At 38.5% G+C, this 72,089-nt stretch overlaps 5 protein-coding genes and 1 pseudogene across 5 annotated transcripts; 5 read left to right on the top strand and 1 right to left on the bottom strand.

Moving 5' to 3' along the window:
- The first annotated feature begins 1,989 nt into the window (after nt 1-1,989).
- On the top strand, nt 1,990-3,429 carry LOC145500558 (adenosine receptor A2a-like; annotated as a pseudogene).
- A 10,662-nt stretch (nt 3,430-14,091) lies between these two features.
- Nucleotides 14,092-15,207, top strand: LOC145499338 (adenosine receptor A2a-like). Its single transcript, XM_081478845.1, has one exon. It carries the CDS (start codon nt 14,092-14,094, stop codon nt 14,995-14,997), a length of 906 nt encoding a protein of 301 aa, XP_081334971.1. The 3' UTR covers nt 14,998-15,207.
- Nucleotides 15,208-22,075: 6,868 nt separating this feature from the next.
- LOC145501044 (uncharacterized) lies at nt 22,076-36,587 on the top strand. The gene is made up of 4 exons (XM_081480606.1): nt 22,076-22,809; nt 24,929-25,021; nt 25,610-25,776; nt 36,386-36,587. The coding sequence occupies exons 1-4, from the start codon at nt 22,104-22,106 to the stop codon at nt 36,464-36,466; spliced, it is 1,047 nt and encodes a 348-aa protein (XP_081336732.1). The 5' UTR covers nt 22,076-22,103; the 3' UTR covers nt 36,467-36,587.
- A 3,249-nt stretch (nt 36,588-39,836) lies between these two features.
- On the bottom strand, nt 39,837-47,938 carry LOC145501611 (uncharacterized). The gene is made up of 7 exons (XM_081481047.1): nt 47,771-47,938; nt 44,362-44,523; nt 43,801-43,890; nt 43,620-43,648; nt 43,042-43,152; nt 42,843-42,938; nt 39,837-42,543 (listed from the first exon to the last, which is right to left on the bottom strand). Exons 6-7 carry the CDS (start codon nt 42,890-42,892, stop codon nt 39,837-39,839), a joined length of 2,757 nt encoding a protein of 918 aa, XP_081337173.1. The 5' UTR covers nt 42,893-42,938; nt 43,042-43,152; nt 43,620-43,648; nt 43,801-43,890; nt 44,362-44,523; nt 47,771-47,938.
- Nucleotides 47,939-54,787: 6,849 nt separating this feature from the next.
- Nucleotides 54,788-58,753, top strand: LOC145501610 (uncharacterized). Its single transcript, XM_081481046.1, has 3 exons — nt 54,788-55,243; nt 56,480-56,540; nt 58,651-58,753. Exons 1-3 carry the CDS (start codon nt 54,788-54,790, stop codon nt 58,722-58,724), a joined length of 591 nt encoding a protein of 196 aa, XP_081337172.1. The 3' UTR covers nt 58,725-58,753.
- A 7,406-nt stretch (nt 58,754-66,159) lies between these two features.
- LOC145499418 (melanocyte-stimulating hormone receptor-like) lies at nt 66,160-67,335 on the top strand. The gene has a single exon (XM_081478931.1). The coding sequence runs from the start codon at nt 66,425-66,427 to the stop codon at nt 67,322-67,324; it is 900 nt and encodes a 299-aa protein (XP_081335057.1). The 5' UTR covers nt 66,160-66,424; the 3' UTR covers nt 67,325-67,335.
- Nucleotides 67,336-72,089: the final 4,754 nt, after the last annotated feature.

The following is a 72,089-nucleotide window of genomic DNA, read 5'->3' as shown; positions in this document are numbered from 1 at the left end:
GGTAAGTAATGTTTTCTATCAAGAAAATGAAAACAGAAAGCTTAGAATTTTTTAACCAACAAAGTCCTGTTTGTAAGGAATAGTAACAAATTCAGCTCATCTGTCTCTTCTTTGTAAATCAGTTTTGACAGATTGCGGTGGATTCTAGAGAAAAAAGAATGGAATACCGAAAAAATAGCTCTTAAAATTCAGTCACATAACAGACGGTTGTCGTCTGTAGTAAAATTCATCTGACCCTTCCCAATAAAGGAAATATACAAATGTCTGTCAAAATGTGGCAGTTATAATTCAGCTTTTGTGTCGTTTATATTCATTTTCTGTTTCAAAAAGGAATATTTTAAAAAAGTCACTTAACTACTCATGAACAAACAAAACAGTTTTTTCATTAAGCGCTGGCCTTTATTGCAATTGCACCCTATTACAAAAGTGTTATTTACAATGCTGACAAACGCTCCTGTGTTATTTGACATGAAAAGTAAATTTTTGCAGGTGTATGGCTTCTCTTGCTCACGGCTCTCTCATAAGCAATCATTCATTCCGTTGGAAAATAAATTGTCTTTTTTAAAAAGTAACGTGCGTAACATTGCCTATTATTGAGCTTTTTATCCTTGGAAAATTATTTCTAATTGCTGTCAAAGGAATAAAATTTATACCAACTACCAAAAATAAAATTCGCAAAAAATAAAATCAGATGCAGGTTCTTGCAGGATTTCAAACACTTTGTAAGACGAATGGTCTTACCATCGTCAAAACAAAATCATTTACCCCTTCCATGTCAGATCTAACTGGCATCTTCCAGTTCAGCCATCAGTAGCTCTAGAAACCTACCTGGAGGAAGTGAAGCAACGAACTGTGCATGGATAAAAATAACCAGACTAAGAACGAATTTGTCATCCAAAGAACGTAAAGCGTTGAACGCTTTCAAACAAAACAGTGACCAAAATTTTTGAAAAGCCGATGAGGAAAGAAACAATATATCAAACTCGAGAGACAGTGCTTCATCGGGATGTCCAAACACCGAGAAGAGAGTTGAAAATACGACGCGCAGCGGAGTATTTTCGACGAAATTCGACGTGTTTGGATAGCCGACGAAACACTGTCTCGAGTTTTTGATATATCTTCTCAATCGAAACAAAAATTAAGGAGTAAACGGAGAAATAAAATCGTCAAAATCTATGCTAATTAAGACCGGGTATCCAAACCTCCTTCACGGTTGTGATTTTCTTTGTTTTAACTTGACGAATTATTAATGAGTTTGAGAAGCATGGAGTAGTCATGGATAAAAACGATAAAAGACAAGAGGGACAAACGCAAATCAATGACCCAGTGGAATTCGTGTAAGGATTCGTGAAAGGGGAAGCCCTGAGACCCCTCCAAACAAACTTTTCAAAAACAACATTTGAGGAGGACATCAAAACATAAAAATCATGTCTTGCTGCTAGAGGTTATCCAAAGAATCTGCATGATAGAAAGCCTTGCATATTAAAAGAAATCTTGCCTTTTGTAACACAATATCAACCATCGGTGTCCGACCTCAAATATGGTAAAAATGACACTTGACACAAAATCAACCTTTCTTACGACCAATTTTCAAAGAGCCACCTCTCGTTTCTTTTCTCCATTTCCTTTAATCCCTAAACGATATGCTCGTCAGAGCAAACCTGTTAAGAGCCTGCATTGTTAAATGTTTCCATTGTTTGAAGTCGTGTAAGCCTGTTACTTCTTGCTACTCCCTTGCTACTCCCTACTGCTTATTCTTTAACTTTTTATCTTTGCACAATGGATCTCTTAGATCTAGATAGATTAAGTAAGTTTGTAATCACAGCTTCGTGCAATGTATGATGTTAATAAAGACAATTGATCAGGAAAACGATTCAAAACAACGGAACTATTTTAAGCCTATTAAAATTGTGTTTGGGTCCTCTAAACTTCTGAATGTTGTTGTTGTTGAATGCACTTAGCTACAACAAGCTAGTTTTCAGTCATGCCACTTAGACTGAATGAAAGAAATATTGGAAATAAACATAATAGGCTTAAAAATACCAACTGGCGGGAGGAAAACCAGTTGGCTATTTACAAGCATGAACGCGGAGTTATTTAGCTATCTATATAATAAGCTATTTGTTTTAACAATTATTTAATCCTTAGCTAGAATGGCTCAATGAAAAGAGGAGGCCTATTAGTTTTGGTTCAAAGAAATGACGGTTGACGCTTCTCCTACAAAAGGGGACACTGACTGGTTTCCAGTCCTAATCACTGAGTTTCTTGTAATTTCCATAATCAAAGCCATCACTATCACCACCTTTACAAGAAATCAACATTTACGTAAGCGCAGTACGTACCTCATAATGAACCTGACTGTAGCCGATCTACTGGTGGGTGTCGTAACAGGACCAGTGATCGTGTACTACCATCAAAAAATGAAAAACATAACAACGATTGCACTTGGCCAGGATTGATTATTTGTTCCATGAAAACCACGTTCCCGATAGCTTCCCAGGTCAATGTTTCCGTGATAGCTCTAGAGAGGCTACATGCAACAATCTTTCCCTTCAGGCATTGCTTGATCACGAACTGTGTTTACTTTAAAATCATCATCGCTTGCTGGTTTACAACGTTCCCTCTGGCCTTTGTTATGAGTATTTTATCACAGGAAGCCTCTCACTACGCATGGGCATCATTTAGTGCTGTCACTTTACTTGTCCTGGCAGTCTGTTATATCATTATCATTGTGAATGTTCAAAGCAACCCCCATTCGCAACATCGTGGTTCAATTCACAAAGAAAGGAAACTATCCGTAACATTATTCATAGTCACTGGAGTTTCCGCTCTAACCATTCTTCCTTTGACTATTTTCGACTCCATGCCAGTAGACGTAAAGGAAAAATTGGACAATGCGTCAAGCGTGAATGTCCATGAGATGCTGTCTGTGATCTTTTTTGCCAATTCCATTGTGAATCCTCTTGTATATGCCTTACGAATGCACGAATTCAGAAAAGCGTTTCTTAAATTGGTATCAGGACAAAGCAAAGGCGATCAAAGACAACAGGCCGGAGCTGGGCAGAGAAGAAGTCATCGTTCACAACCTCAAACTGTGTTGTAAACTTTAAACTGCCAAAGACTTGAAAAGACGCCAGCTAGACCTACTTTCGAAGTCACCGCTCCTACATTGATATTAAAACTTTAAAAGCTTTCCAGGCGAACTGAGACCATGCAAGGTATAAGAACACCAGACCAAGCAAATAACACGACTCTCTTTGTGCCTGCGCGTCTTTGATAGAAACCTTCGACTATTATCTTGCTTTAAAACGAACATCCATGATCATACTGCGGAAATTACATTACCTTTTCATCTCGAGAGAGTGGCAAGTTTTGCAGTCTACAAACACAAATTAGGAAATTATTTTTAGTAAGGAAATTGTACCTATTCAAGGTGGCCTAGTCAGTTGCATAGACAGTCTCGAGCGGTACCCTACTAGAGATAATAAAAAAACAAGAGATAATACGATGACAGAAATGGCGAGGGCAGATCCAGGATTTTTAAAGTGGAGGTAGGTGGTAACTTTGGGTTGTAGAATTCATGGGGCATTACCCAAAACTGTTTCAATTGAGAATTGGAACCTAATTTGAAACTCTTACACCACAGATACCAGCAATGCCAACAAGGTGAAAATAACACTGACGTAAACTGCCCAGAGTGTTTCCCTTCATTTATGCTACAATATTCACAATCTATTTCTTTTGTTATTTTTTGCTCCTTCGAAAGGGAGGTGGCTAGCCACCAAAGCCATCCTCTAGTAAAATGTTAAACATACTTACAGGGTCCCGCTGGTTCCTGTCCAAAATTGCAAATTTCCAGAGATTCCTTTGTCTCGTACGAGTAGTTCCCATACGAAACTTAATACAATAAAAAAGAAAAATCCAAAGATAGAACTGAGTTTGGCAGAAAGGCTCGGTGCCAGGTTTGAATTATGAGAGATTGCCACTGACGTTGTTTAGCCAGCTAGTAGACGGACCAATCAGTCACTAAAAATTCCAATTCCACTTGTGATGTCAGTTTCAAAGGCTAAGAGTAGGCATACCTGTTAATCTCGGTCCTGTTTGCATAACAGAACGAACAGGGTACCAAATTTGATGCAAATCAACTCTGATATCCAGCATCCATAATAACAAACTGCCTCAAAACAACAGGGTGGAAACACATTTCTTTAGGATGTACTGACTTTCGCACTGGCGTTAAAATTCCCCTCTCAGTGTCTGATTTTCTAAGGGAAGTCACAGCGTGACATAAGAGGGCACACAAAACTGAATTATTGTAAAGGTATTGTCTGAGCAGTGCCAGTTCTACTATAGAACTGAGTTTATGAGCTGTTAGGCTGACATTCGTAGGCAGTTGTCTTTTAATTTTTTATTGTTCCGCCATCTCTCGATATCGTGAAATGCGTTTTTGCTGCTCCGGACAACCCAACCTTGCTTGTGTATTTGAAGAAGATAGGAAGACAGTTGAAAAAAGAAGTTTGCCAAATCACTCTCTCAAAAGCTATTTGCATGCCTCACATCTAACGTGGCTGCTTTTTGTTGACACTTGTGTGAGACAATCTAGCACCGCTTTCCATGAAGACTGTTCTTCGTACCAATTTGTTAATGGTCGCTGTTATTTGATTTTGACGATTAAGGTATCATATCGATACAGAACTTGGTCTTTCCATCGTTGAAATTGTTTTCCAGCAGTTGTACTGCTCACAGGCTGAGACCTATTGGTCTTCATAAATTCCACAACTCACTAGAATAGTTTGTAGGCCTTTATACAGAAGTAATATTTCTTCAGTCAGGCATTCCAAAGACATGTTTTTGTGTGTCTGAAGAAGAAAATGGGTGTGTATGGTTGCCCAAGAACAATATGTATCTTTCACATGGGAAGTCTATTAACAGTGTTTTGTTATCGGTGGATATCCCATAAATGAAAACAGTTTTTGACAATGTCAAACTAGACATTTTTGCCAATTCCACAAACATGCCATCGTCAGTTTCGGTTGCCTTTAGGATTTCATCAAGGACATCTTTTATTAGAACTGAAATGATAGGTCTTTAACTCCTATGTACCATTGACTCCTTTTTCCAAAGTTTAATTTTCTGTACGTATGTTGTTTCGTTAGTGCTCTTGTGTTGTCCTTATTTGAACCTTCACAGGGTACATTTCTTTCCACTGATTTCTTGACGAGTGTCTGTTGTAGTAACACTTTGTTGTGACTGGTCACACCTCATTTTAGTTTTAGCCATTTCCAGAAAAGGTTCTTTTTTATTTTGTACACAGGTAAGATAATGTCAGTTGTATCATTTGATTTGATCAATTTATCCTTTAGGATTGGTTGCCATATTATAATAATTGTTATACGGGTGAATATGTGATCAAAAATAACTGATTCATTATTACCTTTGCCTTTTGTTTATACAAAAGTGGCTCTTGCTTGTACAACTTTGCTGCATTAAACACAATCCGTACAATATGTCTTTCCTTTTTTCTAAGTTTGTTGAGTTGCCCTCATTTCCTGCCCAGGGCCGGCTTATTCACCCTAGCCTAGAATAAAGGCAATTGACGTTATCATTTACTGTCACACTTTGTAATATACTAGCTGTTGCAATTTTAATAAAAAGTTGGCGCACTTTGCAATAAGCTTTCAAATTTCTTTTTAATACGATAATATAATGACGCGACGGAAATTATTCTCTCTAAAATTTCATTCGGGGAGCCTATCTATGGGGGGCCGTCGTTCATAGAGGTCATCCCAACGGCGCGCAGATCGACAAACTCACGCAATTTAATACCGCTAAAGTGTTACATGCCTCCTCTTCAAAACATTCTGCTGCTTCGCAGAGAACTCCATCACAAATGTCATCAAGTAAAAAGTTTTTCGCCATCTCTAACAAAAATGTTGACTTAGAGGTTATGTGGCGAAAAACGATAAAAAACGTTTTTTCTACGTTTTATACTCTGATAAAACATGCGTTTTTGACCAATCAGAGCAGGCGCAGGGTCCTATCTATATTATAATACAAAGTGCGACAAGTGTTATTACAAAATGAGACAGGTATTAAAAAAGTGCGACGATTCACTGTTACAAAGTGCGTCAGAACATGCATGCATAAAGAATTCAAAATCCACAGCACAGCCAGATGCAAGGACAATGACATGACTAGTTAAGACAAATCAATAATTTTCTAAGGTGGAGAGGAGGGAGTTGGCTGTCAACAAATATTGTTATTTTTATTACATGTATCTTATTTTGACTAGAAATAACCGTTTCTATGTCTGGCAAGTCTGAATGTACAGTAGTTATGTTCTATTTCAATTTTTTGAGACACAAGAATGGGCAAGGGTTAGTCATTTCCCGGATCAGTGCTTAGACTTTTATAGAGGATCATTACCAGTGTACATAGCCACCTGCACAAAAATAGATCCGCAATGCGTACTTGCGGGCTTATGGCTAGTTTTATTCATTGAGTTGAAGCATTGTAGTCCTGCGAGTAGGTAATTACTAGACAGACAAAAATACAATAATAAATGAGGTTCGTGCTAGGAACGTACTTGAGCCTGATGTTTTAACAACCCAGCGCGTAGCGCTTCCGTACAAGCTGATTTATTCCATATTTTGTCCACAAAGAGTATGGTAGTTAGTGTGGAGCAGTGGAGAAGATATCTCCCTTGTGAGCAGAAGGCTATGAGTTTAACTTAAAGTGAGACTGGAAATTTTTCTTTTCTTTTTACTTATATTTTTTCTTTTTTTTCTCTTAAACATTTACTAAGTCTGATGCGCTGTTATGAATAATAGCTGTATTTCCTCACAAATAATCCATTATTACAGGGTGGAGCAGCGGTAAGGATTTAGTCAGGGAATCGGAAGTCTGGTGGAAGGGTCGGCAGTTCGAATCCTGGTGTGGGCGAGCTACTAAGGGATGGTTTGCGATTATAAACCAATGAAAGTAAAGTAATTATATACAAAAATTGGACAAAATGGAAATTTAAAATAATTCTTCGCGGAAGAAAAACTCTTCTTGAGTAAAACCCTCGACCATGATTTTTGTCAAAGTTTCGGTTAAAAGCCACTGTGAAAGCTATCGATGGATCGAATTATACAACCACCTTTTTGCATGCCAAGTAGTCTTTAATTTGATGACAACGCAATTTGACTAGATATAGCAACGACTACGCACTACAAATGTAGCAATGGTCGCCTTTACTCAAAAACAATCACGCGAAATACTAGTACCCAGTCTACCTCTCAGACTACTCATGCTCCAAAAGCTCTGTCACGCGACATTAGGTCCTCAGACTGACACACAAGATTTTGCTCGCTTACTGGGCTGATGCATGCATAATGCATAACCCCACAAAAATAGTATGGGTTATCGACCAAGTGTAAGGTCATAGATTGATGGCTGGATGTTAGCGAGTTCTTTTTCGTTTTCTTGTTTATGGGCCGAGACTGAGTCGCAGTCCAAAAACACTCAAAAGAGAAATGAAACCAACATTTACCCATCTTGATCGAACAAGCTTGGTAATAAAGGATCTATTATATGCATTTTTGGAAAACTTTTCTCGCGGCACACAGCGGGTAGTTCCGATGCTAACAACACACTTAATGCTTGAGAAAAGAGGAGTTTTAGCCACAACGAAAAACGATTTCATTTTAACAACTGAGTTTTCCGCTTCTGTCTCGTCCCCAGGACCTTTCCATTTCATCACCCAGCGCGAGGCTTGATGAATTTTTCAAGAGTAACAGGCCCACAATTCAACTGCGTCACTGACTCCAACATTAGAAAAAATTATTGAGTACGAGACATTTTCCGTCCAAAAATTATTGACAACTGGTTCATCCCTTTATCTGTCCCATGACGTGATATTTGATTGTTTAATAGCAGATTGCTATGGAAATTGTGCCGTCAGATAGCAAGCTACAAATTTTGCATAATTTATAACTTTAAGCCGAGTTCATTTCAAAGACTAAAATTTGGCGTCTTCGGTAATATCGGTTGATTCTCTGTTTAACAGACCGAATAAAACGCGAAATTTGATGCAAATCAACTGATTGTCGTCTGAGGCCTGGAACCGAAGCGGGAAACAGCACGAAATTTGGCAACATGAAGTTTTACCTTAAATGCTCGGCAAAATTATCAATCCGAGTCTCAGCCTAAGAGGTAAGTAATGTTTTCTATCAAGAAAATGAAAACAGAAAGGTTAGAATTTTTTAACCAACAAAGTCGTGTTTGTAAGGAACAGTAACAAATTCAGCTCATCTATCTCTTCTTTGTAAATCAGTTTTGACAGATTGTGGTGGATTCTAGAGAAAAAAACTGGAATACCGAAAAAAATAGCTCTTAAAATACCGCTTAAAATAGCTCTTAAAATTCAGTCACATAACAGGCGGTTGTCGTCTGTAGTAAAATTCATCTGACCCTTCCCAATAAAGGAAATATACAAATGTCTGTCAAAATGTGGCAGTTATAATTCAGCTTTTGTGTCGTTTATATTCATTTTCTGTTTCAAAAAGGAATATTTTAAAAAAAGTCACTTAACTGCTCATGAACAAGCAAAACAGTTTTTTCATTAAGCGCTAGCCTTTATTGCAATTGCACCCTATTACAAAAGTGTTATTTACAATGCTGAAAAACGCTCCTGTGTTATTCGACATGAAAAGTAAATTTTTGCAGGTGTATGGCTTCTCTTGCTCACGGCTCTCTCATAAGCCATCATTCATTCCGTTGGAAAATAAATTGTCTTTTTTAAAAAGTAACGTGCACAACATTGCCTATTATTGAGCTTTTTATCCTTGGAAAATTAGATCTAATTGCTGTCAAAGGAATAAAACTTATACGAACTACTAAAAAATAAAATTCGAAAAAAATAAAATCAGATGCAGGTTCTTGCAGAATTTCCAATACTTTGTAAGACGAATGGTCTTGAAATACATTTTCCATGGTCAAAGCAAAACCATTTACCCCTTCCATATCAGATCTAACTGGCATCTTCCAGTTCAGCCATCAGTAGCTCTAGAAACCTACCTGGAGGAAGTGAAGCAACGAACTGTGCATGGATACAAATAACCAGACTAAAAACGAATTTGTCATCCAAAGAACGTAAAGCGTTGAACGCTTTCAAACAAAGCAGTGACCAAACCTTTTAAAAAGCCGATGAGGGAAGTAATATATCAAACAAGAGAGACAGTGCTTCATCAGGATATCCAAACTAGTCCTGCTTTTAAGAGCCAAAAATAACCAGAATTGTTTATTTTGTGATAAAAGCATGAAACTTCCCAGGATTACTAACCTCTACAAGACAAACATTTTCTGATATGGAGACATCCCAAATTTACACCCAGAATCACGCTACGTGCATGTCAAAAATGACATATTAGGCCCCTACATGGGAACGAGGCTGAGTTAAAATGCTTATTTCTATTGCCTTCTCCGGAGTTCTTTGCCTAGATTTCTTGCTTTTTAATATAACAGCAACTTATAAAGTATCTGGGAGTCTTAACAGTTGTCACGTGATAAGTCACGTGACCATCATTTTCAATAAACAATGAAATAATACCGAATATTGCATTAATACGATTAATAATTTTTCTTTCTCTTCTTCTTTCTCGTTTTTCATCGCAAATAAAAAGGAATCATCTTGAACATTACATACAATTCCTATAAAATACCCTATTTTTGTTAAAACCTGTCAGTGTTAACTTAATATATTTAGAAAAATGACAAATTACAGAATATTGGAAAAACCGTCTAAACAACCTTGACTTTTTATGAATTCAAAATATCATGCAATATCATTTTCATGACATGGCAAAGTATGAAAAAATTTCACCGAAGGAAAGTATAAATATTAAGGAGTTTGGGCCAAAATGAGGAATATATCTGCCTGTCATTAGATGAGATGTTGCCATGGTAACGACCTTAATCCAAAACTTGACAACCAGAAAATAAGCCTTATTTTAACAGTACCCACATTAGTAAATCTCTACAGGGAAAACTTTAAGAGAAATTAACTAAGTTTCCTTTTCTGACTCTAAGTGAGGGTGTTGATAATAATAATAAATAATAATAATGAATATTTATACAGGATAGCCCTTCAGTAAATACTCTAGGGAGCCACCTTAAGGACGTTCGCACTAATTGTTTCTGCGCATACTTACTGGGCACGCAAATTCACACACCACGTCATGCATGAGAGTGCGCGCTAAGTAATAAAATAAGCAATGATGGGGCAGATGGCCATTGCTATAGCTTTGCCTGGATTTAACGATCTTGGACGTTCGGTGACCCCTACTTTTCTTTCCAGAAACAGATTTTACTTACCGTTATCTCCACATCGTCCAAAAATGAACAAAAAATCAACGTTATGAGAAGTTAAAAAAATTTCAAGACTTCTGTCCATGGGACATCCGTTCCTGCCATCTTGCGGCTGCAAGGCGCGTGAAACTATAATCGCTAAACGCGAACTTGTTCTTTAAGGAACCTCACCAGTTCACTAAATTCACTTAATAGGTCCGCTTAAACTATATTTGACAGAGAACATTTCACTTCAAAGATCTACTTGGAAATGTTTTGGGCTTGCAGACACTGTGGCCTCATTCGCTAACGAAGCCCGATTTTTTCAGATTTAGGGTGTTCTTTCGGGCATGTTCTACCCAAAAGGAAGTCGGTGAGCCCCCATTCTTTTTAAATTTCTAACATAACTGACTCATCATCTGACAGTGGTAGAAGTCTCAGAAAAAAATCAATGCTGGAAAATTTTCGCACGAACGTCCTGAAGTCTGGCTTAACGGGATATAACTAATTTCGGTGCGGAACTCATGGGAAAACTCTTGATTGGTTTAAATCGTATTTGACTAATCGCACACAACGGTGCTCCGTTAGTGGCTGTCTCTCTGACTTCACCGCTCTTAAATGTGATGTGCCACAGGGAACGATCTTTGGTCCTCTAATATTTCTAATTTATATTAACGATTTGCTTAACTGTCTATCGTTTAGCTTACCTAGAATGTATGCTGATGACACCCACATTGCTTGTGCTGGTTCTGATTTGCATCTGATTCAGTCTAGTCTATCTCACGACCTTGAAAAGCTAAGCAAATGGCTTGTGTCTTACCTTGAACGCTACAAAAATGGAATTTATGTTGATCGGCTCCAGGCAAAGATTAAGTACTCTATCAGATACACTCGAACTCCCCATTGATAATGTTCCGATTGAACAAGTTTCCTCAGTGAAATCACTTGGAGTATATATAAATGAAAATCTAACGTGGCATTCCAACATTGATAAACTGTGTAAAAAGATCGCTTAGAACAACAATTGGAACCATAAAGCGAGTTGAGCCATTTGTGCCTCAGTCTACCATACTCTACATATACAACTCACTAGTTCAACCTCACTTTGATTGCTGCAGCCTAGTCTGGGGTAATTTTGGCAAAAGGTACAAAAACTACAAAACTGTGCTGCCCGAGTAATACCTTCATCGGGCTATGATGCTGATGTCGATTCCGTGTTTCACAAACTCAGCTGGAAAGACTTGCAATTTCAACATCAAATTCAGAAAGCCCTAATTAATGTTTTTCAAGCCTTTGAACGGTCTGGTTCCCAAATATCTCACTTCTAAATTTGCAACGCGAAATGAATCAAATTATGCCCTGAGGGACTCGGTTAACAAACTTGTTGTTCCCTTTCCGAGAACTAACTACATGAAAAATAGTTTTAGTCACAGCGGCGCAATCCTTTGCAACATCTTACCCTGTAACATTAGAGAGTTTGGTTCATTAAATCAATTTAAACGCTTTCTCTATCGTAATTTTTAAACACACGGCATTCGCGGAAATCCGGTTTATAAGTAGAATATTGTTGTAAGTAGTTACGAAATTAACTTATGCGTGGCTAATCTTGACCGTACCGGTTTTTGCAATTATGGTGGAAATTGCAACTAAAAGAACCTTTATTCAGCTGGTGTTTTTAAAAGCAGGTATAGGAACGTTGTAGCCAATGAAAGCTGTTTTTCAAAACGTTTCCTTCAGACCAAAAAGTCCAGCAGGTGTTTATTGTAACATACCTGATCTATTCCGGAATATTTGAAAGTTTCAAACACGAAATAGAAGGTGTCTCAATCACAGTAAGCAAGTAACTCAAGAAAATCATGTCAATAAAACCTATATAAATTGACTCTGTATCTCGGCCTCGATTTGATGCATAGTTCTGATATTACGTTTTCGGCACATCCCAAACGTACATTTAAGGTTTGAATTTACTAGTCTAGATAATAGAATCTACATTGCAAATGATAAAATTGCCGTGTAAAAAATGTTAATGATTTCATCAGTGCCTATTGCTTTGCTGGTAATTGAAAATAATGGTCACGTGACTATCACGTGACATAATTTAAGACTCAAAGGCACTGGTTAATTTGTTGTTGTATTAAAAAAAGCAATACACTAGGCACAGTAGTCCCAGAAGGCCAAAAAAAAAAAAAAAATCGGTATTTTGCATCAGCCTCGTTTCCATGTAAGGACCTTGTATGCCACATTTTTGACATGCGCATTCCATGGTTCTGGAAGCAAATTTGGCATGGCTCCATATCAGGAAATATTTGTCTTATAGCGGTTAGTAACCCTGCCAAGTTTGATGCTTTTATCAAAAAACGAACAATTTTGTCCCTTAACAGCTGGACTAAACATCGAGAAGAGAGTTGAAAATACGACGCGCAGCGAAGTATTTTTGACGAAATTCGAGGTGTTTGGATAGCCGACGAAACACTGTCTCGAGTTTATGATATATCTCAAGGAGTAAACGGAGAAATAAAATCGTCAAAATCTGTGCTAATTAAGACCGGGTATCCAAACCTCCTTCACCGTTGTGATTTTCTTTGTTTGAGTTTGAGAAGCATACAAGTAGTCATGGATAAACACGATAAAAGACAGGAGGAACAAACGCAAATCAATGAGCCAGTGGAATTCGTGTAAGGATTCGTGAAAGGTGAAGCCCTGAGACCCCTCCCAACAAACGTTTCAAAAACAACATTTGAGGAGGCCGACATCAAAGCATAAAAATCATGTCTTGCTGCTAGAGGTTATCCAAAGAATCTGATTAAAAGCTTACCTTTTGTAACACAATATCAACCATCAGTGTCCGACTTCAAATAGTTTTTAAATGGTAAAAATGAAACTTGACACAAAACCAACCTTTCTTACGACAAGTTTTCAAAGAGCCACCTCTCGTTTCGTTTCTCCATTTTCCTTAATCCCTAAACAATATGCTCGTCAGAGCAAACCTGTTAAGAGCCTGCATTGTTAAATGTTTCCATTGTTTGAAGTCGTGTAGTGACTCTGAAGACGATTATGCAGGGCCATTACGGGGGGGCGGCACTTAAGAGGAGCTCTAAAGAACTTTGTGTGGGATAACTTGTAATATTTTGAATTACAATGTGTTGAATTAAGTAGCAAGTGTTGTGTTGTGGAAACCATTGTTTTTAGTTCGTATTTTGTTTCCTGTCTTTTCTTTGTTGTTTCTGTTTATGCTATTGGTGATTGCAACACCAGAGCTCCCTAACAGCTGTTATCCCAGTTTTCAGCGGTTTGACATACAGACGAGGCGATAGGGTCAATTCTGCTTTGTATTGACCCCTTCGCCTCGCTTCCACGCCCTTTTTAACAAAAGAATATTTGACCGCAGACTCAACTACAATAACAGCCATTGAAATTGGTTTTAGGGTGAGGTTTGGAACTTAGCGAAGTTCTGTGCCCTCCGGGCAATTTCGGGTATTAAATCCTCTTAGATCTGAATGTTGTTATTGCTGAATGTTTATAGTGGTCAATGCACTTAGCTGCAGCTAGCTAGTTTTCAGTCATGCCACTTAGACTGAATGAAAGAAATATTGGAAATAAACATAATAGGCTTAAAAATACCAACTGGTGGGAGGAAAACCAGTTGGCTATTTACAAGCATGACCGAGAATTTATTTAGCTATCTGTCTTTTAATAATTATTTAATCCTTACCTAGAATGGCTCAATGACAAGAATAGGCCTATCAATTTTGGTTCAAAGAAATGACTGTTGAAGATTCTCCTACAAAATGGGACAATGACTGGTTTCCAGTCTTCATCACTGAGTTTCTTGTGATATCCATAATCAATGCCATCGCTATCATCGCTTTTACAAGAAATCACCATTTACGCAAGCGCAGTACGTACCTCATAATGAACCTGACTGTGGCCGATCTACTGGTGGGTGTCGTGACAGGACCACTGACCGTCTACTACCATCAAAAACATGAAAAAGATAACAACGATTGCACCTGGCCAAGACCATTTATTTGCGCCTTGCAAGTCACCTTCCCAATAGCTTCCCAGGTCAATCTTTCCTTGATATCCTTAGAGAGGCTACATGCAACACTTTTTCCCTTCAGGCATTGCTTGATCACGAGATGCGTTTACTTTAAAATCATCATCGCTTGCTGGTTTACAACGTTCCCTCTAGCCTTTGTTATAAGTATTTTATCACAAGAAGCCTCTCACTACGCATGGGCATCATTTAGTGCTGTCACTTTACTTGTCCTGGCAGTCTGTTATATCATTATCATTGTGAATGTTCAAAGCAACCCTCACTCGCAACATCGTGGTTCAATTCACAAAGAAAGGAAACTATCCGTAACATTATTCATAGTCACTGGAGTTTCCGTTCTAACCATTCTTCCTTTGACTATTTTCGACTCCATGCCAGTAGACGTAAAGGAAAAATGGGACAATGCGTCAAGCGTGAATGTCCATGAGATGCTGTCTGCGATCTATTTTGCCAATTCCATTGTGAATCCTCTTGTATATTCCTTACGAATGCACGAATTCAGAAAAGCGTTTCTTAGATTGGTATCAGGACAAAGCCAAGGCGATCAAAGACAACAGGCGGGAGCTGGGCAGAGAAGAAGTCATCGTTCACAACCTCAAACTGTGTTGTAAACTTTAAACTGCCAAAGACTTGAAAAGATGCCAGCAAGACCTACTTTGGAAGTCACCGCTCCCACATTGATATTAAAACTTTAAAAGCTTTCCAGGCGCACTGAGACCATGCAAGGTATAAGAACACCAGACCAAGTAAATAGCACGACTCTCTTTCTGCCTGCGCGTCTTTGATAGAAACCTTCGACTATTATCTTGCTTTAAAACGAACATCCATAATCGTGATGCGGAAATTACATTACATTTTAATCTCGAGAGAGTGCATGGCAAGTTGTCAAGTCTACAAACACAAATTAGGAAATTATTTTTAGTAAGGAAATTTTACCTATTCAAGGTGGCCTAGTCAGTTGCATAGCCAGTCTCGAGCGATACCCTACTAGAGATAATAAAAAAAGCAAGGGATAATACGATGACAGAAATGGCGAAGGCTGATCCAGGTTTTTTTTAAGTGGGGGTAGGTGGTACCTTTGGGTTGTAGAATTAATGGGGCATTCCCCAAAACTGTTTCAATTGAGAATTGGAACCTAATTTGAAACTCTTACACCACAGATATCAGCAATGCCAACAAGGTAAAAATCACATTGACGTAAACTGCCCAGAGTGTTTCCCTTCATTTATTCTACAATATTCACAATCTATTTCTTTTGTTATTTTTTGCTTCTTCCGGCAAAGGGAGGTGGTTAGCCATCCAAGCCATCCCCTAGTAAAATGTTAAACATACTCACAGGGTCCCGCTGGTTCCTGTCCAAAATTGCAAATTTCCAGAGATTCCTGTCTCGTGCGAGTAGTTCCAATGCGAAACTTAATACAATAAAAGAGAAAAATCCAAAGATAGAACTGAGTTTGGCAGAAAGGCTCAGTGCCAGGTTTGAATTATGAGAGATTGCCTCTGACGTTGTTTAGTCAGCTAGTAGACGGACCAATCAGTCACTAAAAATTCCAATTCCACTTGTGACGTCAGTTTCAAAGGCTGAGAGTTGGCATACATGTTAATCTCGGTCCTGTTTGCATAACAGAACGAACAGGGTACCAAATTTGATGCAAATCAACTCTGATATCCAGCATCCATGATAACAAACTGCCTCAAAACAACAGGGTGGAAACACATTTCTTTAGGATGTACTGACTTTCGCACTGGCGTTAAATTTCCCCTCTGAGTTTCTGATTTTCTAAGGGAAGTCACAGCGTGACATAAGAGGGCATACAAAACTGAATTATTGTAAAGGTATTGTCTGAGCAGTGCTAGTTCCACTAAAGAACTGAGTCTATGAGCTGTTAGGCTGACATTCGTGGGCAGTTGTATTTTAATTTTTTATTATTCCGCCATCTCTCGACATCGTGAAATGCGTTTTTGCTGCTCCGGACAACCCAACCTTGCTTTTGTATTTAAAGAAGATAGGAAGTCAGTTGAAAAAAGAAGTTTGCAAAATCACTGTTTCAAAAGCTATTTGCATCTTACGTGGCTGTTTTTTGTTGACACTTGTGTGAGACAATCTAGCACTGTTTTCCATGGAAGACTGTTCTTCGTACCAATTTGTTAATGGTCGCTGTTATTTGATATTGACGATTAAGGTATCATATCGATACAGAACTTGGTCTTTCCATCTTTGAAATTGTTTTTCAGTAGTTGTACTGCTCATAGGCTGAGACCTATTGGTCTTCATAAATTCCACAACTCACTGGAACAATTTGTAGGCCTTTATACAAAGGTAATATTTCTTCAGTGAGGCATTCCAAAGACATGTTTTTGTATGTCTGAAGAAGAAAATGGGTGTGCATGGTTGCCCAAGAACAATATGTTTTGCAACGATGAGATCTTTCATACGGAAAGTCTATTAACAGTGTTTTGTTATCGGTGGATATCCCATAAATGAAAACAGTTTTTGACAATGTCAAACTAGACATTTTTGCCAATTCCACAAACATGCCATCGTCAGTTTCGGTTGCCTTTAGGATTTCATCAAGGACATCTTTTATTAGAACTGAAATGATAGGTCTTTAACTCCTATGTACCATTGACTCTTTTTTCCAAAGTTTAATTTTCTGTACGTATGTTGTTTCGTGAGTGCTCTTGTGTTGTCCTTATTTGGACCTTCACAGGGACACATTTCTTTCCACTGATTTCTTGACGAGTGTCTGTTGTAGTAACACTTTGTTGTGACTGGTCACACCTCATTTTAGTTTTAGCCATTTCCAGAAAAGGTTCTTTTTTATTTTGTACACAGGTAAGATAATGTCAGTTGTATCATTTGATTTGATCAATTTATCCTTTAGGATTGGTTGCCATATTATAATAATTGTTATACGGGTGAATATGTGATCAAAAATAATTGAATCATTTTTACCTTTGCCTTTTGTTTATACAAAAGTGGCTCTTGCTTGTACAACTTTGCTGCATTAAACACAATCCTTACAATATGTCTTTCCTTTTTTCTAAGTTTGTTGAGTTCACCCATTTTCTGCCCAGGGCCTGCTTATTCACCCTAGCCTAGAATAAAGGCAATTGACGTTATCATTTACTTGTGTGCCCTTACATTGTTCTGTTGTACTTTGTAATAATCTTCGCACTTTTTAATACCTGTCACACTTTGTAATATACTAGCTGTTGCAATTTTAATGAAAAGTTGGTCCACTTTGCAATAAGCTTTCAAATTTCTTTTTAATACGATAATATATTGACGCCACGGAAATTATTCTCTCTAAAATTTCATTTGGGGAGCCTATCTATGGGGGGCCGTCGTTCATAGAGGTCATCCCAACGGCAAACAGATCGACAAACTGACGCAATTTAATACCGCTAAAGTGCTACATGCCTCCTCTTCAAAACATTCTGCTGCTTCGAGAGAACTCCATCACAAATGTCATCAAGGAAAATGTTTTTCGCCATCTCTAACAAAAATGTTGACTAGACGTTATGTGGCGAAAAACGATAAAAAACGCCTCTTCTACGTTTTATACTCTGATAAAACATGCGTTTTTGACCAATCAGAGCGGGCGCAGGGTCCTATCTATATTATGATACAAAGTGCGACAAGTGTTATTACAAAATGAAAAGGTATGAAAAAAGTGCGACGATTCACTATTACAAAGTGCGTCAGAACATGCATGCATAAAGAATTCAAAACCCACAGCACAGCCAGATGCAAGGACAATGACATGACTAGTTAAGACAAATCAATAATTTTCTAAGGTGGAGAGGAGGGAGTTGGCTATCAACAAATATTGTTATTTTTATTACATGTATCTTATTTTGACTAGAAATAACCGTTTCTATGTCTGGCAAGTCTGGATGTACAGTAGTTATGTTCTATTTCAATTTTTTGAGACACAAGAATGGGCAAGGGTTAGTCATTTCCCGGATCAGTGCTTAGATTTTTATAGAGTATCATTACCAGTGTACAAAGCCACCTGCACAAAAATAGATCCGCAAAGCGTAGTTGTGGGCTTATGGCTAGTTTTATTCATTGAGTTGAAGCATTGTAGTCCTGCGAGTAGGTAATTACTAGACAGACAAAAATACAATAATAAATGAGGTTCGTGCTAGGAACGTACTTGAGCCTGATGTTTTAACAACCCAGCGCGTAGCGCTTCCGTACAAGCTGATTTATTCCATATTTTGTCCACAAAGAGTATGGTAGTTAGTGTGGAGCAGTGGAGAAGATATCTCCCTTGTGAGCAGAAGGCTATGAGTTTAACTTAAAGTGAGACTGGAAATTTTTCTTTTCTTTTTACTTATATTTTTTTCTTTTTTTTCTCTTAAACATTTACTAAGTCCGATGCGCTGTTATGAATTAATAGCTGTATTTCCTCACAAATAATCCATTATTACAGGGTGGAGCAGCGGTAAGGATTCAGTCAGGGAATCGGAAGTCTGGTGGAAGGGTCGGCGGTTCGAATCCTGGTGTGGGCGAGCTACTAAGGGATGGTTTGCGATTATAAACCAATGAAAGTAAATTAATTATATATAAAAATTGGACAAAATGGAAATTTGAAATAATTCTTCGCGGAAGAAAAACTCTTCTTGAGTAAAACCCTCGACCATGATTTTTGTCAAAGTTTCGGTTAAAAGCCACTGTGAAAGCTATCGATGGACCGAATAATACAACCACCTTTTTGCATACCAAGTGGTCTTTAATTTGATGACAACGCAATTGACTAAAGATAGCAACGACTACGCACTACAAATGTAGCAATGGTCGCCTTTACTCAAAAACAATCACGCGAAATACTAGTACCCAGTCTACCTCTCAGACTACTTATGCTCCAAAAGCTCTGTCACGCGACATTTTTTCAAACTGACACACAAGATTTTGCTTGCTTACTGGGCTGATGCATGCATAATGCGTAAGCTTACAAAAATAGTATGGGTTATTGACCAAGTGTAAGGTCATTGATTGATGGCTGGATATTACATTTTGCTCGCTTACTGGGCTGATGCATGCATAATGCATAAACCCACAAAAATAGTGTGGGTTATTGACCAAGTGTAAGGTCTTTGATTGATGGCTGGTTATCGGCGAGTTCTTTTTCTTTTTCTTGTTTATGGGCCGAGACGGAGTCGCAGTCCAAAAACACTCAAAAAAGAAACGAGGCCAACATTTAACCATGTTGACCGAACAAGCGTGATCAATCTATTATATGCATTTCGGGAAAACTCTTCTCGCGGGACCAATAGATCGTTTTCACTGTCACGCAATAAGAAATAAATTGAAAACCATCCAGTGAAAAAAGCTATGAAATTATGATGTTATAGAAGATAACTAAATAAGACACCTCTCCAAGTTTTAGGTCTGTGCCTTTCCCCAAACTTCAGATATTCGTCGAAATGTTTCGCAGATATTTACAGAGCCCAGTATGAAAATGCCATGTTGGTGTACCTCCGTGGTAGACCAATATGGCGGCCGGAAAATAGTGTAAACATCTGAAACTTACTTTGGCTATTTAGGCGACTGATTATCAGTACTGATCAAACAAGCATTTACATAAGCACTTTTCCTGACGCTCTAACTTCTAAAAGAGCTCAAAAATCATAGGATAAGCATATATTTTTCGACAAACTTGATCATAACCTTGTGTCACGCACCTCCATAACCCTGAAATTCAAAATGCTCTGGATTCCAAACGAAGCACGCTATTGAGCTGTAAAATTGTAAAAGGATATATATGCCTGATGAGGATAAAAACTTTGCTGACTCTTTAGTGTTGGATTTTAAAAAGTGATGACGTCACGTGAAAACGATCTATAGGTTGGCCGAGACGTGCAGCCTTGCTTGGTCTTTGATGTTAGACATCCATGTTATGATCAATTGACACCTGTCAAAACAAGGTACCCGCTGGTCAGTATCACGCGATCGCATCGCGGACTCAAGTTTTGAGCCAATCGAGGCCACGTTTTTTAAGTTGACGGCCGCCCAGGTACTGGTTTCCGATTGGATTGCAGTCTCAAGCCAGGTTAACTTACTGTAATCGATATATCAGGCGCTCTGCCCTACTCGCGGTAGCAATTTTCAAACAAAGGCTTCCGATTTCCGGGCGGTTCTATAATTCAACGTTAAATATTTTTTGAGCAGCAAGACAATGAAACGGACCGTCAAGCTAATGAATCGTTAGAGTGAGTTAGAGTTAAACCACAGGAAAAGCTGGTCTTAAGGTTACTCCAAACCTTCGCGGAGCTACGTTTTCCAAATTTTCTTTTTTCCAACCAAATTAAAGTTCATTATTCAAGGTAACATTTTCCAAAAAATGAAAATAAAATATTAAAACGCGCGCGAGTTATTGGGAAACAGAGGTTTCTTAATAAAAGTCAATAAACCGTCAAGGTGTCATAATCCCCAAAAGGCATGGACTCCTCAGCGACCTTTTCGCGGCAAACGGCTCAATCCAGAGGTCCTCTATCAAATACTTTCAATTTGAGATTTCATGTCCGTCAAGACTGCCTTTTTGTAATCACGCTTGGACAATTGCTCCTCAGTTTCTTTTTGTTTTGTTGCACATCGCTTTTCGCCGTTTTGCCCTTTATTGTTGACCACCGGCCTAAAACGTATGCGCCTAAAACGTGACTGTAACACTATCGCTTTACCGTGAAGTTCAACTTTCCTTTCTGTGAACGCTAGGGGCTCTGTTATTTTATTGGCTGGCGGCATTTTGAGTTGACAAAATGCGTGACAAAATGCGTGAGAAGGCGTGACATGTTTATAAATCTTTAGAAGGTGAAAACTTGCACTCGTTTTGCGAAGGAATCCCTCCTCTTTAAATGAATTAATAGGGTATGTAGAATCGACGGTATTCCTTGGGATTTGGCCAGACCATTCACTGATAGATACGGAACAAAAACGTGTCGGCGAATTCTTTTATTTCAAATACTTTTCGTGGCGGTCTCTAACGCTACCCGTTACGCGAATTTTTCGATAGCATAACTTGATAGATCTATAAAAAGATAACCAATAGAAATGAAAGAAAATGCTGACACCCTTTGAGAGATTGATGCTTTCTAATAAACATTGCACAGTTATTTTGCATCAACGATCGCATTTGATACCCGATTAATTCGCCGGAATTTCAGTCGGTCGTTTTGGCGTTAACGGCTTCTGCCGCCTTAGGAAAGCGGTCGGCAAAAAAGAGTATAATTTTATCGAATTCTACATTTTATAACCTTTCCATTGATATATAGTTTGTGGGGGTTTCCTTCAAATCAGCGCGCGTACGAATTTTTTTCTGGAGGACACCCGCGAAGATTTGAAGTCGAACATTTCACTTATTGCCCTGTAGCACTATTATGATTTTAACTCGGTGACAAAGTTGTCAATAAATAAATGAAAACCAGTGGGCGTTTTTCAAAATCGAGGGGTTTAATTTGGGGGCAAGCGTTTCCTCCCTCTCGCCTCACCACCCCCTGCTTCGTCGAGTTTTTGCTCTCGCTCCAATTTACGCGCGGCTAGAATGCGGAAAACTTTACGGGAACGCTTGCTACGCACGCTAGTCAAAAGGTGTTAGACATGTCTGCCACGCAGGAGGAAAGTAGAACGCCACAATCTACTATCTTTAAGGCCTTACTCTCGTCCTCAGAGGCCGCGGAAGACGTGAGAAAACAAGAAAATAGAGGGCAGATGGGTGTTATTTTCTTCAGAAAGAAGGGGGAATCTCGTGGCCTTGGTTCTGGTTGCCTCGTGAACCTGAAGGGCTCAAAGCTTTTTCTCAACTGTAAAGAGATTAAATGGTGCCTGTTGACAAGCGACAGCTACTTGCCCGTTAACATCGGCGTCGAGGATTACTTTTTTGAGTACTGGAGTTCAGATTTGAAAACTGTAAAGAAACTTTCTCTGAGAGAGGTTGCCCAATCAAACGTCTTCTATCATCCGACAGCTGGTTTGGCCTTGATTCCCGTCCGTCCGTCATGGGTTTCTAAACTGCGTACGGATGTAGGCCTCAAGTCTTCTGTTCTTGACAAGAGACGTACATTTCCCACTAAATATTACCACGGAGGCGGGGAATCTGAAAGCGGTGAAAGTATACAGTGCTTTATCGTTGGAAGTTACCACTCCAAGAAAGAGTCATTGACAGTGGAAAAATTCACCCTGATCACAGAAAGAGACGATCAAAGACGACTACAGTATAGACTTCGAGAAGAAGTTGATAAAACTATTTTCCGATGTTATGATGACATTATTACCAAAAGGTCGCATCTTTGTCCCCGTGGTGCTGTGATTTTAGAAGTTGACGGAACGAAAGCTACATGTACTTGTATTGGAATCCTAAACTTTACAGAGGAAGGGCTGATATCTCCAGTTTTTTTTACACCAGAAACATTAACAGGTGAGTGTCCGTAGTTCTTAATTGTACTATGCTTAGTTTTTGGTTCCAAACGCGTGTATTTCGGGCCGTCGATAAAACCAGGAAATGGAACATCCCGGAACATTCCAGAACATCCCGGAACATCAAAAAATCATAATATTTGTGACAAAATATATTAAATTAAATAAACAAATAACCTACCGTAGAAAGACAAGTAAGTAAAAAAATAAATGAAAATTAACTGGTCCAGCTCCGAATTTGTAAAAAAAAACAGAAAGGAAAAAGTGTGAATGACTGCAATGAGTGAAGTCTTGCAACTTTCACCTTTTAAGTAGCAATGTTGGGAGGGAAAACACAAGCTAAATATCCCCACTAATCCATTCCTGCCAGTTGTTTGCAATCAGTTATATCACGTGACGATCCCTTATTTTACATAAGAGGTTGATTACCACCATGTTTTGTTGTTTTTGTTTTGTTCATGGTGAGCAAAAACTGGGGAGACTAGCTGTCCTCGGGGTAGGGGCTTCTTTTCTCTTCCCATATTTCTTTCTTTCATAGGTAACCAAGATAGTGGCGTTCAAACTCTTCAAGTAGACCGAAAAATATGAGACTGTAAACAGTCTACATAAGTTTCTGATTTCTTTATTCAATTTATTGTGTCAAAGACAAGCATATACACAATTTCCCATGGTTTTACATGGCATATAGTTCCTTGTCTAAACTAATTCAAACTACTAGAGTACTGATGATTGACTTGCCTGATGGAACTTGCTTGTTTTACTCTCAGTGGACAGTGCACCTGCCCGCTGTTCGGAAGGCCTTGGGTTCGATTCCTGTTGGGTACTCAGATTTTTTCTTTTCTTCCCACACTCGTGTCATGTTGATCAGTTCACTTGTTACATTTTATTACCGAGCTTAAAATTCATCATCATTATTCACTTATCACAGCTCTACACCATAAATTTACTTGCATTGCAAACCTTCAGATCCTGTGCAAGGGGCAATTTAAAGGAAAGGAAAGGTTTATTTTTCTGACACTCAAACCATCATTTAAACACGCTGAAAGACAAGTTATCACATTTTATTGCCTGCACTGAACATAAACATGAAGGGACATTTATACTGGGCTGGGAACACCAGTTTATTTATTTTTTTCATCATTATTTTTTGCTTTAGTTATCTTTTTTGGTTATTTCTTCATTTAATTTTACATATTTTTCTCCTAATCATTATAATTTTTTGATGTTCCAGAATGTTCCATGTTCCGGATTTTATCGACAGCCTGTATTTTGTATGTTTATACGTAAGCTTACTTCTAGGGAAACGATGCAACACTCACCGTATCCCTGTTCAGCTTAAACTATGAGTGTTTTGTTCTACAGGATAATTACATGTATTAAAAGAGGATTTACAACATGTAAATTCTTGACGATTGATTAAGACCGAATAAGTCGGAAGTGACTATTCTGCCCGATGTTACAAATGGAACCAAATAACTTGATTTATCAAATTCAATTGAACGTAATCGAACACCAATCACTTGATTGGGTTCCATTAAGTTAAGTCAGGCTGTTCATTGAGCACCGAGAAACAACAGGGTCTCAGGGAGTTTGTATATCATCGATCTTTCTCTTGTGAGGGCAGGGAATGCAACAGTGGTGGCAAATTATCTGATACTGTAACTTTATGTGTCTATAAAAAGATAACCAGTAGGAGTTCAGGAAAACCCTGACAAACTCTTAGAGAATGATGGTTGCTAGGTACCACTGTGTAGGACTTAATTGTTAGTGGTTAGGTCTATGATACCCAGTTAATTTGCCAATTGTTTTCTGCTTACCAGTGTCTTTCTCTAAGAAAGGCACATCCAAAATGGTGGAGATTTTTTTTCAAATTCTACAGTTCACAACTTTTTTATTGAATATAGTTTGTGGTATCGCTAGGCAACCTAGTTAAAGGTACAGTAGTAGGGTTATTTTCTGGTAAAGGACTGGAAAATATGACAAAATCTGAGGAAAATGACTTCTTGTTTGAGGTAGAAGGGTTTCAACGTAAGCCACTCTGAGAAAAGAGGGTACTGTATAGATGTGCTATTTATAATGCTTTTCTTTTACTATTCACTTTTAAAATTGAATTTTCATAGATAAAGTGCAACTGTATTACCCAACATTGACTGATGTTGAAGAGGAAGCATTGTCTGATGTTGAAGAGCAAGCATCATCTGTAGGTCAGACATGTATTGAACCCATAATCCCAGATAACTATCCTATTTGTGAGGAGGAGAGGAATTTTGCTTTACATTTTTTTTTTCTGGATTTGGTGGAGAGAGGTTCCTGTTTCCTGTTTTTTATCACATTCATCACAAAAGCGCAATTAACTTATTCCCTGATATGCTGCTTCCACTACTTTTACAGTAGCCCTTTTCACGGTTAGTTTTTTCCTCTCGAGCATGGTGCATGTAGGTTGCATCGTAATGCAAACGAGAAAAGTAAACCCCTAAAAGGGATTTTACGATACACTGCAGTTGTAGCTACTTAATATGTATTTCCAGTACACTGTGAAAACCTTACAGTATATTAATTACTTACAGTACACAACTTCTTACTCACAACACTTTTTTAATTTTATTTTCAACATACATGTACACAGTCATTTCTTTCAACCCTTGATGCTCACTCATTGGCAAAACCAGATAAATTTAACTGGCCACATCAGAGGGTCATAAGATCAAGTGCTGCTGAGACAACTTCATATTTTTTCTTGACTTTGCATGTGTCACTGGCATATGAAAATCAATCTCATATAATTCTATTTTGTTTTTCAGATTCTGCTGTACATAGCCAAGATGATTCACGTCTTATTGTGAGAGGTTATGGAAATAAGCCACAAATGTTTTCTTCTGCTGGAGCTGAGAACAAGGATGGAGCATCTCTGACAAATGATGATCGGACTGTGTACCCTGATGACTATACCTTACAAAACTGGCAGAAGGTAAACCTTTTAAGAAGCAACCTTTTATTTTTATGGATTTACGGATACCATTATATCAGAACTACAATGCAGTAAAAAATGCAAATGAACAACACCAAAAGTTTGAACATGTGAAAGATGTGAAAGGCATTAGGGTAGCAGAGAACTATTTTTTTCTCATTATGTAATGTATGTTAAGACATATCATAACTTGCCAAACAAAGGACATCAAAGAAATCAATAGTTTGAACCTTTTTTAAAAAAGATAGTTTTTAAAAATTTTTTTAATTTGTAACTATTAAATATATTTTTTATGTTGTAAATATTTTTCATCCTTTGTTAATTTGTAAATATTATCTTTACCTTGTAATGTACATACCGGGTAGTTTAGTTTTCTCTATTTTTTATTTCCATACTAATATTTTAGTGCAATTTCATATTTCTTTCTGTAAATAGCTTTCTTTTTTAACTATGGTATGGCAGAAGAGCCCCCAAGTAGGGGCTGTACAATAAAACAGGTGGGCGGGCAGGTGGGCGGGCAGGTGGGCGGGCAGGTGGGCAGGCAGCTGGCCAGCCGGGCAGGCAAGCTAGCAGTCAGGCTGGCAGGCAGATACTGTATTCATGTATAGGTTGTGTGAACCTTGCTGAGTGGTGTGTACAGTATTCACAATGAGACATAAAATTATAATCTTTTTAGTTCCTTGCACCTTATGTGATACATGTATAGTGATCTTTCTCAGCAAAATAGCAATTGCACAGTCATTCAGTTCTCTGTTTTGCAGTCGATGTATCAACAAAACAACATCTAGTATTGCTTCATTGGTTGCCCAATGTAGTTGAAAAAGACTGGTACCGTGCACTAACATCTCAAGGCTTCTGCCTACCCCTGTGAAATAAATTCCCAGTAGTCTGGGAATTCCTAGGAATTCCAAGTTATTCCAAGACATGCAAATTATGCTTTATCCAAGACCTTGGAATTTCTGGGAATATTTGGGAATAGTGGAAGTATGACTGGGAATTATTGGGAATTCCTAGGAATTCCAAGTTATTCCAAGCCATGCAAATTATGCTTAATCCAAGACCTTGGAATTTCTGGGAATATTTGGGAATAGTGAAAAGTATGACTGGGAATTATTGGGAATTCCTAGGAACTCCTATTATTTTCCAGACTGTTTTAAAAAATGTGTTTGGAATATCTAGGAAATTTTGGGAATAGCTAAAACACATGAAATATTGTTGGAAATTTCTATAAATTTCTCAAAATGTCAAAATTAAAGATGAACTCAGTGCATGAATCAGTTTCTGTGAATTAGTAAAAATCAACACGATCATTTCTCTGGAGTTCCATACCTTTTTATTGTTCTCAAGCTCCAAGATAATTATTTCCAAACAAATGTACATTAATTCCAGTTTAAGTCTGACAACTCAACATAAAACTATAGCACTGATAACATTGCTTTTTAGATCCAACGTGATTTGTTAGTGTATATGTGCCCGTATGGATCCTTAAATCAAACACCCAGAGTTTAACTGATAGAAAAATGGATGCTCTTAGATTTGATAAATAGATTAAGCAAAAAATTCTGTCAGCATAAATGAATATACATTATTTACAATTTCAATAAAACCAAAAGTATATATATGCATGTATATATTTAATATAATTGTAGATTCACACACATACCCATCACAGCCCACTGTTGAACAATTTTTGACTTGATTCTTTATGACTTTAGGAAAAAGAAGAAGACATCTCTCACAGATGTCATAAATGAAAAGCTCACAGTTTCCACACACTTGCTGTACATTTGTAAAACTGTACTGTGACATTCTCTGGACAAATTACCGGTAGTTTCATTAAAACAAGGATATCTTTAGCAGCCTCTCATTGTCATACAATGTCTTGAAATTAAGGCCAGAATAGCCATACAGGCATATTCTTTGGCAGAAAAATTAATGTTTTTTCTTGGGAGCCATTAGTTTCACTTTCATCAGGGGAGTCCAGTGAATGGCCATCAGTGTCAGAGCTCTCAATTTCTTCAGAGGAGTCGCAACTGAAACTTCAACATCATTACCTGAATCACTGTCTGTGGACAAATCTGAGTTGTTGTGTATTACATCAATTGGTATTTCTGTAGTCTTTTCAGGTATAGGCAACTCGGTTTCATCGAATGCTTCTCTGAAGCTTCAATTCTTGCATAAAGGTTCACTCCATAATCCATGAAAGTCATCCACAACATTTTTGCCAACAGCCATCTCACTCAGGTGAGCCGAAAACTCTGAGGTCTTCTGTTCATGGTGCTGGAAATGATCTCCAAGAAAAAGGGATGCAAGAGAGGGAGATGACGTCAACTGGCCTGTGAAGACTGCTTTAAGCAATTTATGTGGTCGAATCTTGTAGATTTTGGTATGGGTATAGTGGGATCATCAATATGTTTCTTGCATTTCCTTGTCCTCGCGGTCACTTTAATTCATGGCACAACAAAATCAAAAGAATCAAAAAGATTATGAGTCAGTGGGAAACAAATAAATAACTGACATAAATAAATGACAATGCAAATAAAAAAAAACCTACATCTTGATGTATTGAAAAGACTATAGATCTCATATCATGTTAATCCTTATAAATAATTCACAGCAAAAATGACACGCATTGCAAATTTATACTTGCTGCATTGTGCTGACTGGGTGTTGAAACACGTGGGCTCTCAAAATAGATTTGGTGGACTAATACAACAAGCTTAAGCTTATTTCGCAGAATGTAACTCGGTTCCTCAGGTCAATCTGAAACCTTTTAGGTGAATTTCGGCCTTTGGGGTTTTTAAAGAGCACACACCCTTGTGAGATGACTTTAAGAATTCCTAGGAATTCCTAGGAATTTCCTAAGAATTCCTAGGAAAAAATTCCTAGGAATTCCTAGGAATCTAAGGTGTGAATTTTCACGGTAATTCGGACTCGGAATTCCAAGTTTACATAGAGCTGACTTGGAATTCCTAGGAATTCCTAGGAATTCCTAGGAATTCCAACTGAAATATACTCACCTTGGAAATTCCTTAAAATTCCCAAAAATTCCTAGGAATTTCTGAGAATAACTTGGAATTTGTAGGATTTTTTGAGAATAGGTTGGAATTTTTGGGAAAATCTGAGAAAAACTGGGAATTTTGTATCATTTGTAGGCCAGACAAAATTTTGATGATAAATGCCTAGCATTAAAATAACAAATAAAGTCACTGATATCACATCAAACAGGTTTTAAATGAATGGTTTATTACATTGGCTCTCATGAATTTAAACATAAGAATAATCATCCTGTTTCTTTTTCATTACATCAAGAATCAAAAGTAAAACTGAAAACAGATATGAAGGTCAAACTTTTACATGTTTGATAAAAAGAGAACTTTTTCAGATAATTTACTTTTTTAGTTTACAAATCCAACAATTTTCCATACACAAGGTTTACCTTAAATTATTGTTATTGTGTGGAACATATCTGGATTTTCATGATTGTAAGGAATCAATGATAAGAACAAAACTGAGACATTCCTTAAAATTAAAAAAAGGCTGAGTTTGGGCAAACTTAGCTGCTGTTCAGTTATTTCTGTTGATTCTGCAGCTAGCCTCCTCATCTTCATCTTTGTTGTATGACACCTAAAACAAAATTAAAAAAAAATACATTACACTGCGATATATATGAGGTACTGTAAGACTAAGATCCAAATATTTATGTGCTCACAGTTTAATACATGCAGCTAATTAAGGCCTGACTGTAAGCTGGTTGAAATGTTAAAAGAGAAGACTTGATAATTGTGAAGGTGCTTGTATACTATTGATAAATATGTTACATAAATCTTGAGCTTACAGTAGACTAAATCAAGGTTTTCCTTCTTCTATAAGTGTATCAACAACTCTCGAATTGGAGGATATATATCACGGTTTTTAGCCAAATTTAGACATTAGAAATATTAAAAAAGACACTTAAAACATTAAAGGAACATTGAAATAATAGAGTAAACGCAAAAGAATATACGGATGGACAAAATTGAAGATCAACACGGATTGCCATACAGTCAGGCTGAAACACACAGGAGACATATCAAACTCATGCAGACTGTGGCTGCCTCGTTGGAGTTTTTGTCAAGAACTTTGACTGGGATCAGCGAGAACTGCTATATTTGTTTCGTTTGAACAAGTGTGGCGAGAGAAACGACTTGTTATTCGCAAATCAAATTGTTTAGGCATGCCCTCTGGGCAACCTAAATTGTTTCAACCTTGCTTTAGCCAGAATTCATTTCATGCCATGACTGAGTGACCCACTCGTGTATGATTCGTGATGACAAAGTTCATTCAAAAGCTTTTGTCTAAATAAAAGAAGTTACTTTGTATAATATAGGGTTACTTGAATTCGATTACTCACCAAATAATTTTCTATACAGCTAATCTGCCCTTTGAATTTTTCCCCGTTGAAACATCCACAGTAAGACTTTCTTTTAGCTCCAAATCTTCGCCAAGAATAACATGTTTCTCATTAATGACACTCACGCTGTTTTCTTCTAGTCACAGGACCGCAGAAAAAACCATTTTGATGTAATTTTGGAAGTGAAATCTACTAATACGCACGAGCGATCAACCGTTAACGCTAAATTCAAAGATGGGCGCCAAAAGAGAATGACTAACGTGTCTTTGTCATGCTCAGTCACGAGGATAGTCACGTGAAAATTCGCGTGCTGTGATTGGTTCAGTTGATCAGTTGAGGAGAGAATGGAAACTGGAGAAGGAGAGAGAGACTGGCAACAAGGTTGCCAGACCAGTCGCTTTCGATAGTAACTCTGCTTCCCTTTCCACGCTGTTTTGGTGGTCTTTTGAAAGATGGGTCTTGCTTCAAAAGGAAAAAACTACACAAACTTTTTACGAAGAAATCGAGGAAACTGGAACGTACTTTAACTAGTTGATCTGTTCCCGACGGTTGTCAAGATAACAAAGGATGTGAGGCACTTAAATCAAGTTCACTGCAAAGGTAAGGAATCCAATTTTATAGGGATTTTCTGTTATGATAAGCTATAATTCTAAATAAATCAAACTAAGCAATGCATTGTGTGCTCTTTAAAAACCCCAAAAGCCGAAATTCACCTAAAAGGTTTCAGATCGACCTGAGAAAACGAGATAAATTCTGCGAAATAAGCTTAAACTTGTTGTAAGTCCACCAAACCTATTTTGAGAGCCCACGTGTTTCAACACCCAGTCAGCACGATGCAGCAAGTAGAAATTTGCAATGCTTATCATTTTTTCCTTTGAATTATTTATAAGGATTAACATTATATGAGATCTATAGTCTTTTCAATACATCAAGATGTAGGTTTTTTTTATTTGTCATTTATTTATGTCAGTTAGTTATTTGTTTCCCACTGACTCATGATCTTTTTTATTCTTTTGATTTTGTTGTGTCATGAATTAAAGTGACCGCGAGGACAAGGAAATACAAGAAACACATTGATGATCCCACTATACCCATACCAAAATCTACAAGATTTGACCACATAAATTGCTTAAAGCAGTCTTCCCAGGCCAGTTGATGTCATCTCCCTCTCTTGCATCACTTTTTCCTGGAGATCATTTCCAGCACCATGAACAGAACACCTCAGAGTTTTTGGCTCGCCTGAGTGAGATGGCTGTTGGCAGAAATGTTGTGGATGACTTTGATGGACTATGGAGTCAACCTTTATGCAAGAATTGAAGCTTCACAGAAGCATTTGATGAAATTGAGCTGCCTATACACTGTACCTGAAAAGACCACAGAAATACCAATTGATGTAATACACACAACAGCTCAGATTTGTCCACAGACAGTGATTCAGATAATGATGTTGAAGTTTCTAGTTCTGACTCCTCTGAAGAAATTGAGAACTCTGACACTGACAGCCATTCACTGGACTCCCCTGATGAAAGTGAAACTAATTGTTCACAGGAAAAGAACATTTTCTGCCAAAGAATATGCCTGTATGGCTATTCTGGCCTTAATTTCAAGACATTGTATGACAATGAGAGGCTGCTAAAGATATCCTTGTTTTAATGAAACTACGGGTAATTTGTCCAGAGAATGTCACAGTACAGTTTTGCAAATTTACAGCAAGTGTCTGGAAACTGTGAGCTTTTCATTTCTGACATCTGTGAGAGATGTCTTCCTCTTTTTCCTAAAGTCATAAAGGATCAAGTCAAAAATTGTTCAACAGTGGGCTGTGATGGGTATGTGTGTGAATCTACAATTACATTAAATATATACATGCATATATATACTTTTGGTTTTATTGAAATTGTAAATAATATATATACATTTATGCTGACAGGAATTTTTTGCCTAATCTATTTATCAGATCTGAGAGCATCCATTTTTCTATCAGTTAAACTCTGGGTGTTTGATTTAAGGGTCCACACGGGCACATATACACTAACAAATCAGGTTGGATCTAAAAAGCAATGTTATCAGTGCTATAGTTTTATGTTGAGTTGTCAGACTTAAACTGGAATTAATGTAGTAACATTTGTTTGGAAATAATTACCTTGGAGCTTGACAACAATAAAAAGATATGGAACTCCAGGGAAATGATCGTGTTGATTTTTACTAATTCACAGAAACTGATTCATGCACTGAGTTCATCTTTAATTTTGACATTTTGGGAAATTTATAGAAATTTCAAACACAATATTTCATGTGTTTTAGCTGTTCCCAAAAATTCCCAGTCATACTTTTCACTATTCCCAAATATTCCCAGAAATTCCAAGGTCTTGGATTAAGCATAATTTGCATGGCTTGGAATAACTTGGAATTCCTAGGAATTCCCAATAATTCCCAGTCATACTTCCACTATTCCCAAATATTCCCAGAAATTCCAAGGTCTTGGATAAAGCATAATTTGCATGTCTTGGAATAACTTGGAATTCCTAAGAATTCCTAGGAATTCCTAGGAATTCCCAGACTACTGGGAATTTATTTCGCAGGGGACAAATGCATTGCTTAGTTTGATTTATTTACAATTATAGCTCATCACAACAGAAAATCCCTATAAAATTGGATTCCTTACCTTTGCAGTGAACTTGATTTAAGTGCCTCACGATCCTTTGTTATCTTGACAACCATCGAGAACAGATCAACCAGTTAAAGTACGATCCATTCTCCTCCTTGATTTCTTCGTAAAAAGTTTGTGTAGTTATTTCCTTTTGAAGCAAGACCCATCTTTCAGAAGACCACCAAAATAGCGTGGAAAGGGAAACAGACTTGCCATCGAAAGCGACTGGTCCGGCAACCTCGTTGCCAGTCTCTCTCTCCTTCTTCTCTAGTTTTCATTCTCTCCTCAACTGATCAACTGAACCAATCACAGCACGCGAATTTTCACGTGACTATCCTGGTGACTGAACGTGACAAAGATCGCGTTATTCATTCTCTTTTGGCGCCCATCTTTGAATTCAGCGTTAACGGTTGATCGCTCGTGCGTTTTAGTAGATTTCACTTCCAAAATTATATCAAAATGGTGTTGGCTGCGGTCCTGTGATCAGAAGAAAATGGCGTGAGTGTCATTAACGAGAAACAAGTTATTCTTGGCGAAGATTTGGAGTTAAAAGAAAGTCTTCCTGTGGATGTTTCAACGGGAAAAAATTCAAAGGGCAGATTAGCCGTATACAGAATTATTTGGTGAGTAATCGAATTCAAGTAACCTTATATTATACAACGTAAATTCTTGTATTTAGATAAAAGCTTTTGAATGAACTTTATCATCACGAATCATACACGAGTGGGTCACTCAGTCATGGCATGAAATGAATTCTGGCCAAAGCAGAGTTGAAACAATTTAGGTTGCCCAGAGTGCGTGCCTGAACAATTTGATTTGCGAGGAACAAGTCGCTTCTCTCGCCTCACTTGTTCAAACGAAATAAATATAGCAGTTCTCTCTGATCCCAGTCATAGTTCTTGACAAAAACTCCAACGAGGCAGCCACAGTGTGCATGAGTTTGATGTCTCCTGTGTGTTTCAGCCTGACTGTATGGCAATCCGTGTTGATCTTCAATTTTTGTCCATCTGTATATTCTTTTGTGTTTACTCTATTATTTACAGTGTAAATGTTCCTTTAATGTTTTAAGTGTCTTTTTTAATATTTCTAATGTCTAAATTTGGCTAAAAACCGTGATATATATACAGTGTATCCTCCAATTCGAGAGTTGTTGATACACTTATAGAAGAAGGAAAAGCTTGATTTAATCTACTGTAGGCACAAGATTTATGTAACATATTTATCAATAGTGTACAAGCACCTTCACAATTATCAAGTCTTCTCTTTTAACATTTCAACCAGCTTACAGTCAGATCTTAATTAGCTGCATGTATTAAACTGTGAGCACATAAATATTTGGATCTCAGTCTTACAGTACCTCATATATATCGCAATGTAATGTATTTTTTTTAATTTTGTTTTAGGTGTCATACAACAAAGATGAACATGAAGAGGCTAGCTGTTGACACCCTAATTAGAGGGCAACAAAAGAAGCTGTGGAATCAACAGAAGTAACTGAACAGCAGCTAAGTTTGCCCAAACTCAGCCTTTTTTTAATTTTAAGGATTGTTTCAGTTTTGTTCTTATCATTGATTCCTTACATTCATGAAAATCCAGATTTGTTCCACATAATAACAATAATTTAAGCTAAAATCTTGTGTATGGAAAATTGTTGGATTTGTAAACCAAAAAAGTAAGTAAATTATCTGAAAAAGTTCTCTTTTTATCAAACATGTAAAAGTTTGACCTTCATATCTGTTTTCAGTTTTACTTTTTACTCTTGATGTAATGAAAAAGAAACAGGATAATTATTCTTATGTTTAAATTCATGAAAATCAATGTAATAAACCATTGATTTAAAACCTGTTTGATGTGATATCAGTGACTTTATTTGCTATTTTAATGCTGGACATTAATCATCAAAATTTTGTCTGGCCTACAAATGATACAAAATTCCCAGTTTTTCTCAGATTTTCCAAAAAATTCCAACCTATTCTCAAAAAATCCGACAAATTCCAAGTTATTCTCAGAAATTCCTACGAATTTTTGAGAATTTTAAGGAATTTCCAAGGTGAGTATATTTCAGTTGGAATTCCGAGTCCGAATTACCGTGAAAATTCACACCTTCGATTCCTAGGAATTCCTAGGAATTTTTTCCTAGGAATTCCTAGGAATTCTTAAAGTTATCTCACAAGGGTATCAAGTGCCCAGTCGCCTGAGGCAACTAAGTTACGAGTGCAGGTGACTAAGTTTTTGTTCAAGGAGCCCACATTGGCATGTAACATACATTTAGCATAACATAAAACTTTTATTTTAACATGATAAGAATTAAAGCTACAAAGTTTGTGGGGTCTTGTACACTACTGAATTAAAATACATCAATTAAAATATATTGAAAAAATATATTGCAAAAAATATATTGCAAAAAATATTTTGACGAAATCATTTCAGATATCAGTGTTAGATCCAGACATGCTCCAAAGAGTAGTTCTGGAGTTGAAAATGAGCCATAGGGAACCCACACACTCAGTTGTGAACTGTATAATTATGCTCATATTATGTAATCTAAAGACAAATAAATTGCTAGAAAAAACATATAAACTTGCCTGTTATCTTCTTGATAGCTTTCATTCTGCACCACGGTTGTGTGATGTTATGTATTTTCCGTTGATTTCTGTTTTAAGTTATGGTTGTCATGACGTCGCCTCAATCATTACTACAATATACCTGCTTCTATGTGGCTATCACGTTTCACCATTTTCTAGGTGCTGTCATGCAGTTCTCTTGTTTTGCATCTCAGCTACCATTACATTCAAACTGTTAATAAATTAAAAACCAATGGTGAAGTGGAAGACACTAAACACGAGAACAGTGTGACAGCACCTAGACAATGGTGAAACAGGATAGCCCCATAGAGGAAGGCATACATGTATTGTAGTGAAGGTCGAAGCAACGCCATGACAACCATATTTGAAAACAGAGACCAATGGAAAATACACTATATCACACAATGGCGCAGAATGGAAGCCATCAAGAAAACAACATGCAAGAAATGTGTGGGGATGGAGAAGAGGCAGTGGACCCCTAACCTAGACTTACATATCAATCAGTTTTTGCCCAATCCCCCCCCCCCCCCTTCCTTAAAGGATCTAGCCCGGCAACCTTTAGGCTGGGCTCCTAATATTATAATTTAGGCTCCTAACTTTTGATATAAGGAGTGCAAAGGGCTCCTTCAAAAAATTCCTTTGGCAGCATCCTTGTATTTATATGCATAATTACCACAAGATCTTTTCGGTCATATATATGTGTCTCAGACTATACATACATGTACCTAGTCATGAGCCAATCATCAAGTCTAATAGAAAGTTATATTATTGGCGAAAAACAAAGAAAAATTGGTGACAACTGAAGACTTTAAACCATGTAAGGAAAGTATGTGGAATACTTACAGCAGACTTATACCCATGTACCTTCCAATTTAATTGTTTCTTATAGAGAATTTTATTCGTCCTCAGAGGAGATAATTATAACTTCTTTTTTTTTTGCTTTCATTTCTGTTTTAATAAAAACGATTTTTTTTCCTCCTTTAGCTGTATGAAGAAGTTAAAGATGAAAATACTCAACTAAAGCAGCAATCTGAGGTATGTACATTAATATGTGTTGACCTGTGAAGCAAGATGTAAATGCAGGAAACTGGAAGGATTGTTACATAACTAGAAATTTACATGTAGAGGTGGAAGAAAATATAATGTAACAATAAGGAGGGGAGACTGGTGGGGAACTGATTGTTTTTGGCAGTAGACAGATGGACTTCTTTTATTTTCTCAAAAGGATCATATCAAGACAACATTGGCATCATCTGGACGTAAATAACAACATAAGCTGTTTATCAACATAAAAAGCTGATCCTAAAGTTTAAATCATGATACCATTAGAAATTGATGTGGTCACCAACTGAAACAATGTACAAATATAACACTACACGACGAAAACTATGCATCCTTTGCTGTCTCATTACTTGTCTACAAAATAGGGGGAGGGAAGGGGGGCATTTATTAGAGGGGGGGGCACTTATTTTAAATTTTTGGCCCATAGGAGGGGCGCTTATTTGAAGGGGGCACTTATTCGAGGGGGGAGGCGCTAATTCGAGGATTTATGGTATGTAAAACTAATTGACAGTGTAAATTAAAGATAAGCATATGGTAAAATAAAATAATGAAATAACATAATAAAAGGAAACAGTTAATGTGTTTCTTCGCTGATGTTCAGACCATCGGTATCAATTGTTCTGCCTTTTTGAATCAAAAGAGCTTTCCTGGCCTTACAGATAGAGCCTTGGTAGGCGAGTAGGCGGGCATGCAAGCTGGCGGGCAGGCTGGCAGGCACGCAGGCAGGGATTGTATTCATGTATAGGTTGTGTGTGAACCTTGTCGACTGATGCATACACTATTCTCAAGGAGATGTAAAATTATAGTCTTTTAAAGTTCTTCGCACCTTATGTGGGGTGTGGACAAAACCTGGGCCTAGGCCCATGGGCTAGCCCATGGGCCAGCCTATGGGCTACCCTGTGGGCTACCCTATGGGCTACCCCCGTAAATTTTTATTTTTTTTTAATTTTTATTTTTTTTAAATTTTTTTTCAGACTGTTGTTATTATTATTAATTATTAATTAATAAATTATAATAAATAATTTATGAAATGAAATACTAGGAAATCTTGCGCACGAAAAAAGCATATCTTCAGACGTGAAACGTCTCACAATGCTGAATAAGCCCAAGGTTATCGATATTAAGTTGAAACATCTTCGGATTTTCCTCGGCAATCTTCGGCAATCTTCGGAAGTCTTCAGAAAACAGTCGGAGATATACGGAAAATCGTCAAAAACCTTGTTATTAGTTGCTTGGAGATATGAAATGTATCTTGCACACTCGAAGATAATTTCATATTTCCGCACAACCATGTAATATCCTCTATATATTATCATTAATTATTATTAATATCAATAATTAATTGTTATATTGTGAAAAAATACTCGATTTTGATTGTCTAAGAGCAGTGCAATTCAGCTGTAACAAAAAGTGTAACACCAGTGCAAATTACACATCATTCTTCTGGAATACGTTTGCCTGAAAAAACATAGAGGATATTACATGGTTGCGCGGAGATATGAAATTTATCTTCGAGTGTTCAAATCGATATCTCACGAGTGAGCGCAGCGAACAAGTGGGATATCGATTTGAACACGAGAAGATAAATTTCATATCTCCAAGCAACCATGTAATATTCTGTTTATTATATAAACCCACTAATTATGTTTTTGACGATTTTCCGAAGATTTCCGAAGATTCTCAAAATGTTGCCCGAAGGTCGTACGAATATTTCCGAACATTTTCCGAACTTCTCCGAAGATATCCGAAGATTGCCGAAGATTGCCAAAGATTGCCGAGGAAGATCCGAAGATGTTTCGACTTAATATCGACTTTCTTTGGCTCATTCAGCATTGAAACAGGGCAAACTTGTCAGAAAATGTTTCGAAATCGATATCTTCACTTGTGAAAATAACATGTTATTTTCACGTGTGAAAGATGACTTTTTCGCGCAAAAGATTTCCTGGTATTTCACTGATGTTTATATAATAAAACGGGAAATTTCCTAACGTCAACATTGTCAATTGACAGCTGTCAAAACAAGGTATCCGCTGACCAGTATCACATGACCATATCGCGGTCTTAGCTGTGCACCTCATCCAGTTCATGTGTCTTTTTAAGCTGACTGCTGACCAAGTTACTTTTGCCATTGAATCGCGGGCTCAACGTTTTTCATGTTTATATTACTAATAAGTAATCATACATACGGTTTTTTTCGTTCAATTTGAATTAATTTGCACTTGTGAGTTTTTCAAAAAGCTGCAATTGGGTGTTTACCTATACTAACGTATGTAAATACTTATTACGAATACTAATTTATTTACTCCTACCTCCTCTCTAGCTCGTCACGCAATCTTTCGTTCCCAGGGATAAGCCTATCAGTCAAAGAACTACTTAAAAGATCGCGGTATGAGCCGAAAGAACGCCTGTTCAGAAACCAAAAATTAATTAATGGCACAACGCCAAACAGTATAATTTTCTGATGGGTGATACAAAATAGCTCTGGCTGCCGAGGACAATTTGCCAGTTTTGTACGCTTTTGTTGTTATTGGATATCCTTTTGCATGTGAGAAGTGGTCTGAATCTAAAAAAAAGGCGACGTGGAGGCAGCAGCAAGTGACGGTTTTCATGTGACGTCTTTAAATCCTAAACTGCAAATTCGAAAGGTCCCTGAGCTTTCAGTTTTTTTTTGGTATTAGATGACCTAAATAGTCGTATTTGTGAAATTTGTTTCTAACATACAGCAGTCGCGGAGGGTCGTGGGTTCAAATGTCATCTTGGACTCGAATTTTTTCTAAGTTTCCTTCGATGCCATTTTATAGCTTGTTGCAGTTTGAATGTCTGATTTTTGTGCATTGACGTCACGTTTTTCTCGCGTGCTGCAGAAACCATTGCAGGTTCAAAGATTAGTCTACCACGTGCACGTAGCGGTTACTTTTGTAGTCACGCTAAGCTCCTCTCGCCCACCCGCACACACCATCGAGTGTTAGGAGACGACAACCGCCTCCCTTCCCAACCCAACCCACCCCTCCCCTTTTATCCCATCCCGTCAAGCCCCTGTTTTGATTTGGTGTCAAGTTCGCTCGTGACTCTTATCTCGCTTTATATGCATAATATCTGCTATGCTGCAAAATTTGGCGCTTTTGCAAATCTATAACGATTTGTAACACACAAGAAACTGATGCTGCTACCACCAAAGCAACACTCACCAAGAGCCAGACGCATGTAAACTCAAAAGCATATATAATGTAAAAGTCATTACATATTAATCTGATCAACTTTTCTTGTGACATTTTTAAGTAAGGGAAAGTCTACGAAACTAAAATAACTGACAAACAATTTAAAAAATAAAATGCTGACAACTGCCGACATCTGAAGAGTACCATAAACACAGCTAATAAAGTCTTTGCTGTAAAAGTTTGATTTCGTCACTTTCTAAACTGCATTGAATCCTCACTTTGCTAGGGTCGAAGTGAGGATTCCTTGCTTTTATACAATTGGCATAAACGTGGTAATGCTTATTTTCGAAAGTCTTCTTGTACTTTCCTTGGCTTTCGATCCAGACGAAATCATGCTCCTTGTGTCGGATGCAATACTGCTCATCAATTTCTCCCCGGGTGAAGTGGTCTGGCCCATCCCTGATGTTACCATTGCATCCCGCGGCACACTTTTTGATCCGAGAACTGAGTTCGATCAGTTCAAACGGAGTAGTGATCGTTGGCCGTACAGCGGGCTTTGCCGGTTTGCTGTTCTTTCGAATGGTTATGCGAAGGGGGTTGGAAGACGCTTCAGCTGTATACTGCTGGGATGTTACTACTTCTCCCAGGGTCTTTGCATTTGTGTTCTGTTTTGCCTTACTGGAAGTCATGACGTCGGGTGACTTGTTGCGACGCTTTCGCGTGGGCTTTTTAGCGCCCGCATTCTTGTTCACCGCAAATGTTGTCAATGCAGTCAAGTTGTCTTTCTTTTCTTGATTTCTGTACCATTTGAAATACCCTGAAACGTTTTTGTTACGCACTGCTACTGCCATTGTGTGGGCACAAAGTTTTCTGGCCTTGAAGCCCAAGCAGTTGCTATCACATAGGTATCCAGAGTTAGCAACTGCTTTCACTGTGTGGGGCGTTTGCGAGGACTGACTTCTCACCAGAAAACAATTTTGCTCAAAACCCTCACGAACACCCTTTTCCTGGCAAAGCCTCTGTACTTTTTCGGTGAGCAATTTTAAATCTTTCTCCGCGAAAAAATCGGAGAGAGCGTGTAAGTCGATGGTATAATTTTTGTTGAGCTGAGTTTGGGGCGGGGCAGGGCGGTGGCTGTAGACTTTCTTGAAATTTACTGGATCGACCACAACCTTTAAATTGCTGGAGGCGAGATCGCGAGTACCAGGTTGTTCGTCAAAGAAATTAGAATTGTCTTTGACGGAGTTTTGATATTCGGGCCTTAAGATATACGGACTAGAAAGCCCCAGCAAAGTCCGCTGAACATCACGGCGCTGTTTCTCAATAAGCCCTTTCAAATCGTCAACGAAAGTGGCCATGTCAGTGGCTACGAAGTCCTGCCAACGTTTAACAAACGCGTTTGCAGATTCCGGGATGTTGTTTGTCTGCACTTCGTCTCCAAACCCAGCATCGCTTGATGCTTTGGCGCTGACATGATTCCATATTTCGTCTGCCTTATATCGCCTGAAATACTTTGAAAAACAAGGCTCATCAGGTGATTCTGAAAATTCCTGTTCGTCCCATTTCTTAGTTAAAACATCCAACGTTGAGTTGTATTCTTCATAAGAACTGGCAAAAACCAAGCCACCACTGCCAAAAATATCATTTATGATATCATTCGTGAATGATTGTGACAATCGCAGTTTGCGACATTTGTCCTCGATGTTTCTTTGAGCGTGAACTTTACACAACAATGACACCGAACTTGGGAAAACTTGGGCTAGAGCTTGTCGCAGCGCTTCTTCTGAATCAGTGCAATAACCCTTTAGGCTGACTTGCAAGCCAGGTACTTGAGCGGAGAGCTTTTGAAACAAGGTCAGGTACGTAGATTTATCTTTTAACATACACAACATTACAGGGCCAAGCATCACTGGGCAGGTTGGTGGATTACTGCGTTTCGTAAATAGAGTTGTGTTTCGATATGTTGTGACCAAAACAAAAAAAGGTCCGAGTTTAAAAGTGACATCTACGTACAACATAGACGTGTGTCCGTCAACCTCGTTACAGCAGAAGTTTACAATGTCTTCAACCTGTTCATCGCTAAACAAAATAACTTTGGGCGATTCATTGTCAAGGCTGTAACACCTAACAAATTTTTTTTCTTCCGTTTTCATTTTCTCAGTGATCGCCAAAATGGGATCAGCAATACGTCCTCTAGCGTCCTTTGATTTCAGATATTTTGCCTGTCTTTCATTTCTTGGTAAAGCTCCGATGGAATTACAGTTTTCAAGGTCTCCAACTTCGGTTTCGACCTCGTGGACAGCTCTCTTTAGGCCTTTGCCTTTTTCCTTCGCAGATTTTTCTAGACGGTTGCGTGTACTCTTATAAGTTCTTAAATAGGGGATACTGCACGATTTCTCGTTGCCGTGTTGCTTGACCTTTACCTCATGCTCAGGTGCACCAACGAATTCGTATTTGACGAAAACAATGTTGTGATGTTTCCCATCTGGATGGGTCACATCAACGATTGTTTTGTGCAGACTTCTGTCACTAGCATTGACAAATGGCCGGCGGCACACTAATAAGGCATCGGAGTTGTCTCCAACTTTAACCACTTTCTCCACTTTTCCTGTCTTATCGCATCTTGTGTCGTACCACTTTTTTTTGGTCTTGGTTTGAACCCAAGAGCCAAGATCGTCCGACAGCAAGTCTTCACCGTGTTCGAGCGCATCAAGATTAATCAAAAATCGGACGTTGTGCTTAATTCCAACGGGATTTGAGGTTGCAATATATTCCTTGTAATATTGCTCAGCGTTAAGCAAAAGCGGAACAACTGAATCATTAGACCCAGTCTTGTCGAGGAGACTGTTTGGTAAACTCGGTAGCGATTTTCTGCCCAAGTAAAATCTGACATTCTCTGATTTAGAGACTTCACTTTTAATGCTGTGGAGTGAAACAAAAAAGAAAAAATGAATGGTGTATATTGAGTATACTTTTTCAGTATTAATCTACTAATAATATACATCCAGAAATTTCTCGAATCTGATTGGCTTAGAGAAATGCAGTCTTTAGTAAATTCAATGCAGAAATGAGGAAATTCAGTGCAAAAAACAAACGCGGCATCCTGATTGGTTAATAAACAAAGGCAGCCACAGGGGGCCAATCAAACTCTATAGTCTGACACTGATAGAAAACAGTTATCAAAGCTACTGAGCTCGTCGTCTAGTAAAAAAAATGTTTACCTGTTTTCTTCAACGTCAACATTTTCTTCCGATTGGCCACTTTCCGACATCTGCAGCTGACCTTTGGGTAGATTTTTATCTGTAACAGTTTCTGTACTAAAAAGGAAAAAGGCAATAAATAAATATAACAGCTACAATCGAGGTAGGCAATGACCTATGAATGACTTTTTCTGATGGTTTTATCAGTCAATGAACTCACAGCTTTTCCGCGTCAGATCCCTCTTCAGTATCATCTTCATCTGCATCTACGATCACATTGCCCTTGGGTGTGGCCTCTCCCTGTCTCTCCTTGTATTTACGCTGTTTGGAACTGCAGATAAATTGAAATTTTTATAACACTCTCTTCAGTTAATTTCCATTACACATTTTGAAATCCCACACCTTTCAACTCGTAATTCAATTTCGTGGATGATAAAAGCAAATTCATATTAACCCACGGGACGTACAAGCGGGGATGCTATCTGGCCATGGGGATGCTACCCCCCCTGAAGTTTTTCGAAGTTTTGAAATAGGATTAAAGACTGGCCGATCCAAGATGGCAGCTCTAATGACGTCAAAACCAACAAAAAATTACGTCCCAATAGACGTGCTACTGTGCCCTAAAAGAGGTAAAACCTTATGAAAACCCTATGAGCGGGGGGGGGGGGGGGGGGCCTCCACTCTCCTCCTGTACGACGTGGGAGTATGGATTTGCTTGTACGTCCGAGGGTTAATGTCTGAAGCCACTGACATGAAAGTAATTTAAATAGATGAGACCTTAGTTTCTATAAAACTTACATCGATGCAGCGTCAGAAGAGCCTTGTCCCTAAGAGGTAAAAGATAAAATAAATATAAATGGGATAATTCTTACGAAGAGCACAATCGTTCAGTAATTTTATAACATCCATGTTATGGTCACTAGATAGCAGTCGAAACAAGGTATCATCAAACTCGCGTCACTCAAACTCCAAAGGCTACCTTAATTTTGCTAGGACCTCCTCTTGAACTCTCCTTGCGTCTCACTCTGCTTTCTGTGTAAGCTGAGATCCGGCTCAGATTTATCGCATGCTGAAAATGGATACAATTATAGCATGGTTATACTGACAATTCGGCTAATCAACATACAAACGGAATACCATGTTGGAGTTCTAGCAGTTGCACTCTTATAAGGCGTTTCCATACTGTGCTCTCTAAGTTTCTGTGAATCATTTTGACGGATAACTCGAGTACGGAATAACGTACAGACCTGACGCTTGGACAAGTTGTTTATATATTCGTTTTCTACAACCTGTAATAGTTGACTTAATAGTTTTAGATTTATTTTTTTCTCGGCGTGACGTTGGCGTGACAGTGAAACCCACCTATTAGCATGATGCATCTTAACCTTAGCCTTAGGAATCGATAGAGAACAGGAACTGTGATTTGCCAGTCCAAGAGTACACTTAATTCATCAAATGAACCATTCCAAAACAAACGGACACGCACACAAAAGCCCCTGGATGTGCATGGGCTGTAAAAGGGTTACGTCATAAAACCAACCTGTTCATCACTGTCAGATTCCCCACTTGATATTAAAATGCAATTCTCTTCATGCGCAGGAGCAACTTTGGAGTTTTTATTTTTACTCTTGCTCTTCACTTCCTTTCCTTTTCTTTTTTTAGCTGGTGAGGCATCGATGCAGATTGTGACAGGAGAAAGAGGCTGAAATAAATAAGTCATAAGTTTTAGTGCTTGTGGTATTTATTGTCACCCGTGCCTTTGTCGTTTTACCCTATGAAAACCGTAACATCAAAGAATTGAAGCCAGACGAGAGCATTAAATCTCTTTGACACTTCCTTGAATTTTGAGAACACTTTACTTTCTTTTTTTGATATTGAGTAGAAGGCTTCCATACTTCAGAAATAGATTGCTTATGAAGGTTAACGGCAGCTTACATCTTTGATATTCGACATCCATGTCATTACTAGAGGATAATACATAGTTGCGCGGAGATATCGGATTTGAACACGAGAAGATAAATTCCATGTCTCAAAGCAACCATGTAATGCTCTGTTTATTATATAAACCTACTACGACGTTTCTGACAATTTTCCAAAGATTTTCAACCATTTTCCGAAGATTTCCGAAAATTTTCAAAATGTTGTCCGAAGGTTTTACGAGTCATTCCAAACATTTTCCGAAAATTTCCGAAGGTTTCCGAAGATTACCGAAGATTGCCGAGGAAGATCCGAAGATGTTTCGACTTAATATCGACTTATTTAGCTTCATTGAGCATTGAAACATGGCAAACTCTGCGAGCTGATTGGTCAAAAATGATATCAGACGTGTGGATATCATTTTTACCCACACGTGTGACCCTATTTTTCTCGATTTGCTACTACTTGAAGTTTATCGCTGACTAAGTAATGGTTTGCATTGGATCGTGGGCTCCATTCGTATATTTTTCTGTTAACCGTCAGTAAATATTCGGATTTACAAAAAGGGCAAACTAAATAACAGGTGAGCTCCACTTTTAGATTATTTAATACCCCTACCCCTTTTCCCACACCCACCCCCACTTTCAGGGTCTGGACAAGGGTATTCTTGGCTTGCACTGTCACGCAATAAAACAGAATAAAAAAATAATTCGAAAACCATTCGATAGATAAAGTCGAGAAATTGTGTTATTATGGGAGATTAATAAAGAAGTCACTTCTCCAAGTTTGAAGTCTGTGTGTTTTTCGTAACTTCAGATATTGGTCGAAATATTTTGGACAAATTTATAGAGCACAGTATGGAGCAGCCATATTGGTGTACCATTGTGGTACACCAACATGGCGGCCGCAAAATAGTGTAATCATCTTTAACCTACTTTGGCTATCTAGACGACTGTTTATCTGTACTGAAGAAACAGGCATTTGCACAAGCACTATTCCTAATACTTTAACTTCTAAAATGGCTAGATATCACGAGATAAGAATATGTTTTTTTGACGAACGCGTTCGCAGCTTTATGTCACGCACCGCCACAACTCTGAAATTAAAACTGCGCTGGTTTCCAGATGAAGCAGGCTACTCAGCTGAAAAGGTGTACACAAATATCAATTTACCCCCTCTCATGGCTAATGGGGATAAAAACATTATTGGCTCATTAATTTTGGGTTTAAGATAACGATGACGTCACGTGCAAGCCAAGAATTTTCGGGATCCGGGATTTTACCAACATACATTGCGTGATTAAAGAGAACGCAAAATATCTTGACGGGATTTGGGATTTGACTGCGCTCCGAGGAGTGGAATAAACTAAAATTTCGGGACTGTTAGCCTTCCGTCAAGAATTCAGGAAGTCGTCACAACGTAAATAATAAATAATAATAATAAATAATTAACTTATATTGCGCAATTATCAATTAAAAAATTTTCAATTGCGCATTACAATATAAAGCTAAAAATTTACAATTTACAATTCACAATTAAAAAGCTTTAGAAAATAAAAAGGTCTTGATGGCTTTCTTGAAGCTTTGTACTGATGCCATGTTTCTTATTTCACTTGGAAGATCGTTCAATAATTTAGGGGCGGCCACATGAAAAGAGCGATCCCCAAGCGTAGCGAGCGATTTACATGGGCTATAATTAAGGCGTAAACCATTGTTGGAACGCAGGTAATGTCTTCCAGCAGATTCTCTAACGGAAATAAGTTCACTTATGTAGGCTGGAGCAAGACCATGTACAGCTTTAAAAGTAATCAACAAAATGGACGTTCAAGCAGCGAACGCAAATCAACCGGGCGAGCACGTGGAGTCTATTTCAGAAGATACAATGTAAGACGCGGTAAAAACTGTTCCTGCAAATTTCAATTGTACTCTTGCATCTTACCGAGGTATGAAATTTACTACTTTTTCTGCATACGTAAGTTCAAAATTCTAAGAAACGAGATTTGGAAAAAGCCATTTAAAAACGCGGGATGCAGGAATTTCGTAAAAAAGGAGCGGGCCCCAGTAGCTCACCGACAAAACAGGGAATATGCGAAAAAAAAATCAACAACGTGCAGAGAAAGAGAAAGAGCAGCGCTTACAAATAAGCGAAGCAAGATAAAACAAAACAAAACACTTATAACCATAAAGGCAGTTTACAAGTTAAGCTTCACTATCTAAATTACCCCGACCTGCTCCCGTACTGGCCTCGTAGCTCAGTCGGGGTCAAGTTTTTTTTTTCGTTCCGTGGGAACCCTCCCAAAACTCCTTTTAAAGGGTAGTAACCCCAGGGGCTTTGGCGTATCGGCAGTATTGCCGACTACCGGCACCATAAAACTCACCAACACCATTTAATTGCTATAAGTTAACCTTCTCTATCGCCGAATCATACAGCAATGTCGTAAACGTAACATGTCAACTGGGTTTAATCCTGATTTGTTTGTCTGTTTGTTTTGATTATTTTTTTTGAGAGAGATTTTTTCGTGAAATTTGCCGCTCCCATTTTTGCGGAATTAGGTTTCTGCGAAGAAAAGGCGCGTGTAAATTCAGAAATGATTTGTTCGACTAAAGTTTTTTCCAGGAAACACTGGAATGGTTTTGATGACACAATTAAATCACGTTTCTTGCATTTTTGACATATTTAGATGTAAAGAAGCAATTGAAGTTCTAATTGAGTATTTGATCTCTTTACTAACGGACGGAAAAATTCTACTTAATCGCAGCGCGCTAATGTATCCGAAACCATTATTAAATAAAGAAATAAACTAAAAATTGATATAATCGATTATAACTGATGCATATCGGGGATATCGAAACAGATTGGACACGCTGGGCCGGCCGGCATGAGCGGACACGATGGTTTTCTAAAACAAATGATTTCACGAACCCATAAAGGAAAGAATCATTCGGAAGTTTGATTTTGCTATTCAAAAATAAAGGGATAAGTTGCGCGATAACAAACAAAACATTTTCTGAGAAATGGCTAATAGAACTGACCTTTCCACGTGGACAGTTTCCAAATCCTGGTGTAGGCTTCGTCAACTTCAAGCTCTCGCCAGAGTCACTCTGATCACTCGTTCCACCAGACTGAAAGTAGAAAAAAGTGTTGACGAAGTGGGTCACTAGATAATTTTTCGTGGAAGACTTTTGTAGTAAGAAATAAAATCAAATGGTAACAAACTTATGTACCTGGCAAGACTGGAGTAAAGCAATTGCTGTGGCCTCTGCATCCCCTTCTTTTTGGTACTTGGACCATTTCTCACTTGGAGAAGGGCATCCCCTGACAATACTAGCGTACGAAAGAGGCAATTTGTCTTCAGATGAAGAATCCATTTTCCAAAATTATAAAAGACTTTGCAAGTAAAGTCTATCTGAAGCGAAGCTTTGTGTTAGTCACGTTGTGTGCTATTATGTTACATAAGCAATCGGAATAACATGGTGTCAACTGAAACTGTCTTGTTTCCTTAGGAAATTTTGAAAAAAAGCAGAACACTGCCTGTCAGTTGCTCATTCATTGAGCATTTTATCGAGGTATTGGAGTTAACTTACATAGGTAAATATTTTGTGCGTGTGAACGCCAACTAATTCCACGGAAAACGCCGCCCGAGAAAATAGAAAGTTAACAAATTATTTAGTACTATTTAACCCTCAGGCATGGTTAAGGTCAGTAACCAAGGTTGAGATGACAGATATACCCGCTTGCGGTCGCATAGTATTTCACATCCCGTGGTGACCAGATTGCGTCAGTCTCATTTGATCACGTTTTCATTGTTTCCACGTTTTTTACCTAACTATCAATCTGGTCTCCTTCTTTGCCAAATCCGGACCAACCACTAGGACAATGTAATCAACGAAATTTCTTGGTTAAAGGGATTTAAACCAGAATTGGTTTCTTGGTTTAACTTGCCATGTTTTTGCATGTCCAGTGCGCATTGTATTTTAAAGAGAAATTGGGCTCGACTTCTTGAGGTGTTGCAAAAGCAAGAGCCGCTGAAATCTTGAGACCTGAGTTTGCAGCTCAAAAAGAATAAAATAAAACGTGAGGACTACAACAGCTTTTCGTTTTCTTTGGCCGCAATTCAATTTGATGGTTATCGTGATCGATGACAGATCGGCTATTTAAGCCAGTATAAACACAGTACTAATGTACTATCTTTAACATCTTACAGCTGTACTTCCACTACAAAGGACTTAAATCAACTTCTCTACAATAAATACGAGGTTCGTTGAGGCTACCAAGGCAAACACTCGATAGTTCATTGATAAGTTGGGACCCCGGAAAAAAAACCCTGCTGTTGGTTCAAGCTTTCCTTATGCAGTAATTAATGATAATATATAGAGGACTATAGAGGATATTACATGGTTGTGCAGAAATATGAAATTATCTTCGAGTGTGCAAGATACATTTCATATCTCCAAGCCAATAACAAAGTTTTTGACGATTTTCCGTACATCTCCGACTGTTTTCCGAAGATTTCCGAAGATTTTCAAAATGTTGTCCAATCATTTTCCGAACTTTTCCAAACTTTTCCGAAGACTTCCGAAGTTTGCCGAAGATTGCCGAGGAAAATCCGAAGATGTTTCGACTTAATATCGATAACCTTGAATTATTTATTATAATTTATTAATTAATAATTAATAATAATAACAACAGTCTGAAAAAAAAATAAAAATTTACGGGGGTAGCCCATAGGGTAGCCCACAGGGTAGCCCATAGGCTGGCCCATGGGCTAGCCCATGGGCCTAGGCCCAGGTTTTGTCCACACCCCCTTATGTGATGCATGTATAATGATCTTTCTCAGCATAATAGCAATTGCACAGTCATTCAGTTCTCTGTTTTACAGTCCATGTATCAACAAAACAACATCTAGCATTGCTTCATTGGGCAAAGTAGTTGGAAAAAACTGCTACTATGCACTAACTTCTCATGGCTTCTACCTAGCGAGTGCCCAGTCACCTGAGGCAACTAAGTTATGAGTGCGGGTGACTAAGTTTTCGTTCAAGGAGCCCACATTGGCACATAACATAACATAAAACTTTTATTTTAAAATGATAAGAATTAAAGCTACAAAGCTTGTGGGGTCTTGTATACTACTAAATTAAAATACGTTAATTAAAATATATATTTGCAAAAAATATTGTGACAAAATCATTTCAGATATCAGTGGAAGATCCAGACGTGCTCCAAAGAGCAGTTTGAAGTTAAAAATGAGCCATAGGGAACCCAAACACTCATCTGTGTACTGTATAATAAATTATTATGCTCATATTATGTAATCTAAAAACAAAAAAGTTGGTAGAAAAAGCATATAAACTTGCCTGTTATCTTCTTGATAGCTGTCATTCTGCACCACAATTGTGTGATGCTACGTACATGTATTTTCCATTGATCTCTGTTTTAAGTTATGATTGTCGTGACGTCGCTTCAATCGTTACTACAATATGCCTGCTTCTATGTGGCTATCCCGTTTCACCATTTTCTAGGTGCTGTCATGCAGTTGTCTTGTTTTGCATCTCTCTGCTACCATTACATTCAAACTGTTAATAAATTGAAAACCAATGGTGAAATGCAAGACGCGAAACTCGAGAACAGTGTGACAGCACCTAGACAATGGTGAAACAGGATAGCCCGATAGAGGCAGGCATACATGTATTGTAGTGAAGGTCGAAGCAACGCCATGACAACCATATTTGAAAACAGAGACCAATGGAAAATACACTGTATCACACAATGGCACAGAATGGAAGCCATCAAGAAAACAACATGCAAGAAATGTGTGGGGATGGAGAAGAGGCAGTGGACCCCTAACCTAGACTTACATATCAATCAGTTTTTGCCCAATTCCCCCCCCCCCCACCCCCCTTCCTTAAAGGATCTAGCCCACCAACCTTTAGGCTGGGCTCCTAATATTATCATTTAGGCTCCTAACGTTTGATATAAGGAGTGCAAAGGGCTCCTTCAAAAAATTCCTTTGGCAGCATCCTTTTATTTATATGCATAATTACTACAAGAAATGTTTGGTCATATACATGTATATGTGTCTCAGACTATACATACATGTATCTAGTCATGAGCCAATCATCAAGTCTAATAGAAAGTTATATTATTGGCGAAAAACAAAAAAAAAATGGTGGCAACTAAAAACTTTAAACCATGTAAGGAAAGTATGTGGAATACTTACAGCAGACTTATACCTATGTACCTTCCAATTTAATTGTTTCTTATAGAGAATTTGATTCCTCCTCAGAGGAGATAATTATAACTTCTTTTTTTTGTTTTGCTTTCATTTTTGTTTTAATAAAAATGATTTTTTTTCCTCCTTTAGTGGTATGAAGATGAAAATGCTCAACTAAAGCAGCAATCTGAGGTATGTACATTAATATGTGTTGACCTGTGAAGCAAGATTTAAATGCAGGAAGCTGGAAGGATTGTTACATAACTAGAAATTTACATGTAGAGGTGGAAGAAAATATAATGTAACAATAAGGAGGGGAGACTGGTGGGGAACTGATTGTTTTTGGCAGTAGACAGATGGACTTCTTTTATTTTCTCAAAAGGATCATATCAAGACAACGTTGGCAGAATTAATGGCATTACTTTCTCATTTAAGTGGTCAGTTTAAGTTTTAGATTTACCATTTTCCTGTTGAGGGGAGCACTAATCATGAACAAGGAATAATGTGCCGGGGAATCTCAGCAATGCCCATTTGTCCTTCCCTAGGTTTGCCTACCCTTGGGTACTTCTCATTATTCTTGAAGTAGCATATCTTCCCTTAGATCTCTTCTCTCATTATGACCTCCAGAGAGCTAAATGTACATGTGCGTGGCGGCAAATTTCTGGTCTTGGCTGATGGACATAATTATTGAAAACACCCTGCATTCTTAGAGGTCAAAAACAGAATGATGTCAAATGCATGATATAATAATAATAATATAAACATGAGCCGCAGGTACAGAAGTGGGGAAGATGAGCATTGCCGGAATTGACTGATGCATAACCTGCAAGTTGTCCCTGCAAACAGTGTCTTTGTTTCTTCAACAGCTTGATCGGGGGGAGATCTCTAAGCTGAAGAACGATTATGCAGAGGTACTGTGATGGATGCTGATTACAATTAGTTTATGTCCCAGTGTGGTATTTATCAGCAAAAGAGCAGAAAGGACGGTTTCTCATAAGTCGTTATCAGGTTTCTGGTCTTTGAACTAAGAGAACTGTTAATAACTAAAAGTTCTCACAGACGACATAAGTGCTTTCTCCCTCAGAAACCTTGAGCCAAGCCTTGTACTAGTAGCTGTGGAGCAGCTCATGAAGGAATCGTTGAATTTTTACAACACCACAAGAACAGTGTGTTGAGTTTCCTTCTTTTGACGTACTAGCTCCACAGGGGTAGACAGTGAGAAACTCAGACACTCCCCCCCCCCTCCACCCCGTCAGACCTATGCATGCCTCCTTGAATAAACAAAAAAATTCGTCGAATGCTGTGTCACCAAAAAGCAATAATCGCTCAAATTTAAATGTCTATGCCAACCTCTGGAAAATGTCCCAGGTAGAGAACGCGTTGAAAAGAATATATATTAGCTTTGCTCATCCATATTCGAAGAAAACTCCGCTCACACGAGAGCAGAAAAGGCCAAATATTTTTAACTTCTCGCGTACAGATGTTTTTCTCTTTTTGTGTTTCAAATGGAGAAAATCAGTAAAGGAAGTAATGTATGAAAAGAAAATAGGGGATCACCAACCATTTAAGGACGTCCGCGCGAAAATTTTCCAGTCGATAGATCTTTTTAAAATTTTTACTGCAGTCAGATAAGGAGTTCTTGTGTCAGAAATGCAAAAAAATTGGGAGTCACCAACTTCGTTTTAGAGATAAAGCGTGTGGAAAACTACCCTGATTTTTAAAACTTGGCGCACGTAATTCAGCATGCTCTGCAGGGGTCTATAGTTAAAAATATCGAAGGTAAGTCAACGGAGGTAAACGATCTTGGTCCTATTTTGTAGAAGTAGGTCTGCTGCGTAAATAATTCCATGTGTTACCAACGTTTTCAAAAAACTTAACCCTTCAAGAGGCATTTGAAACCGTCGCTCAGATAAACGAAGAGCTAAAAAGAACGGAATTCGATGGTGCATTTTGCAAAAAATTCAAACTTCTAGTCGATAGATTTTTTTCCCTAAACGTAGAAAATCGGTAGAGAAAATGTTCCATCAAAAGAAAAATAGGGATCACCAAACGTCCAAGATAGTTAAATCCAGGAAAAGCTATAGCAATGGCCATCTGCCCTATCACTGTTCATTTTACAACGTAGCGACCCTGGAAAAGTTTGGAAATCTGTGTGGCTTGAGATGCATTCTACTGCAATTTTTAGTGATTTTGTTACCGACACATACTGGCGGGTTCCATCTATTGAAAAATTGAATGTAATACCAATATATTAATGAGGCTGGAACATCTGAATTTTGGAAGAATCGCACTTAGGTCAATGTCATGTTCAGGTTATGTTTAGGTCTGCAAATTAGCCGATGCGTTGGTCAGATCAGGTTAGTTATATTTACAAGTTTTCTTCTTTTCTGTCATTTTAGCTGCGGAATGATATAAAGAGGACTGAACAGGTATGGTAACCACAATAGTGCAAACAGCAATTGTATTAACGAAGGAAGAGTATCGGCATATTATGTAAAGCTTCGTAGAATACTGACTGCCACGGGTTTTGTGCAGTTCACATTCTTGTCCCCAGAGGCCACAGTGATAGTCCTTTTGGTCAGCCCCAAGAATCGTGATCTCTGGCCGGCGTGAGATGAATTTTTTCAACTTACGCAGAGTACCCATTTTTGATGGTAGGCCAATCAGGTTTTTGACGACATAGGTTTATCACCTGCTTTCAAACTGGATCAGGCAGAGGTTGCAACTCTAAGTGCAAGCCAAACAAATTATTGCCTCTGGGGGCAAGAGTTATGTAAATGGGTGGTGGAAAGTTCCACTGCAGTGCAGAGAGGCATGGGTTTGACTCCGTATAATAGAACTTTAGGATTATTTCTGAATGTTATGTCTGATTTTTTTAATGTGAACAGTTGCTTCAAACAAGAAATGTAACTTCGCACTTCTAGTGCGTTTCCTTCAACGTATCAGAAGGTAGATCTTTTCACAGTTGTTGTAGTAAGGCGCAGTCAACTATGGGTAGTGATTGTCTATGCCATAGAAGGTAGGGTGGAAAAAATAATGCTTCATTTCCACTGTCTCGAAAAAGAATTTTTACGATGTTATGAATGATTTACGATATATGATTTGATCACAGTTCGCACAATACACTGCCTGATGTCAGCGAACACTTGTCGCAGTGTAACATGTTTCATTTGTGAGTAGACTAAACATGTTTGGCCTAGTGTGAACACAGTATTAGTTGGGTATAATATAGGACTTGCTGAACACTTCATAATTCCTTATGTTCTACAAGGAATGTAAGGCAGTAATCGCGGATCTACTGTTTCACAAAGAAACTTTGTGAAAAAAAACAACCACCACCTTTATTTACCCTTCATCTTACAAACTGATTGAAATTAATTTAAAGTTATAATTAAATAAAGGTACTGGCAACCTGAAGTAACCAGTGGGTTAAAAATGCCAGATTGCCTGTTTACAAGCTGATTATGCAAAAAATGGTCGGACACACACCACACAACACACACAGACACATACACACCTGAATTTATAGTATATATTCCAGAAAAACAAAGTAATGAGAAGCCTACTAACTATATAAACTATTAAGTATATCCTAAAGTAAATAGATAAAAACTAAAGTGAGAAGCAAGATACGTATAGTTGAGGCATGGCAAAGGCAGTGATAATCTCTCAGAGTGTAGTATAAAGAAAAATAGACTTTTGCCTAATAGCTTTGCAGATAATTCTGTTTTAATTCAATATATCGATCTAGGGGGTAAATAAACGTAACGGTACAGTTTTTATAGGTATGTGACGTGCCTCAGTTCCAACTTAAAGTGATGGGTAAAACTCTGATCTAATGTTTCAGCAAAATGAAGAGCTGAGGGCTGAAAATAAAGAGTTACGTAAGAGTAACGACAATTTGCGTTCCATAAACGAAAAGCTGCGTACAAAATACAAAGAGTTACGTGAAGATCGAGATGCAGAAAGTAAAGCCTCGCGTGACGACTACAGGGAGTTGCACACGGAGAACGAACAGTTGAAGGCAAACAACAAAGAGTGGCGTGAAGACAACAGGAAGTTGCGCGCAGAGAACAATGAGTTGCGTAAAGAATGGAATGTAGAAAGCAAAAAGTTGCGTGAAGTAAACGAAGAGTTGCGCGCACAGAACAAAACGTTGAAGGCGGAGAACAAAGAGTTACGTATGGTAAATGAGGAGTTGACTATCAGTCGCGAAGAGGTGCACGACCAATTAAAAGAGTTGCTGAGCCAGCCAACTATTGCAGTGTGTGGCGATGAAACATCAAGCATCAAAGTGAGTGCCAGGGTAAATAGTATTGATATTATTCTGTAATGGCTTTTTAACTGCATTGTTTTCAGTAAAAATTGCAGCGTCCTAGAAAAGTCACCACAGGAACAAAGCAAGTGGAGCAGATAGGCACCTTTAATCTACAATGTACATAGTGCCGTTCTCCATTTAAATATATCCATAGGCATTGCAAAAGAGAACATGACTTGAGGAAGATTTATGTTAACATGACAGTGACACAGTCTACTAGGGAAAAAGTCTGAGTTCTCCCGGTAAGAGTTGAACCTATCAGCTTAGACCTTCTCGTCAGACACTCTTAGGCAGCGTGCACACTACGTCGGAGAAATTTGAAAACGCAGCTTTATTTCTACGGTTACGCCCACTGTCCACAATAATCCGTCAGGAAAACGGGGCTTTTCGAAAACGATGGTGTCACGGAAAAATTCCAAAATTGACCAGTGATTGTTGCGTTTTTAAAGTCCTCCGGCGTAGTGTGGACGGAAAACATTTGATGCGTTTCGAGAGTGGAACCTCCGTTTTTAAATTCCTCAGCCGTAGTGTGCACAGGGCCTTAGTCTACCACTGCGCTATAGGAAGATTGTGGTAGAACTAGTTTTCAAAGGTAACAAACCTCCTTGACTTGTAAGGATCAATCTTGTCGGTGACTGAAATTATGTGGAAAGTTTTTTTCCAAGCTTAATATTTAATATTTACCGTATCTTTTTCCACACGAACTCACTCATCGACAGAATTAATCCTAGGTATATGGCCTGACACAAGTCTTCTGTTGCTCAGTTGTAATTAAAGCATTCGTCGACCGGTGTGTGTTTTACGACCCCTGTTGCAAGAAATCGAAATTCTGTTTTACTGAGGTAGCTTGTGTCACTGATTGCCGGATTAATATATTTCTTATACTTTTACCATGCTAAAATCATTTCTTTCCACACTTCGGAGAACATTCTTTGTGTGATGCTTTTTTTTGAAATTGTGCGGTGTATATACGTGTTTTACAAGGACTTCCAGCGAGTAACTGATGGTACAGCTCTTCTCAAGTAATGACATTGACAAGAAAGATAATTTATGTAAGCAAAGGTTTTGTAATGCACAAGCAAGTGAAAATTAGCGATAAGAACGAACGACGTTTCGGAGGCGTCATGACACCAATTTCAAATTCAAAGATAGGAAATTGAACTGTTAGAGGAAGATCTACGTTGGTTTATTTTTGTTTCTTATTTCACACAGGATTCAGATAATGTGAAAGTAGAGGGGCCATCTGGATCATCGGCCAACAGTCCACGAGAAGGTAAAGTAAAAGAAACTGTTGTGATGAAAGTTTCATCCCGTTGCCTTTGTACCAGCGAGTCCCACAATCGACCTTTCGTGTCGGAAATTGCTGTCCTGATTTTTTGCTCGCAGGAGTTTTCGTTTAGTATAATTAATGGCTAAAACAGCGAAAATTGGGCTATTGATGGTTACCACTCGGCACTGCAGAAGAACGCTTGATGGCTGAATTGTATGGACTATAACTGCAAAGTCAAGGTTATAAATTAAACGCTAATGTTTTATCGTGATGGTCACGCTAATTGGTTTTATTTCGAACAAAACAGTCTTCGACTGAAGCACAAGCATAAAGAGCAACTCCAAAATCACCATAGTTCAAACAAGCCATGATAAGACTAACAAAGTGACAATTTTCTCCAAACAGCGAACTCAAGAAAAGTTTTTAAGCAAATGAATAGCAATTAACGAATATAATGCGCTTAACGGACGGCGCACTTTAAACATAATAGGCTGTGATTGACTGTGAGCGGGCAAGTTTGGACAAGTCTATTGTGCTGTTGTGACTAAAGAGGGGTACCCCATCTCTACTGTGTAAAAGCGCTGCTCATTAGTATGAAGTTATATACAGGAAGTTTTATTTAGTATTCAGGAAATCCATCCCGGAGTTAATTGCAAACACCCTATACAGTCACACCTCTATTAAGCAGCCCTTAGTTAAGTTGTGACCCTCTATTTAGCGGTCACCTTTCAAATTCACGAAATTCGCTTCACATATATACTGTTTTTTTTTTTTTGGACCTCCGTTAAGTGGACGCGGTCTCCATTTAGAATTCCCAATTGGCTAATTTTATTGTTATTCACCTCATTTAAACGGTCAGCTTGTTACATCAGGTGGTCAACAGGAGCACCCGTCAAATTCTTGTTGAACTATTTCTGTTGCACCCACTTACAACAAAATCTTTCAGCTTTAAATTGATTCTCGCAAGGACCTGGAGGCGAAAGCCTCTCCCCGCTCTGATAACCTCTGTTGACCGTTAGACTTCTACCGTCAGACTTTGTTCTTCAAGTTGCCAGTTGAATAAGATTCTCATAACAAATAATATATAGATTTACGCCAGCCTAAAAGCGTAGCTCCTGGACCGCGTTGTTCAGAGCCAAATAACCCAGGAGAAGGTAGAATTTTGATTTCAGTTTTGTAGCTTTGCGGCGCGGTTTTCTGTATATTGTTTGGCCTTCTGTTTTGAGTTTTAATAATCACTATATACACAAACCAAAGCAGCCAAAAAACATTTGTATCGAAAAAAAAGTTATAATTCGGTTAACTTTTAATCCTTGGTTAGCGTTAACCGACTTCCGAACAGTCCTGCCCTGTTTTCAACAAGTTAACCTCAGATGAGCCCGCGATCCAATCGAAAACCAGCACTTGGTCAGCGGTCAACTTTAAAAAAACACGCGACCTCGATAAGCTGTAAACTTGAGCCCGCGATATGGTCACGTGATACTGGTCAGCAGATACCTTTGTTTGACAGGTGTCAGTTGATCATAACATGGATGTCCAATATCAAAGAAGAACACGGTAAACCAAGACTGCATGTCTCTGTCAACCTATTATTTGGAGTATGGCGGCCATGTTGCGCGACTCCGTCGTCGTCGTCGTCGTCGTTGTCGCCGTCGTGCGTACGCGCCCACGAGCAGTACCGCTAGCCATGATGACCATGAGAAAATCAACTCATGGGTTTCCTTTTCTCTCCTATATGAGTATGGGGCTCCGCTTGGCGGCCCTTCGGGCCGCCGGAGCTCCGCTATAAGTTTAACAGTTAAGGTTTTGTCTTTCCAAAGTGTAAATTTTGGACTGTGACTTCGCAGCACGTACTTATGCGCTATGTTCCTGGCATTCAAAATATTTTAACACTGGCGTATAATGCATGTATGTAGTATCCATACTGCTCAGTTTGGTTTGCTTTCAGCTTCTCGAGTACCACTGGCAAGAAAGGAACGTTTTGCTCGTTCTTGTTCTCCTCCCGGTACACTCCTGTCATATGCTAGTAGCTTGTTGAGCCTCCTTTGGCAGCAGCATTCCTTTTAACATACTAAACGGTTGAATGTCTAATTCTCTTTTTGTTGCTTTTTAGACTCGGATGGTTCTCGCAAGGAGGAGGAGCCAATTCTTGACCCTTCGAGCAAGGTTGTCTCTAAACTGGATTAAAGCATCCAATATATGAAGGTGTGGTGTGGCGAAGGTACTCAAGCCGTGCTCCTAATCAACAACACTGCCGTTTTGTTGAAAAAAATAAATTAGTCTTGTCTGACTTAGACCGTGTTACAAATGTGTTTCAATATGTAGAATTTGTGTTTGTAGAGATGTCATTTTCATGGCGAACGCTTATCTAAACAAATCACTCGACCCTATTTTTACGAAAACTACTGGGAAGATAAGCCATTAACCGAGAAAAAGACAAAAAGAACACGGAAAACTTGACCTTGGTGACGCGCGTTTTTCTGTGCTTGGCTTCCGTCACCTGTACTTGATCCGATTGCTCATTAGTTCATTTTGTTAGTTACTTGTGATAGACCATTTAAATTTCTTTAGTTCAGGTTTTAAGAAACTCAAATAACAACCGCTCTTTGTCGGGGATGCAAGTGACGTATCCATATGGTTTCAGATTCTTGTTGACCAATAACAAAATAGAACGAGTACTGGAATGTTGTCGCAACTGCTTCAGACCACTAAGAGACGTCACGTTGCGTAGCAACCCCTTTGACTCAAAATGCGGGCTCAGTCTACTCTAAGGGTTAAGATTCTGATCAGGAACAGTGCTTGTTTCCCAGAGAGTATAATAAGTTTCCATGTAAAATACAGTTATATAATGAAATTTACTAGTATGGGGTGCTGTTAACCATGCAATGGTTACTTGTGTGGAATAATTTAGTTTTCAAAACGTTTTCTACAAGAAAATGAGTTTTTTAATCTTATAGATTTCATATTCTTATCGTCCCTTTTTGCACGGTACGTTTCCCACAGTTTTTAGAAATGTATTATCTTTCTATCGAGACGCTAAAATTGAGTGTTAACTATTGTTTGCAGCATAAACGTGTCTAAAGTTTTGGCGTGAATGGTACTGACACACGATGTTTGCCAAGTATAGTGTAAACAGAGGAAAAGTTTAGAAAAAATAGCTACATTCAGATCCACAACGATTTCACATGAAAGCTCTTTGTTCACAAAGAGTGATGTAAGGTTTATAGTGGAACTCCAGCGTGCGAAGCGCGCCAGCGGAGCACCGAAAGTGCTTATATGTTATTTTACTATTACCTGACGTGAAACATCCGATTTGAGTAAAACCCTCTGCCGGGCTTAAGTCTCGCCAATGAAATGTTACCATGCTATGAAGTTTCTTTGTTAACCACGTGATATTTGAATAGTTTTTGATCTATACATTTTGTAATGTACTCGATAATTCTTGGTCAATCAATAGATTTGTAATGCTTTTTTTAATCGAAATCATCTTTGACATCTGGATATTGTCAATGTGGGTAATGTTCTTCCACAGTAACTTGTTATTAAAGCGATTTTTACTTTTAGTAATGGTTGAATGGTTTGTATTTTGATCACCCGTCACCCGTCACCCGCCACCCGTGGAAAAGTGCTGCAGGTTAATTATAGCTTTCTGCCGTTCTCTTTCACGCTCTGCTTCAGTTAAACCCTCACTTGTAAACTTGATATCAACTCCGCTATCGTTTGTTGGCAAATCGATAGAAATGAGTTTTCTTTTCTAAAATGAAAAACCTCCCTTTTCGGGAACAATCATTTCGCTTAAAAAAACTCTCTCTCTTTCAAAATTATTAAGGCGATTTTTATTTCCCGCCAGAAAAACGCGGGCTGCTAAAAGCGTAGTATCACGTACGCGCGATTTCCCGCCAAAAAAAAGATGGTACCTCTCCCGTTGGGGTTACCTTGAGACTCTCACAGTCGGTACTGAAGCTCGCTCGGATGGTGACGTCATAACCAAATTTCCTCGGCTTGCAACCTCGATTCTCTCCTTTGCCTCCCGTTTCATTGAGGAGAGAGACAAAGGTTGCGGCTGCTCACATGATAATCCGTGACACAAAGGTTTACATCGGGTTAGAGTGCACCAATAGTTTTTGTCGTTCTCAGCTGAAGAGAAAGAAACGCGATCGCTATAGATCAAACACGGGCAAGTACACCTTTAAAATTCCCCAGCCCTATTCTAAGCTTCACACAGGCCAAATATATTAAACAATTATTCTTTGAAATCGAGGTGAATAGTAGCGCAGTATTTACCAAGCTGCGAAGCTCGAGATCAATATTCTGCGGTCAGTGTAAAACTCGGACTGCAGACCCGGGTGAAATGCAGACTGTAGACTTTTTAACTGAATCGCGTTACCGTTTCTATCGTTAAGAGCTAACCGCAAACAGGCTAACCGGAGTATCATTTAGGTTAACCTGAGTGATATTCAGGCTAATCAGAGTGATATTAAATCTAACCAGAGTGAAATTTGGGCTAACCGGAGTGCAGACATTCACTACGATTAGTTCGCTGAATAATCCTGTTTACGGTCAGCCCTCGATAATGAAAATAATACGATTTATAGTTAAAAAGTCTGTAGTCGGCATTTTACCCTTAATCTGCATTTTACTCCCGGTCTGCAGTTTGCAGTCCACTGACTGCGTTTTTACACTGACCGCTGAAATCTGTGATTACCAAGGACGTGTCCTGAAACTGCTCGAAGGTAAAGTAAAGTAAAGTAAGTAAAAGCTTTATTAATGTGCCAATGTATTTAGTTTTCACAACTAATTGGGGACAACAACAACAAATTAAAATTATTTACAAACGAACGTCGGTAAGTCTTTTCTTACCTTTAAAAACTTTCAGGCCAAATTTCGTGGCCTTCTTTGTATTTTCAAGTACATCCTCTTCGCGTATTCTCGGGATTTCCTAGTCCCAGCTCTTCTTCGTTGCTTGTAGGAAAACGTTTACCCTTTTTCTGCATATTTTTGTCAATAATAGTTCATAGACAGCAGCAGATTCGGCGGTGATGCTAACAGCAGTAAGGGTAAATTTAAACAGAAAAAATATCACTGTTCCCATTCACACTTGAAAAGATAAATATAGGAAAGGAAGAAGGACTTCTTCGAAGAATCAAAGTAGGAAATTATTTTGAAATTATTTATTCAACGTGGTCCAGTCAGCTCCATAGCCGGTCTCTAATACCCTACCCTGACTAGAGATAATAAAAAGCAAGGGATAGTACGATGACAGAATTGTAATGGATTTTAGTCTTCTTTCCTTTTTGAATGAGAACCTACACCTTTCTCAAAGTTAAAAAGTATTTGAGGGATTAGTTTATGTAAATTTTTTGCAGGTAGAAACTAGGAATTCCCACTTCTTGGTGAATAGACAACTTGAGCATTTAAGGACGGTGCCTACTTTTGTTAGTGCGCATATTTTCTGCGCATCACGCAAGGCATGGTTTAAGTGCCACGCGCGCGCTAGGGTTGACATTGACGCAATCAACTACGCTACCAAGTACACGACTAAAAGAAAGCAAAATTTTCCTGCTGTGACCAAATCAAGTTTAATAAACCCGTACTCAAACCAGGAACACCAAAATAGCAGCATGTCACCAACCACTAACTGTTAACGTCTTCGGGCTGAAAAACTAGCTGGTATCTGGCGAAAATTATGCTGCAATCCAACTGTAAACAAGTACCTGCAGATGGCGTAGTGCGCGCGCAAAACAAGTGCGAAATACGTAAATGTTTTACTTACTGGGGAGGTAACAGGAAAAAATGTAACGGGCACCATAAAAGTTTTCAAAAAAAGATCAATAACTTTAAAAAACGCGTGGTTACCCCACATTTTATGTTATGAAGTGAAAGTGGCAAGCCTATTCAACACGTGATTAGTTTCTGGTTGTGACCAAAAGGTATTTAGACTGTATTTTGGCTGAACCAGAGGAAGGCTGTCAGAGACGCTAAAAGCGCTGTTGCAACGATTTTGTTATTAAAAACACACCAAAAATGGTTTTTATGTTATCATTTACCATGTAGTTTTAAGACCTTTATAAATGTGTTTGCTTTTCTGTTTGTAAAGGAGATTTCGAAGGAAATTTGTGAAGAAATATCCTTTCCTTCTTTTTTTAGAAAATGCTGATGTCAACATTTTTGATGAGATTCAAGGCTGATTATCTGGAAAAAATGCGTGGCTACCCCAATTTTTCTTTGTGGATTCCAATGGCCCTTGCAAAGATCTACTTTTTCGGCGTGGTCCTAACCCTGCGCAAAAACCTTTGTATTTAGTAGGCACCGTCCTTAATAGGACATGCGGCCTTAGTTAACAGCGCACATCTTTGATATTGAACATCAATTTTATAGTCAATTGGCACCTGTCAAAACAAGGTATCCGCTGGCCAGTGCCACGTGACCATATTGCAGCCTCAAGTTTAGAGCTTATTGAGGTCACGAGTTTTTTACGTTAACCACTGACCAAGTACCGCCTTTTCGATTGGATTGCGGGCTCAATCCAGGTTAACTTACTGTAATCAGGGCCGGGTTGTTCAGAACTGAGCCAGTTAACGCTGACCCAGGATTAAAAGTTAACCGACGTATAATTTTTTCTTGTATAAAAATGTTTTTCACTACTTATGTTTTGTGTAGTTTGAGATTATTGAAACTCAGAAGGCCAAACAATATAGCCAGAAAACCTCACCGCCGAGTAAAAAAAAAATCTCAAATCAAAATTCTCACTTATTCTGGGTTAGCTTAACCAGACTTTAAAAAACCCGGTCCAGGAGCTCCGGTTTTAGATTTGGCTACATCTACATATTATGTTAACGTATTAGGTATAGTAGAAGGAGGAAAGCAAGAGAGTTTTTCGATCTCTGGTTACGTGTGACCTGGATACGAAGGTCATGCTTTGAACTTGTTTGTCCAGCTCATGACTATAATTAAATGATAATGGTTTGTTGTCACAAGATGGATAATAGAACCGTCCGAACTATGCTGTTTCAACATGGCCAGGGCTTATAGGGTGTTCAAATCCCAAGCTCAAAGAAAACCGAAATATTTTAGTTGATTACCAGAAGAGGTCATTGCAAATTTCCCAAGATAGGTATGTTCCTTTGTCTGGTGCAAACAGTTCCCGTATTTGAGTCGATACAATAAAAAAGAAAAACAAATATAGAAGCTTGACGGAAAGGCTGAGTACCAGGTTAGAATAATGAGAGATTGCCTGTGACGTTGTTTAGTCAGAGCTAGTAAGCGGACAAATCAGTTTCTAAAAATTCCAACCTAATCGTAATTACCTCTGATGTCAGTTTCACAGGCTAAGGGTTGTCGTACATGATAATATATCTCTGTTTACATAACGGACCAAACAGGATACGGAATCTGATGCAAATCAACTCTGTTATCTAGGATCCATAATAAAAGCAGAACAGCAAAACTTTCTGGCAGCGTGACTTTACACTCGGCTTTAAGGTGTATGCCTCACCAAATCAAGTTATGTTGCAAAAAACTACAAGTCCATCGTCGCCGAAGAGGTAATTTTATAAAATAACTGAGATACTACGCGCGTTCTCATTGGTCGATAGGTGTGTTTATATCAGAGTTTGTAAACATGGTTGTGACGTTTTAGATTCGTGCTTGTTTTCGAGAAATATTTTACGATAAAAGCAATAGAGTACTTTTTCCTTGTTTACATGGCCTCATCTAAACACTGGCGGGGCTGGGAGAATTCTTGAAAGTTGTGCAAACCCTCAACTGTGTTTTGGCTTTGAGAAACTCTCTCGAACTCTCCCAACCTCTTCGTGTTTATATCAGGCTATGTAAACACGGAAGAAGTACTCTGCCAGCGAGAATTTGAAAAATAGTATCCTTGACGTACATCTCTTTGCCAGTTAATAGATGTCTTGTGAAATTACAATAAATGATTGTAACTTAGCTTCGTTTTGATGAAGGGAAGACCTAGTGCTAATATATCTTTCATCAGTTTTTAATTAAAAGTTAAACATGGAACCTTGAAGATATAGCAATAAAACTGTTTAGAACATTATACCACAGTTTCTTTCTTCTCTTCGTCTTCACTTCATGATTACTGCAGTCTTTGGCCTCTCCACAAAAACGAGGCGAGAGGCGAGAGGAACTCTAGATCCTACCAAAAACTACCAAGTTATTAAGATATATCGCAGGTGGCAGTGAGTGCCAATGCTCTGTCGGATATGTTAACTATGTTAATGATGATACGCGAAAATGGAAAATTAATCGTAACTGCTTTTTCTGCTTCCACTTCGACAATTCTTCCCTAAGACCCTTTGCATTTCGTCCCGCGTAATGCCAGAAAACAGTAGGTAGCGCGAGTCTTGATGCTTAAGCGGTGAAACCTCAAAACATCAATTTCCGAGTATAACATGCCCACAACTCCACGCGCATCGTGCTACAACAAGGAAAAAGATTGGGGACGAGACATTTTCCACTTATGATTATTGTCAACTGCTCCATTCCGTGACGTCATCATTGATCGTTTCATGGCAGATCACCATTGTAATATCTCTACCGCAAGCAATCAAGGTGGAAACTTTGCATAAAATTTCAATTTATGCCAAATTGCTTTCAGAGACTAAAAGTTGATGTTTTCATAATGTAATATCGGTTGATTCCTGTTTGTTTAACCGACCGAAAAATGCGAAATTTGATGCCAGTCAACTGAACGTGGCTTCGGGACTACATTAAAAGCTGAGTAGTTAAAGGATATTTAACGAGGCAAAATTTCACCTCACATTTCTGGAAAGGTTGTGTTAGCCAACTGTCATGTTTTAAGGTAAGAAAGAGAAACTTCGGAATGCTTTTAGTCAACGGACGCCTTTTGTAAGGGTAGCCGACAACGACAGTCAGCACATCTGTCGCTTTTATACGAGGAAGTCGTAGTAGATTGTAGCGGAAAAACTAGAACGCGGAAAATGTAGTTATTAAAATGACGAGAAAATTTAAAGACACAAAACAGGGGGAAGGCGTTTGTAATAAGATAAATCCGATCCTTCCAAGCAAAGGCAAAACAAAACATCTTTTAAAATGTACCAACCAATAATTTCGCTTTTCTGCAGTTTATACTCAATTCGTGTAAGCGCGTAAAATGAAAGCATCGTTTGACAGCGATGAAAACAGCAGTAAAAGAACTAAGTGTTATTATTATGTAGTATTTTAACTCCCAATTCTTCTCCGGAATAAAGAAAATCAAGAGATTATAACCTTTCGCGTTATTAATAGCCTATTTTGTCGGTTTTATTAAGCTAGATGGCCAGAAAGACACTTCGAGCGAGGGAGATGTATGGTTAAATAATTGGAGAACAAAATTGAAAGAACATTCAATTATTTTGAAACATTAACTATACAGTTGGCTTTATGTTCAAAACTCACTTAACTGCAATTTGCCAGCGAATCGGCTCTTTTCTTAAAACGTACGTTTCTGTTTACCTAGGTAACATTTTATCACAAAAAATATTAATTAAAACGTTGAGGATCGTTTCTTCGCCTTTCTGGATTTTTGCAGGTTGAAGAAATTTGTGCCGTCCGGCTTCTCCTTAATAAGTTATCATTTACTCGGTCTGAACGGGAACGTTTTTTCGAATCACCTGCACAAGTGCAGATTGTCAGAACATTGTTTGTTATGGAGCTTTTTTTATCCTTACAAAATGCATATTTTACATCTGCGTAAACGAATTTCCGTTTGAAATCATGATGTTAATAAAGGCAAATAATGATTTTTCTTAACCATTCGGGAAAACGACCTAGACTACCTTAAATCTATCAAATTGTCAAGTTTGATTCCTCTAAGCTACAGACTATGAGTTAGATATTTTTTTGTTGTTATTTGATCCCTAGCTTAAATGAAATATTCGTTCAAAGAAATGACTGCTGAAGATTCTCCTATAAAAGAGGACACTAACTGGTTTCCAATATTCATCACTGAGTTTCTTGTGATATCGATAATTAATGCTATCACCATCACCGCCTTCGCAAGAATCCGCCATCTACGCAAGCGCAGTACGTACCTCATAATAAACCTGACTTTGGCTGATCTACTGGTGGGTGCCGTGACAGGACCTTTGTACTCTTTAAAAAGACACAAAGAAAACAGCGTCTTCACATGGGCCATTAAACTCACCTTCCTAATAGCTTCCTACATGAATCTTTCCTTGATATCCTTAGAGCGGCTACATGCAACACTTTTCCCCTTCAGGCATTGCTTGATAACGAAATGGGCTTACATTAAAATTATCATCGCCTGCTGGTCTATAAGTTTACTTTTGGCCTTTGTCGTGGCTGTTTTATCAGAAGAAGTATTTCAGTACGCATGGGCATCATTTAGTGTTGTCACTTTACTGGTCCTAGCAGTCTGTTATATCATTATCATTGTTAATGTTCAAAGAAGTCCTCATTCACAACATTATGGTTCAGTTCACAAAGAAAGGAAACTATCAATAACATTATTGATAGTCACTGGAGTTTCTGTTCTCGCCGTTCTTCCTATGGCTATTTACAAATCCATGCCACGACACATAAAGGAAAAATGGCACAGTGCGTCAAGCGTTGATGTCCATGATACTCTAGCTGTGATATCCTTTGCCAATTCCATAGTGAATCCTCTTGTATACGCCATACGAATGCAGGAATTTAGAAAAGCGTTAAAAAACCTTGGATCACGCCAAAGGCAAGCAGGGCAACGACGGCAGACAAGCACCGACCGGAAGACAGTTCAACCTTCACAACCTCAAACTATGTTGTAAACTCCAAACTGCCAAAGATTCGAAATGTTGCGGACGAAGTAAAACCTACTTTGCAGATTACCAGGAAGGAGTAGCAAAACCAAGCCAGTTAAAGCAATTGGCAGACTATCTTCCTGTGTGTGCTTTGAATTGGAGTGAGACTTTTACCCCTATATCTAGATTCAAAACGAACAACCGGCATGATCATGATGCCGACACTACTAAAGAAAACTTTGACAGCCGTGCCCCTCTTTTGTGATTCACGAGTGACAGCTTGTATTTTTTCCATACTTTGACTCCATGTTACGAAGGTTGTAGTTAGTAAGCAGGTAAACACAGCTTGTTCTGGGTGGCCCATTCAGCTTCGTGGCTGATCTCCAGTGGGTTATGCTTAAAAGAAATTCAAACAAATATGAACTAAGAAAAAAATGTCATAAAACAAGGGTTGATAAGAAAAATAAATATGATTTTGATAGGTTCTGTTTTCGTTCTCTAGTTAATCCGCATCTCGAATGTAAACCAGTTAACGTCGAGAATACAACGCCATACCTCCATTTTTTTAATTTAACTTGTCTCTAAGTTACTGTCCACGAGAGTGAAATTCCCGTCTAGACCTTCCTGGGATTTCTGACGTCGCTAGTGATCTAAAATAACTAAAGAGGGAATGCCTGAGGAACAAGGCCTCTATGGATGGTAAAACAACAAATAGATAGCGTAAACTGACGATCTTCTTAGGCACATTTACCACAACCAAGCTGTTCCTGTTTTCACCAGGTTGACCGTGTATAAATAACCTTCCCGTGCTATTCCCGTCTCTGTAATATCAGAATTTCGGAATTAAGCAATGCTATATGTTGACTTCAGTCACTACTAAATTTTCCCAGTATCAATCTGTGGCACATCCTGGGCGTGGTCGAACCGCTTAACCAACTTTGAGGTCCTTGATCTTTCCAAGATTCAGAACCCTGAATCCCTTCCTCAACAGCTCGGGCTACGCTGGCTTGGGCCTCTCCACCGAATGCCTGACGGACAGATCCCAAAGACCTGCTCTACGGCGAACAGTACGAGTCATGTTGCAGCTCTCGTAAGGTCTCACATGAATGGCAAGAAATCCTTTGAGAGGACAATAGAACAAACAACAGAAACAACGCCCCCTGGCCCCAAAACAATACTGAACAGCTGCTGCAATGAGGACAAATAGAATTACAAGCTTACGAAGGCTGCTACACTACCACACAGTGAGGGAAAAGGCCATGGGAATGAAGTTGAGTTGCAGGCGGATATCTCCAAAGCCATTAAAGTTTTTTCGCTTTTATGAAAAAGTTTATCATTTTACGAAGGGAGAGGGATGCTGGAACAATTTTAGTCCAACACGCATGCATGGGTCTGTTCCATGAGCTCTTGAAACCCGTGCAGACTTCGGGCTACGTAAGTCATACTATTAATTCAAGGATATGGTGTGTCGTCACAAGATGCATGATATCCTTCTCGTCCCCAGGGTCACCAATCCTTTTCAGCCGGGAAGCCTTGGCTCGAGGAAGAGGCATGATTCGATTGGCTTGATTCCGGCTGGACGAAGAATTTCATTGATTCAATGCTGGTCTCCCTCCCAAAAATATCCACTGGTTCATCTCGACCTTAAACCGTTTGTTTATTGTGCCAATAGACTTTCAGGAAGTTTAAAATTTGCTTAAGGGGAGATCTTTCAGTGAAGTCTTCTACTCAACGAAACATATGAATACTACTTCCGGTCAGAACTTCAGGCGTTTTTTATCTCCTTTGGTAAATAATGATAAAAATAAATATCTTAATTGACCACTCCCCCAGTACGGCTTTTCAGGAAATCAAATGATGAAACAGATAATGCAAAAGAACATAACGTGGTTAAAAATCCCAACAGGCAGGACGCAGTCCAGTTGGCTATTTACAAGCGTAGCCGAGGAGTTGAACTTGGGTCTACCGAGAAACAACTCCAGCTTAGTGGTCAGAGCGGGACTTGAGCCTGCGACCTCCGGATTTCAAGTCCAGCACCGTAACCACCCGGCCACGCCGCCTCCACACCGCTACCTCCTCCACACCTCCACACACCTTATGTCCATGAGACAGGAGGATTTTTGTTAATAAAACCGTTACGTTTACACTTGCTCTATTCCAAGTGTTTCAGTAAGAGTTCAACCAGTGGATATTTTCGGGTATGAAGGCAGCGCTGAATTATAGAAATCTTGGGTCTAAGAATCTAGCCTATCACATATCAACATAGCTGACTTTTTCCTTGTGCCAAGGCTTAGACGGCAACGAGGAACAGACGGCCTGGGGACGAGACTGACACGACATTTTGCTACCCAGTACAGAACTTCAACCTCGACCCCAGGACTTATCACGTTAAATCCAGGTTATATACTTAAGACTAAGCTAAGGAGGCCATGGAGAGAAACGATGTGTAATCAAAGCGCAACATAATCCTTTCCAACCCCACTCAAAAAGTACAGAAGCGAACGACCCTGATCCCAGAGCCCACGTCCAATAGGGGAATCCTTGTTAACAATATTTGCCTCATTAGCATGAGCAATTCAGTTTGTGATGGAGCTACAAATATATCAGTTCCGAACATTGAAAGGTCATAGTACGGTTAACTCTGCCAATGAATATGAGCCTGATCTATCGAATACGTTTTGTGCAACACTGGTTTAAAAACTCAAAATTTTACAAAGAATGTATGAGCTCTTAACGCTTTTGCCACCCGGGAATTTTGCAGTTTTTGAAAGACAATATTTCCTTGAATATTACATCCAAAGAGATAACAATTTCCCCATGTATTAAGTTTCACTAGCTCTTTAGCTGCCTGGAGTCAATTCATATCCAACATGTTTCCTTAGGTTACCGTCCTCCCCTACCTTTGCAAGACCATTCAAGAAGGCCCCATTTCTGGCAATACATGCAACCACCATGACAAGCTATCTATTTATTGTCAATGTACTGTCAATTAAACGTTTAGAACCTAATCTTGCGGGGTTTTTTTTGTTATTTGCTGAGAAAATGTAGGCTTATTACTTGCATGATGCATTCTCTTGGAGCCAATAATAAACTCATCAATGCAAAAAGCAACAGGGAACCTGGGATGGAAGGAGCTGGGGAGAAATCAGGCTTGGGGTTCATGTTTACAAGTACAACCTCTGTGACACTCTTCTCGAGAATATTTCTTTGTAGGTCAGTTTGAACTTAATGTAAAATAATTGTTAAAGCCATCTTTATTGACAAAAGATTTATGATGAAAATTAAAAGCATAGAGTATAAAGAAAATAACTAATTATCATTTCAAACTAAAAGGTAGTAAAGCTATTACAGTTTCTCAAGAAAACAAGGGGTTTGGTTATAATAAGAGATCACCTGATATTGATCTTTCTATCTTTGTCATAACCTTCGTTACTGAACTCTTTGTTTTGGCAATAAGTCATTTTGGCTCAACAAGTTTCTCCTGGATAAACTCCTGGATAAACTCCTGGATAACTCTTATTGCCAATGGCTAAACATAGGAAGTGTCCCTGTTCATTGGAACCAGATGCTGTGTTTTTTTAGTTCTTTCCATATAACCTCCTACACAGTTTTCTTTTACAGTCTATTCAAGCTTAAGTGAACTCACTGAGAAAGGAAAAAAAAAATTAGAACCCAAAGCATCAGAATACCTTTCTTGTCAGAAATGCGAGACAAGAAATAGCCTTACACTGCGTGCGGACACCCGAGGAAACAGATCCTGCTCCGATCTCACATTTGACGGACATTTTAACATGAAATTAAGCATTTTCTACCAAGAGGTCTCGTCCATGTTATTCTGAAGATCATCCGTTTCATCTAGGTCTCCCGTAGAGTGATTTTATATAATTTTACCATCTAAAATATCCACACGACCGCCCGGAAGCTTGCGTCAGTTGGTTGGCCTCACTCACAGAAGAAAATGTTATCGTTGACAGCAGGGGCGTAGCCAGGATTTTTCAAAGGGGGGGGGGGGGTGACACTGTGTCAAAGTGAGGGTACTCACCATATTGTGTCATTTTTGCCATATGTTGTAGGTTGTTTGCTTACAAAAGGCTTGCAAAAGGGGAGGGGTCACAGGCACCCCAGGACCCCCCCCCCCCCTAGCTACGTCCCTGGATGGTTTTGCAGATAATTTAGCGCAGAAAAATAATTCGTTGGTACATTATTTACTTTCGAACCCAGCATATGACTTGATAGTTCAAATGTCTTTGTAAGGGAGCATTTTCCATCTAATATTTTCTCATATTTAGAGGGTTTTGAGTATTGATCAGCAGGTCCTCCACGCTATCGTCTACAAAATGGGTTTAAACCCACTGATCATTTTTATGCATGTGTTAAATGATTCGTTTTCATCACCATTCAAACGTTTTAAACCATATCAGGATCATATTTTTCTGTTCGTGTTGTTCATTGTTGGGTTCTCGAGATATCGCCCAAGAAACGGGCGTAAAGCTTCACTTTTCAATCGCATTTTCAATTGATCGATCTCAAAATTTTGTTTTTATGCCTTCTGACGTCCAGTTTTTGAAAACCAAAGTATTTTTGGACAATATTAACAGGTTATCTTATTCCTGTGATCTGTTGATCGCTTTCCTTCAAATTCTTTGAGCAATCATCGGATGGAAAACTTTTCTGGTGTCATTTTTAATTGGCCATTGAAACTTCACGGGCCAGCTCACGAGTGACGCCATGATGGCCAAGATCATCGGGCGCATAATCGCATGGCTACGCAAACAAAGTTGACCTCTCCCTC

The sequence above is a fragment of the Orbicella franksi genome, chromosome 10 (genome assembly GCF_964199315.1).
Source record: "Orbicella franksi chromosome 10, jaOrbFran1.1, whole genome shotgun sequence".
In the NCBI taxonomy this organism is placed as follows: Eukaryota; Metazoa; Cnidaria; class Anthozoa; order Scleractinia; family Merulinidae; genus Orbicella; species Orbicella franksi.
This window is presented reverse-complemented; position numbering and strand designations above follow the sequence as displayed.

Coding starts and splice junctions, on each gene's coding strand:
- LOC145501044 (XM_081480606.1), top strand. CDS start 22,104: ATGGGTGTTATTTTCTTCAGAAAGAAGGGGGAATCTCGTGGCCTTGGT. Junction 22,810..24,928: donor TACACCAGAAACATTAACAG/GTGAGTGTCCGT, acceptor GAATTTTCATAG/ATAAAGTGCAACTGTATTAC. Junction 25,022..25,609: donor ATCATCTGTAGGTCAGACAT/GTATTGAACCCA, acceptor TTTGTTTTTCAG/ATTCTGCTGTACATAGCCAA.
- LOC145499338 (XM_081478845.1), top strand. CDS start 14,092: ATGACTGTTGAAGATTCTCCTACAAAATGGGACAATGACTGGTTTCCA.
- LOC145501611 (XM_081481047.1), bottom strand. CDS start 42,892: ATGTCGGAAAGTGGCCAATCGGAAGAAAATGTTGACGTTGAAGAAAAC. Junction 42,544..42,842: donor GTTGACGTTGAAGAAAACAG/GTAAACATTTTT, acceptor TTCACTCCACAG/CATTAAAAGTGAAGTCTCTA.
- LOC145501610 (XM_081481046.1), top strand. CDS start 54,788: ATGTTTCAGCAAAATGAAGAGCTGAGGGCTGAAAATAAAGAGTTACGT. Junction 55,244..56,479: donor ATGAAACATCAAGCATCAAA/GTGAGTGCCAGG, acceptor TATTTCACACAG/GATTCAGATAATGTGAAAGT. Junction 56,541..58,650: donor GGCCAACAGTCCACGAGAAG/GTAAAGTAAAAG, acceptor GTTGCTTTTTAG/ACTCGGATGGTTCTCGCAAG.
- LOC145499418 (XM_081478931.1), top strand. CDS start 66,425: ATGAAATATTCGTTCAAAGAAATGACTGCTGAAGATTCTCCTATAAAA.